The sequence below is a fragment of the Zea mays genome, chromosome 1, assembly GCF_902167145.1.
Source record: "Zea mays cultivar B73 chromosome 1, Zm-B73-REFERENCE-NAM-5.0, whole genome shotgun sequence".
In the NCBI taxonomy this organism is placed as follows: Eukaryota; Viridiplantae; Streptophyta; class Magnoliopsida; order Poales; family Poaceae; genus Zea; species Zea mays.
Genome location: NC_050096.1, coordinates 14,469,510 through 14,532,151, shown reverse-complemented (window position 1 = coordinate 14,532,151; position 62,642 = coordinate 14,469,510). Strand labels below are relative to the sequence as shown.

General features: G+C 43.3%; 3 protein-coding genes across 5 annotated transcripts; 1 reads left to right on the top strand and 2 right to left on the bottom strand.

The window, feature by feature from the left end:
• Window positions 1-21,222: 21,222 nt before the first annotated feature.
• LOC100281098 (kelch motif family protein) lies at window positions 21,223-25,093 on the bottom strand. The gene is given in 2 exon segments (NM_001154017.2): window positions 21,223-23,395; window positions 24,799-25,093. Coding segments are annotated over 2 exon segments (1,320 nt in total). The 5' UTR covers window positions 24,865-25,093; the 3' UTR covers window positions 21,223-22,141.
• A 381-nt stretch (window positions 25,094-25,474) lies between these two features.
• Window positions 25,475-31,032, top strand: LOC100282834 (PP2Ac-5 - Phosphatase 2A isoform 5 belonging to family 2). Its single transcript, NM_001155740.1, is given in 11 exon segments — window positions 25,475-25,694; window positions 26,408-26,464; window positions 26,961-27,044; window positions 27,165-27,236; window positions 27,516-27,587; window positions 27,849-27,889; window positions 28,336-28,402; window positions 29,735-29,926; window positions 30,008-30,097; window positions 30,185-30,292; window positions 30,544-31,032. Coding segments are annotated over 11 exon segments (942 nt in total). The 5' UTR covers window positions 25,475-25,601; the 3' UTR covers window positions 30,610-31,032.
• A 1,006-nt stretch (window positions 31,033-32,038) lies between these two features.
• On the bottom strand, window positions 32,039-51,737 carry LOC100284142 (uncharacterized). 3 transcript variants are annotated; one of them, XM_035967632.1, is made up of 4 exons: window positions 51,028-51,737; window positions 47,648-47,883; window positions 32,471-32,589; window positions 32,039-32,382 (listed from the first exon to the last, which is right to left on the bottom strand). In XM_035967632.1, the coding sequence occupies exons 1-2, from the start codon at window positions 51,484-51,486 to the stop codon at window positions 47,851-47,853; spliced, it is 492 nt and encodes a 163-aa protein (XP_035823525.1). In that variant the 5' UTR covers window positions 51,487-51,737; the 3' UTR covers window positions 32,039-32,382; window positions 32,471-32,589; window positions 47,648-47,850. The 3 variants fall into 3 exon arrangements, with proteins under 3 accessions (XP_035823525.1, XP_008678269.1, NP_001357544.1); XM_008680047.2 differs by lacking the exon at window positions 47,648-47,883 and adding an exon at window positions 32,892-33,007; NM_001370615.1 differs by lacking the exon at window positions 47,648-47,883 and having other exon boundaries at window positions 32,058-32,382; window positions 51,028-51,703.
• Between the last annotated feature and the right edge of the window lie 10,905 nt (window positions 51,738-62,642).

The following is a 62,642-nucleotide window of genomic DNA, read 5'->3' as shown; positions in this document are numbered from 1 at the left end:
TCCACGGACTTACCTCCCGTGTCGAGATCGAGATGCCCATTTGTTCCCATGGGTGTCTTGATGGGCTTGGCATCCTTCATTCCAAACTTGGTTAGTATGTCTTGAGTGTATTTGGTTTGACAAATGAAGGTGCCCTCTTGGAGTTGCTTGACTTGGAATCCTAGAAAATACTTCAACTCCCCCATCATCGACATCTCGAATTTCTGTGTCATGATCCTACTAAACTCTTCACATGTAGACTCGTTAGTAGACCCAAATATAATATCATCAACATAAATTTGGCATACAAACAAGTCATTTTCAAGAGTTTTAGTAAAGAGTGTAGGATCGGCTTTGCCGACTTTGAAGCCATTAGCAATAAGGAAATCTCTAAGGCATTCATACCATGCTCTTGGGGCTTGCTTGAGCCCATAAAGCGCCTTAGAGAGCCTATAGACATGGTTAGGGTACTCACTATCTTCAAAGCCGGGAGGTTGCTCAACATAGACCTCTTCCTTGATTGGTCCGTTGAGGAAGGCACTTTTCACGTCCATTTGATAAAGCTTAAAGCCATGGTAAGTAGCATAGGCCAATAATATACGAATTGACTCAAGCCTAGCTACGGGTGCATAGGTTTCACCGAAATCCAAACCTTCGACTTGGGAGTATCCCTTGGCCACAAGTCGAGCTTTGTTCCTTGTCACCACACCATGCTCGTCTTGCTTGTTGCGGAAGACCCATTTGGTTCCTACAACATTTTGGTTAGGACGTGGAACCAAATGCCATACCTTATTTCTAGTGAAGTTGTTGAGCTCCTCTTGCATCGCCACCACCCAATCCGAATCTTGGAGAGCTTCCTCTACCCTGTGTGGCTCAATAGAGGAAACAAAAGAGTAATGTTCACAAAAATGAGCAACCCGAGATCTAGTAGTTACCCCCTTACGAATGTCGCCGAGGATGGTGTCGACGGGGTGATCTCGTTGGATTGCTTGGTGGACTCTTGGGTGTGGCGGCCTTTGCTCTTCATCCTCCTTGTCTTGATCATTTGCATCTCCCCCTTGATTATTGTCGTCATCTTGAGGTGGCTCATTTGCTTGATCTTCTACTTCATCAACTTGAGCTTCATCCTCATTTTGAGTTGGTGGAGATACTAGCGTGGAGGAGGATGGTTGATCTTGTGCATGTGGAGGCTCTTCGGATTCCTTAGGACACATATCCCCAATGGACATGTTCCTTAGCGCTATGCATGGAGCCTGTTCATCACCTATCTCATCAAGATCAACTTGCTCTACTTGAGAGCCGTTAGTTTCATCAAACACAACGTCACATGAGACTTCAACTAGTCCAGTGGACTTGTTAAAGACCCTATATGCCCTTGTGTTTGAGTCATAACCAAGTAAAAAGCCTTCTACAGTTTTAGGAGCAAATTTAGATTTTCTACCTCTTTTAACAAGAATAAAGCATTTGCTACCAAAGACTCTAAAATATGAAATGTTGGGCTTTTTACCGGTTAGGAGTTCATATGATGTCTTCTTGAGGATTCGGTGTAGATATAACCGGTTGATGGCGTAGCAAGCGGTGTTGACTGCCTCCGCCCAAAACCGATCCGAAGTCTTGTACTCATCAAGCATGGTTCTTGCCATATCCAATAGAGTTCGATTCTTCCTCTCCACTACACCATTTTGTTGTGGAGTGTAGGGAGAAGAGAACTCATGCTTGATGCCCTCTTCCTCAAGAAAGCTTTCAATTTGAGAGTTCTTGAACTCCGTCCCGTTGTCGCTTCTTATTTTCTTGATCCTTAAGCCGAACTCATTTTGAGCCCGTCTCAAGAATCCCTTTAAGGTCTCTTGGGTTTGAGATTTTTCCAGTAAAAAGAATACCCAAGTGAAGCGAGAATAATCATCCACAATAACTAGACAGTACTTACTCCCGCCGATGCTTATGTAAGCGATCGGGCCGAATAGATCTATGTGTAGAAGCTCCAGTGGCCTGTCACTAGTCATGATGTTCTTGTGTGGATGATGGGTGCCAACTTGCTTCCCTGCTTGGCATGCGCTACAAATCCTGTCTTTCTCAAAATGAACATTTGTTAATCCTAAAATGTGTTCTCCCTTTAGAAGCTTGTGAAGATTCTTCATCCCAACATGGGCTAGTCGGCGGTGCCAGAGCCAACCCATGTTAGTCTTAGCAATTAAGCAAGTGTCGAGTTCAGCTCTATCAAAATCTACCAAGTATAGCTAACCCTCTAACACTCCCTTAAATGCTACTGAATCATCACTTCTTCTAAAGACAGTGACACCTATATCGGTAAAAAGACAGTTGTAGCCCATTTGACATAATTGAGATACAGAAAGCAAGTTGTAATCTAAAGAATCAACAAGAAAAACATTGGAAATAGAGTGGTCAGGAGATATAGCAATTTTACCCAAACCTTTGACCAAACCTTGATTTCCATCCCCGAATGTAATCGCTCTTTGGGAATCTTGGTTTTTCTCGTATGAGGAGAACATTTGTTTCTCCCCTGTCATGTGGTTTGTGCACCCGCTGTCGAGTATCCAACTTGAGCCCCCGGATGCATAAACCTACAAAACAAGTTTAGTTCTTGACTTTAGGTACCCAAATGGTTTTGGGTCCTTTGGCATTAGACACAAGAACTTTGGGTACCCAAACACAAGTCTTTGACCCCTTGTGCTTGCCCCCAACATACTTGGCAACTATCTTGCCGGATTTGTTAGTCAAAACATAGGATGCATCAAAAGTTTTAAATGAAATAGCATGATCATTTGATGCATTAGGAGTTTTCTTTCTAGGCAACTTAGCACGGGTTGGTTGCCTAGAACTAGATGTCTCACCCTTATACATAAAAGCATGATTAGGGCCAGAGTGAGACTTCCTAGAATGAATTTTCCTAATTTTGTCCTCGGGATAACCGGCAGGGTATAAAATGTAACCCTCGTTATCCTGAGGCATGGGAGCTTTGCCCTTAACAAAGTTGGACAATCTCTTAGGAGGGGCACTAATTTTGACATTGTCTCCCCTTTGGAAGCCAATGCCATCCTTAATGCCCGGGCGCCTCCCATTATAAAGCATGCTACGAGCAAATTTAAATTTCTCATTTTCTAAGTTGTGCTCGGCAATTGTAGCATCTAATTTTGCTATATGATCATTTTGTTGTTTAATTAAAGCCATATGATCATGAATAGCATTAACATCAACATCTCTACATCTAGTACAAATAGATACATGCTCAACAATGGATGTAGAGGGTTTGCAAGAATTAAGTTCAACAATCTTAGCATGAAGAATATCATTTTTATCTCTAAGGTTGGAAATGGTAGCATTGCAACCATCTAGTTCTTTAGCCTTAGCAATTAATTTTTCATTTTCTATTCTAATGCTAGCAAGAGAAATGTTCAATTCTTCAATCCTAGCAAGCAAATCATCATTATTATCTCTAGGATTGGGAATTGAAATATTACAAACATGTGAATCAACCTTAGCATTTAAACTTACATTTTCATTTCTAAGGTTGTCAATCATCTCACGGCAAGTGCTTAGCTCACTAGATAGTTTTTGACATTTTTCTACTTCTAGAGCATAAGCATTTTTAACCTTAACATGTTTCTTGTTTTCTTTAATTAGACAATCCTCTTGGGAGTCCAAAAGGTCATCCTTTTCATGAATAGCACTAATCAATTCATTTAATTTTTCTTTTTGCTCCATGTTAAGATTGGCAAAAAGGACACGCAAGTTATCTTCCTCATCACTAACATTATCATCACTAGAAGATTCATATTTAGTGGAGGAGTTAGATTTAACCTTCTTCCGTTTGCCGTCCTTTGCCATGAGGCACTTGTGGCCGACGTTGGGGAAGAGGAGTCCCTTGGTGACGACGATGTTGGCGGCGTCCTCGTCATCGGAGGAGTCGCTTGAGCTTTCGTCGGAATCCCATTCCCGACAAACATGGGCATCGCCGCCCTTCTTCTTGTAGTACCTCTTCTTTTCCTTTCTTCTCCCCTTCTTGTCGTCGCCTCGGTCACTGTCACTAGATATAGGACATTTAGCAATAAAATGACCGGGCTTACCACATTTGTAGCAAACCTTCTTGGAGCGGGACTTGTAGTCTTTCCCCCTCCTTTGCTTGAGGATTTGGCGGAAGCTCTTGATGACGAGCGCCATTTCCTCATTGTCGAGCTTGGAGGCGTCTATTGGTTGTCGACTTGGTGTAGCCTCCTCCTTCTTTTCTTCCGTCGCCTTGAATGCGACGGGTTGAGCTTCGGATGTGGTGGGTTCGTCAAGCTCGTTGATCTTTCTCGAGCCTTCGATCATGCACTCAAAACTTACAAAATTCCCGATAACTTCCTCGGGGGTCATTTTAGTATATCTAGGATTACCACAGATTAATTGAACTTGAGTAGGGTTAAGGAAAATAAGAGATCTTAGAATAACCTTAACCATCTCGTGGTCATCCCATTTTACACTCCCGAGGTTGCGCACTTGATTCACCAAGGTCTTGAGCCGGTTGTACATGTGTTGTGGCTCCTCCCCTTTGCGAAGCCGGAACCGACCGAGCTCCCCCTCGATCGTTTCCCGCTTGGTGATCTTGGTGAGCTCGTCTCCCTCGTGTGCGGTTTTGAGCACATCCCAAATCTCCTTGGCGCTCTTCAACCCTTGTACTTTGTTATACTCCTCTCTACTTAGAGAGGCGAGGAGTATTGTTGTTGCTTGAGAGTTGAAGTGCTCGATTTGGGCCACCTCATCCTCATCATAGTTCTCATCCCCTACCGACGGTACCTGTGCACCAAACTCAACAACATCCAATATACTTTTGTGGAGCGAGGTTAGATGAAATCGCATTAAATCGCTCCACCTAGCGTAATCTTCACCATCAAAAGTTGGTGGTTTGCCTAATGGGACGGAAAGTAAAGGTGTATGTTCGGAAATGCGAGGGTAGTGTAGGGGGATCTTACTATACTTCTTGCGCTCTTGGCGCTTAGAAGTGACGGAGGGCGCATCGGAGTCGGAGGTCGATGTTGATGAAGTGTCGGTCTCGTAGTAGACCACTTTCCTCATCCTCTTGTGCTTGTCGCTTTTCCGATGCGGCTTGTGGGAAGAAGATTTTTCCTTCTTCTCTTTGTGGTGAGAAGAGGAAGACTTTTTCTCCTTCCGTTTGGAGGAGTCCTTCTTCTTCTCCTTCCTCTTGGTGCGGGACTCTTCCGATGAAGTGCTCCCTTGGCTTGTAGTGGGCTTTTCGCCGGTCTCCATCTCCTTCTTGGCGTGATCTCCCGACATCACTTCGAGCGGTTAGGCTCTAATGAAGCACCGGGCTCCGATACCAATTGATAGTCGCCTAGAGGGGGGGGTGAATAGGGCGAAACTGAAATTTACAAATATAAACACAACTACAAGCCAGGTTAGCGTTAGAAATATAAACGAATCCGCGAGAGAGGGCGCAAAACAAATCCCAAGCGAATAAGCAAGTAAGACACGGAGATTTGTTTTACCGAGGTTCGGTTCTTGCAAACCTACTCCCCGTTGAGGAGGCCACAAAGGCCGGGTCTCTTTCAACCCTTCCCTCTCTCAAACGATCCACGGATCGAGTGAGCTTTCTCTTCTCAATCACTTGGACCACAAAGTTCCCGCAAGGACCACCACAAGATTGGTGTCTCTTGCCTCAATTACAAGTGAGTTTGATTGCAAAGAAAGGATCAAGAAAGAAGAAAGCAATCCAAGCGCAAGAGCTCGAAAGAACACAAGCAAATCACTCTCTCTAATCACTATGGCGTTGTGTGGAGTTTGCAGAGGATTTGATCTCTTTGGTGTGTCTTGAATTGAATGCTAGAGCTCTTGTAGTAGTTGGGAAGTGGAAAACTTGGATGCAATGAATGGTGGGGTGGTTGGGGTATTTATAGCCCCAACCACCAAAAGTGGCCGTTGGAAGGCTGTCTGTTCGATGGCGCACCGGACAGTCCGGTGCACACCGGACAGTCCGGTGCCCCCTGCCACGTCATCACTGCCGTTGGATTCTGACCGTTGGAGCTTCTGACTTGTGGGCCCTCCAGGGTGTCCGGTGCACACCGGACATGTACTGTTTGCTGTCCGGTGTGCCAGCATGGGCGATTCTGACTCCTGTGCGCGCATTTATTGCTCTGCAGAGAGCCGTTGGCGCGGAGATAGCCGTTGCCCCGGAGTCGCACCGGACAGTCCGGTGCACACCGGACAGTCCGGTGAATTATAGTGGACTAGCCGTTGGAGTTTCCCGAAGCTGGCGAGTTCCTGAGGCCGACCTCCCTTGGCGCACCGGACACTGTCCGGTGTACACCGGACAGTCCGGTGAATTATAGCCGAGTCGCCTCTGGGAATTCCCGAAGGTGGAGAGTTTGAGTCTGAGTTCCCCTGGTGCACCGGACATGTCCGGTGGCGCACCGGACAGTCCGGTGCGCCAGTTCAGGGGTGCCTTCGGTTGCCCCTATGCTCCTTTGTTGAATCCAAAACTTGGTCTTTTTATTGGCTGAGTGTGAACCTTTTACACCTGTATAATCTATACACTTGAGCAAACTAGTTAGTCCAATTATTTGTGTTGGGCAATTCAACCACCAAAATTATATAGGAACTAGGTGTAAGCCTAATTCCCTTTCAGTAACCAGATTTTGCAGTCAACTTTTGGATGCCATAACCTCTAATCTAGGAGGTTTGGGTCCATGAAATGTATAGAGACTTGGTAGACCTTGGACTAATGACAAGCTCTGTCACTGGTGATTGCCCTGTTCTTAATCAAATTATGGAGAAAGGGCTGACCGAAGAAAGGGGGAGCAGCTATCTGTTGAAGATTCAGAAAAGGCTGAAATATCTATCCTTGATATTTACTCTCCTTGCCATGGCCAACCTGGGATCGGATGAAGATTGGGATGAAGTGCTGGCAGGGGTATTCAGATTGGTGCATCCCTGAAATACCGCCTGTGCAAACATCTTGTACAGTGCACCTAATCTGAAAAATTAAAGACAGTCTATCCATGTATGCCTGTATCTATGTCTGTATCCAGTGAAATGGGCGACATAATGATATCTAAGGAAGTCCTGTATTCATGAGCGAGTTTATTAAGAAACTCTGGGCTGGTGTTATGAAGATTTAGGAGATATGGGCGCCTAAACTACCTCGGTCAGAAAGAAGCCAACGGGGTGAATAACCGAAAATTGGTTCATGCAAACAGAAATAGTAACCAGATTTTGCAGTCAACTTTTGGATGCCATAACCTCTAATCTAGGAGGTTTGGGTCTATGAAATCTACAGAGACTTGGTAGACCTTGGACTGATGTTTTGAGCCTCTGAGGATTGTTTAAATGATTTTACAACTAAAGGGCCCGACTGGTTCCTAGGAATTGAGAAGAATTGGAAACTAATTCCACAGTCAGGTTGTTTGGGTGCCATGAAGGATAGAAATGATTCCACTTTGTATACTAATCCAATAGAATGTGATTCTTCTCTTCACCTGTTAAATGTCTATATCTGTAATTGAGTTTTGACTCATTCAGTTATGTGCTCCTCCCCATCTCTCCCTTGGAGAGAAACAGTAAATGAATCCATGAGGAAAATGATTAGACCATCTAGATCCTTGCTGATTATTAATGTGAAGCCTTCAATTGCTTACGACTCTCTTGCCTGGCCATGCAGCGTGAGGACAGTTTCCACAAACACAAGAATCTACTCCATGAGCACAATGGCACAACTGGTGCCATGGTTGCTACCCTGCTTCCTGCTGCTTCTACTCTTCTGCTTGTTTAGATATTATCATTTAGGGCAAACTTCCAAATGGCACCCTGAAAGGGAATTAGGCTTACACCTAGTTCCTAAATAATTTTGGTGGTTGAATTGCCCAACACAAAATCTTTGGACTAACTAGTTTGCCCAAGTGTGTAGATTATACAGGTGTAAAAGGTTCACACTCAGCCAATAAAAAGACCAAGTTTTGGATTCAACAAAGGAGCAAAGGGGCAACCGAAGGCACCCCTGGTCTGGCGCACCGGACTGTCCGGTGCGCCACCGGACATGTCCGGTGCACCAGGGGGACTCAGACTCAAACTCGCCACCTTCGGGAATTTCCGGGGCGACTCGGCTATAATTCACCGGACTGTCCGGTGTACACCGGACAGTGTCCGGTGCGCCAAGTGAGGTCGGCCTCAGGAACTCGCCAGCTTCGGGAATCGCCAACGGCTAGTCCGCTAAAAATCACCGGACTGTCCGGTGTGCACCGGACTGTCCGGTGCGCCTCCGGAGCAACGGTCTTCTCCGCGCCAACGGCTCTCTGTCGCGCATTTAATGCGCGCTCTGCGCGCGCAGATGGCAGGCTCACCCATGCTGGCACACCGGACAGCAAATAGTACCTGTCCGGTGTGCACCGGACACCCAGGCGGGCCCACAAGTCAGAAGCTCCAACGGTCAGAATCCAACGGCAGTGATGACGTGGCAGGGGGCACCGGACTGTCCGGTGTGCACCGGACTGTCCGGTGCGACATCGAACAGGCAGCCTTCCAACGGCCACTTTTGGTGGTTGGGGCTATAAATACCCCAACCACCCCACCATTCATTGCATCCAAGTTTTCCACTTCTCAACTACTACAAGAGCTCTAGCATTCAATTCTAGACACACTAAAGAGATCAAATCCTCTCCAATTCCACACAAAGCCCTAGTGACTAGTGAGAGTGATTTGCCGTGTTCATTTGAGCTCTTGCGCTTGGATTGCTTCTTTTCTTTCTCACTTGTTCTTGAGATCACAACTCCATTGTAATCAAGGCAAGAGGCACCAATTGTGTGGTGGCCCTTGCGGGGAAGTTTTGTTCCCGGCTTTGATTTGAGAAGAGAAGCTCACTCGGTCCGAGGGACCGTTTGAGAGAGGGAAGGGTTGAAAGAGACCCGGCCTTTGTGGCCTCCTCAACGGGGAGTAGGTTTGCAAGAACCGAACCTCGGTAAAACAAATCTCCGTGTCTCACTTGCTTATTCGCTTGGGATTTGTTTTGCGCCCTCTCTCTCGGTCTCGTTTATATTTCTAACGCTAACCCGGCTTGTAGTTGTGTCTATATTTGTAAATTTCAGTTTCGCCCTATTCACCCCCCCTCTAGGCGACTATCAATTGGTATCAAAGCCCGGTGCTTCATTAGAGCCTAACCGCTCGAAGTGATGTCGGGAGATCACGCCAAGAAGGAGATGGAGACCGGCGAAAAGCCCACTACAAGCCATGGGAGCACTTCATCGGAAGAGTCCCGCACCAAGAGGAAGGAGAAGAAGAAGGACTCCTCCAAACGGAAGGAGAAAAAGGCTTCCTCTTCTCACCACCAAGAGAAGAAGGAAAAATCTTCTTCCCACAAGCCGCATCGGAAAGGCGACAAGCATAAGAGGATGAGGAAGGTGGTCTACTACGAGACCGACACTTCATCAACTTCTACCTCCGACTCCGATGCGCCCTCCGTCACTTCTAAGCGCCAAGAGCGCAAGAAGTATAGTAAGATCCCCCTACGCTACCCTCGCATTTCCAAACATACACCTTTACTTTCCGTCCCATTAGGCAAACCACCAACTTTTGATGGTGAAGATTACGCTAGGTGGAGCGATTTAATGCGATTTCATCTAACCTCGCTCCACAAAAGCATATGGGATGTTGTTGAGTTTGGTGCGCAGGTACCATCCGTAGGGGATGAAAACTATGATGAGGATGAGGTGGCCCAAATCGAGCACTTCAACTCTCAAGCAACAACAATACTCCTAGCCTCCTTGAGTAGAGAGGAGTATAACAAAGTTCAAGGGTTGAAGAACGCAAAGGAGATTTGGGATTTACTCAAAACCGCGCATGAAGGTGATGAGCTCACCAAGATCACCAAGCGGGAAACGATTGAGGGGGAGCTCGGTCGGTTCCGGCTTCGCAAAGGGGAGGAGCCACAACACATGTACAATCGGCTCAAGACCTTGGTGAACCAAGCGCGCAACCTCGGGAGCGTAAAGTGGGATGACCACGAGGTGGTTAAGGTTATTCTAAGATCACTCATTTTCCTTAACCCTACTCAAGTTCAATTAATTCGTGGTAATCCTAGATATACTAAAATGACCCCCGAGGAAGTTATCGGGAATTTTGTAAGTTTTGAGTGCATGATCGAAGGATCGAGGAAGATCAACGAGCTTGACGAACCATCCACATCCGAGGCGCAACCGGTAGCCTTCAAGGCAACGGAGGACAAGAAGGAAGAGTCTACACCAAGTAGACAACCAATTGACGCCTCCAAGCTCGACAATGAGGAGATGACTTTAATCATCAAAAGCTTTCGCCAAATCCTCAAGCAACGGAAGGGGAAGGATTACAAATCCCGTTCCAAGAAGGTTTGCTACAAGTGTGGTAAGCCCGGTCACTTTATCGCTAAATGTCCATTATCAAGTGACAGTGACAGGGATAACGACAAGAAGGGCAAGAGGAGAGAAAAGAAAAGGTACTACAAGAAGAAGGGCGGTGATGCTCATGTTTGTCGGGAGTGGGACTCCGACGAAAGCTCAAGCGATTCCTCTGACGACGAGGACGCCGCCAACATCGCCGTCACCAAGGGACTCCTCTTCCCCAACGTCGGCCACAAGTGCCTCATGGCAAAGGACGGCAAAAAGAAGGTTAAATCTAAATCCTCCACTAAATATGAATCCTCTAGTGATGACAATGCTAGTGATGAGGAAGATAATTTGCGTTCCCTTTTTGCCAACCTTAACATAGCTCAAAAGGAAAAATTGAATGAATTGGTTAGTGCTATTCATGAAAAGGATGACCTTTTGGATTCCCAAGAGGATTGTCTAATTAAAGAAAACAAAAAACATGTTAAGGTTAAAAAGGCTTATGCTCTAGAAATTGAGAAATGTGAAAAATTATCTAGTGAGCTAAGCACTTGCCGTGAGATGATTGACAACCTTAGACATGAAAATGCTAGTTTAAACGCTAAGGTTGATTCACATGTTTGTAATGTTTCAATTCCCAATCCTAGAGATAATAATGATTTGCTTGCTAGGATTGAAGAATTAAACATTTCACTTACTAGCCTTAGAGTAGAAAATGAGAATTTAATTGCTAAGGCTAAAGAACTAGATGTTTGCAATGCTACCATTTCCAATCTTAGAGATAAAAATGATATTCTTCATGCTAAGATTGTTGAACTTAATTCTTGCAAACCTTCTACATCTATTGTTGAGCATGTATCCATTTGTACTAGATGTAGAGATGTTGATGTTAATGCTATTTATGATCATATGGCTTTAATTAAACAACAAAATGATCGTATAGCAAAATTAGATGCTAAAATTGCCGAGCACAACTTAGAAAATGAGAAATTTAAATTTGCTCGTAGCATGCTTTATAATGGGAGACGCCCGGGCATTAAGGATGGCATTGGCTTCCAAAGGGGAGACAATGTCAAAATTAGTGCCCCTCCTAAGAGATTGTCCAACTTTGTTAAGGGCAAGGCTCCCATGCCTCAGGATAACGAGGGTTACATTTTATACCCTGCCGGTTATCCCGAGAGCAAAATTAGGAGAATTCATTCTAGGAAGTCTCACTCTGGCCCAAATCATGCTTTTATGTATAAGGGTGAGACATCTAGTTCTAGGCAACCAATCCATGCTAAGTTGCCTAAGAAAACTCCTAGTGCATCAAATGAACATAGTCTTTCATTTAAAACTTTTGATGCTTCTTATGTGCTTACAAGCAAATCCGGCAAGGTAGTTGCCAAATTTGTTGGGGGCAAACACAAGGGCTCCAAGACTTGTGTTTGGGTACCCAAAGTTCTTGTTTCTAATGCCAAAGGACCCAAAACAGTTTGGGTACCTAAAGTCAAGAACTAAATTTGTTTTGTAGGTTTATGCATCCGGGGGCTCAAGTTGGATACTCGACAGCGGGTGCACAAACCACATGACCGGGGAGAAAAGGATGTTCTCCTCATATGAGAAAAACCAAGATTCCCAACGAGCTATCACATTCGGGAATGGAAATCAAGGTTTGGTCAAAGGTTTGGGTAAAATTGCTATATCACCTGACCATACTATTTCCAATGTTTTTCTTGTTGATTCTTTAGATTACAACTTGCTTTCTGTTTCTCAATTATGTCAAATGGGCTACAACTGTCTTTTTACTGATATTGGTGTCACTGTCTTTAGAAGAAGTGATGATTCAATAGCATTTAAAGGTGTGTTAGAGGGTCAGCTATACTTAGTAGATTTTGATAGAGCTGAGCTCGACACATGCTTGATTGCTAAGACTAACATGGGTTGGCTCTGGCACCGTCGACTAGCCCATGTTGGGATGAAGAATCTTCATAAGCTTCTAAAGGGAGAGCACATTTTAGGATTAACAAATGTTCATTTTGAGAAAGACAGGATTTGTAGCGCATGCCAGGCAGGGAAGCAAGTTGGAGTCCATCATCCACACAAGAACATCATGACGACCGACAGGCCACTTGAGCTACTCCACATGGATCTATTCGGCCCGATTGCTTACATAAGCATCGACGGGAGTAAGTATTGTCTTGTAATAGTGGATGATTATTCTCGCTTCACTTGGGTATTCTTTTTACAGGAAAAATCTCAAACCCAAGAGACTTTAAAGGGATTCTTGAGACGGGCTCAAAATGAGTTCGGCTTAAGGATCAAGAAAATAAGAAGCGACAATGGGACGGAGTTCAAGAACTCTCAAATTGAAGGCTTCCTTGAGGAGGAGGGCATCAAGCATGAGTTCTCTTCTCCCTACACACCTCAACAAAATGGTGTAGTGGAGAGGAAGAATCGAACTCTTTTGGACATGGCAAGAACCATGCTTGATGAGTACAAGACACCGGACCGGTTTTGGGCCGAAGCGGTCAACACCGCCTGCTACGCCATCAATCGGTTATATCTTCACCGAATCCTCAAGAAGACATCCTATGAACTCCTAACCGGTAAAAAGCCCAACATTTCATACTTTAGAGTTTTTGGTAGCAAATGCTTTATTCTTGTTAAAAGAGGTAGAAAATCTAAATTTGCTCCTAAAACTGTAGAAGGCTTTTTACTTGGTTATGACTCAAACACAAGGGCATATAGGGTCTTTAACAAGTCCACTGGACTAGTTGAAGTCTCATGTGACGTTGTGTTTGATGAAACTAACGGCTCTCAAGTAGAGCAAGTTGATCTTGATGAAATAGGTAATGAAGAGGCTCTGTGCATCGCGCTAAGGAACATGTCCATTGGGGATGTGTGTCCTAGGGAATCCGAAAAGCCTCCAAGTGCACAAGATCAACCGTCCTCCTCCATGCAAGCATCTCCACCAACTCAAAATGAGGATGAAGCTCAAGTTGATGAAGGGCAAAATCAAGAAGATGAGCCACCTCAAGATGATGGCAATGATCAAGGGGGAGATGCAATTGATCAAGAAAAGGAGGATGAGGAAGAACCAAAGCCGCCACACCCAAGAGTCCACCAAGCAATCCAACGAGATCACCCCGTCGACACCATCCTCGGCGATATTCATAAGGGGGTAACCACTAGATCTCGTGTTGCTCATTTTTGTGAACATTACTCTTTTGTTTCCTCTATTGAGCCACACAGGGTAGAGGAAGCACTTCAAGATTCGGATTGGGTGGTGGCGATGCAAGAGGAGCTCAACAACTTCACTAGAAATGAGGTATGGCATTTAGTTCCACGTCCTAACCAAAATGTTGTAGGAACCAAATGGGTCTTCCGCAACAAGCAAGATGAGCATGGTGTGGTGACAAGGAACAAAGCTCGACTTGTGGCCAAAGGATACTCCCAAGTTGAAGGCTTGGATTTCGGTGAAACCTATGCACCCGTAGCTAGGCTTGAGTCAATTCGCATATTATTAGCCTATGCTACTTACCATGGCTTTAAGCTTTATCAAATGGACGTGAAAAGTGCCTTCCTCAATGGACCAATCAAGGAAGAGGTCTATGTTGAGCAACCTCCCGGCTTTGAAGACAGTGAGTATCCTAACCATGTTTATAGGCTCTCTAAGGCGCTTTATGGGCTCAAGCAAGCCCCAAGAGCATGGTATGAATGCCTAAGAGATTTCCTTATTGCTAATGGCTTCAAAGTCGGCAAGGCCGATCCTACACTCTTTACTAAAACTCTTGAAAATGACTTGTTTGTATGCCAAATTTATGTTGATGATATTATATTTGGGTCTACTAACGAGTCTACATGTGAAGAGTTTAGTAGGATCATGACACAGAAATTCGAGATGTCGATGATGGGGGAGTTGAAGTATTTTCTAGGATTCCAAGTCAAGCAACTCCAAGAGGGCACCTTCATTAGCCAAACGAAGTACACTCAAGACATTCTAACCAAGTTTGGAATGAAGGATGCCAAGCCCATCAAGACTCCCATGGGAACCAATGGGCATCTCGACCTCAACACGGGAGGTAAGTCCGTGGATCAAAAGGTATACCAGTCAATGATTGGTTCATTGCTTTATTTATGTGCATCTCGACCGGACATTATGCTTTCCGTTTGCATGTGTGCAAGATTCCAATCCGACCCTAAGGAATCCCACCTTACGGCCGTAAAACGAATCTTGAGATATTTGGCTTATACACCTAAGTTTGGGCTTTGGTACCCTCGGGGATCCACGTTTGATTTGATTGGTTATTCGGATGCCGATTGGGCGGGGTGCAAAATTAATAGGAAGAGCACATCGGGGACTTGCCAGTTCTTGGGAAGATCCTTGGTGTCTTGGGCTTCAAAGAAGCAAAATTCGGTCGCTCTTTCCACCGCCGAAGCCGAGTACATTGCCGCAGGTCATTGTTGCGCTCAATTGCTTTGGATGAGGCAAACCCTGCGGGACTACGGTTACAAATTAACCAAAGTCCCTTTGCTATGTGATAATGAGAGTGCAATCAAAATGGCCGACAATCCCGTCGAGCATAGCCGCACTAAGCACATAGCCATTCGGTATCATTTTCTTAGGGATCACCAACAAAAGGGGGATATCAAGATTTCTTACATTAACACTAAAGATCAGTTAGCCGATATCTTTACCAAGCCTCTTGATGAACAGACCTTTACCAAACTTAGGCATGAGCTCAATATTCTTGATTCTCGCAACTTCTTTTGCTAGATTGCACACATAGCTCATTTACACTTTTGATCATATATGCTATGACTAATGTGTTTTCAAGTCTATTTCAAACCAAGTCATAGGAATATTGAAAGGGAATTGGAGTCTTCGGCGAAAGACAAAGGCTTCCACTCCGTAACTCATCCTTCGCCCTCGCTCCAATAAACGGACCTTGTCTTTGGGGGAGAGATTAAAAGCCCAAAGCAAAAGGACCGAACTTCGTCTTTGGTATAATCTTAACTCATTTACTTATGACCAAAGGGGAAGATTGTACTTCTAGGGCTCTAATGATTCCGTTTTTGGCGATTCATGCCAAAGGGGGAGAAAGTATGAGCCCAAAGCAAAAGGACCGCACCACCACAAATTTCAAAAATTTAGTGCTTTCCAAGAGTATTTTTCAATTAGTATACTATTGTGTTCAAAAGGAGGAGAAAGTTAGTTTTTCAAAAATAAATATCGAAACCCTCTTGAACACTAAGAGGAGGATCTCTTTTAGGGGGAGTTTTGTTAAGTCAAAGGAAGAGCATTTGAAACAGGGGGAGAAAATTTCAAATCTTAAAAATGCTCTGCAAACTCTTATTCATGTACCTTTGACTATTTGCAAAAGATCTTTGAAATGGATTTACAAAAGGAGTTTGCAAAACAAAACATGTGGTGCAAACGTGGTCCAAAATGTTATATAAGAAAGAAACATTCCATGCATATCTTGTAAGTAGTTATATTGGCTCAATTCCAAGCAACCTTTACACTTACATTATGCAAACTAGTTCGATTATGCACTTCTATATTTGCTTTGGTTTGTGTTGGCATCAATCACCAAAAAGGGGGAGATTGAAAGGGAATTAGGCTTACACCTAGTTCCTAAATAATTTTGGTGGTTGAATTGCCCAACACAAAATCTTTGGACTAACTAGTTTGCCCAAGTGTGTAGATTATACAGGTGTAAAAGGTTCACACTCAGCCAATAAAAAGACCAAGTTTTGGATTCAACAAAGGAGCAAAGGGGCAACCGAAGGCACCCCTGGTCTGGCGCACCGGACTGTCCGGTGCGCCACCGGACATGTCCGGTGCACCAGGGGGACTCAGACTCAAACTCGCCACCTTCGGGAATTTCCGGGGCGACTCGGCTATAATTCACCGGACTGTCCGGTGTACACCGGACAGTGTCCGGTGCGCCAAGTGAGGTCGGCCTCAGGAACTCGCCAGCTTCGGGAATCGCCAACGGCTAGTCCGCTAAAAATCACCGGACTGTCCGGTGTGCACCGGACTGTCCGGTGCGCCTCCGGAGCAACGGTCTTCTCCGCGCCAACGGCTCTCTGCCGCGCATTTAATGCGCGCTCTGCGCGCGCAGATGGCAGGCTCACCCATGCTGGCACACCGGACAGCAAACAGTACCTGTCCGGTGTGCACCGGACACCCAGGCGGGCCCACAAGTCAGAAGCTCCAACGGTCAGAATCCAACGGCAGTGATGACGTGGCAGGGGGCACCGGACTGTCCGGTGTGCACCGGACTGTCCGGTGCGACATCGAACAGGCAGCCTTCCAACGGCCACTTTTGGTGGTTGGGGCTATAAATACCCCAACCACCCCACCATTCATTGCATCCAAGTTTTCCACTTCTCAACTACTACAAGAGCTCTAGCATTCAATTCTAGACACACTAAAGAGATCAAATCCTCTCCAATTCCACACAAAGCCCTAGTGACTAGTGAGAGTGATTTGTCGTGTTCATTTGAGCTCTTGCGCTTGGATTGCTTCTTTTCTTTCTCACTTGTTCTTGAGATCACAACTCCATTGTAATCAAGGCAAGAGGCACCAATTGTGTGGTGGCCCTTGCGGGGAAGTTTTGTTCCCGGCTTTGATTTGAGAAGAGAAGCTCACTCGGTCCGAGGGACCGTTTGAGAGAGGGAAGGGTTGAAAGAGACCCGGCCTTTGTGGCCTCCTCAACGGGGAGTAGGTTTGCAAGAACCGAACCTCGGTAAAACAAATCTCCGTGTCTCACTTGCTTATTCGCTTGGGATTTGTTTTGCGCCCTCTCTCTCGGTCTCGTTTATATTTCTAACGCTAACCCGGCTTGTAGTTGTGTCTATATTTGTAAATTTCAGTTTCGCCCTATTCACCCCCCTCTAGGCGACTATCACACCCTGAACACAAAATCGAAATTTTGTTTGGCTGGACTCAGATTCAATTTAGAATCAGATTTTGAAACATTTCTTAGAAATTGGTTACAATGGTGCTGTACGACCTGGGCTGTTTCTATTTTTGGGGCCAGAGGTGTGTAAAAGCGCTCATTTTCTAATGACAAGCTCTGTTACTGGTGATCGCCCTGTTCTTAATCAAATTATGGAGAAAGGGCTGACTGAAGAAAGGGGGAGCAGTTATCTGTTGAAGATTCAGAAAAGGCTGTTCTTCATGGACATCAATAATTTCTGGTTTCGCAATGCATGGGCTGTCAGTTGAGGCACTTGAGCTGTTTGCAGAGATGAGAAGAGCAGGGATTAAGCCCAACAGAATCACCTTCTTGATTGTCATATTAACTTCATTAAATCTCCCAGCCAAATGGTGAATTATTGCACTCTTTTACTTTTTATCTTCCATGTAAAGACAGAAAATTGGAATTTATTGTTTCTTGGCAGCTAAATAGATTGTCATAAATCATATGCCTGCAGTTCCATATTTGTTACTCAATGGTACCATTATGCCATGTCAGTTTGTTTTCTTTTTATGTCCTGATAATAAGCCTGGAAGGCATGTTGTATTTCTTCACTGGTTTCTACTTTCTAGCTTCAAAATTACAGTTTCGCTCAGTACAACTGTTTGTTAGCCCTTTTACATATCTTATGATCCTTTGCAGTTGCAGGAAGCAGGTGAAGTGAACCTCATGTCCAATTCTTGCTCAGTGAAATGTGAAAAAACTATCTACGCATGCAAGCAGAAGAGAAAGTAGCGGTAAAATGTGTAGGAAAAAAATGAATCACGACACCACCCTGTTTCTCCCCAAAAAAGCAGAGTTGTAAGAAACTGATGTGCACCTAATCTGGAAAAATGCAGACAATCTATCCATGGACACCAAAGCAACATTTAAAAGAGAGCAATGGTGGAAGGAGTGGCTCACCTCAAATAGCTGCAGAAGAGACCGAGAGGACAACCTGAGGACGTGCGTGTGTCTGCCCTTTTGGTACGTAGCAGATCTACAAGAGCAACATACACTATGAGCTAACACACATGATGCAATGAAGGAACCGAAACAACAGAAAGTAGCATCCGAAGAAAGGAACGGACGACGGCGACGAAGTCGAGGATGAGAAAAGCGCTTCCGCCGGGTACCAGGACGACGGAAAGAGGAAGACAGCAGCGAAGGGGCTCTATATATTACCTAGCAGCGTGATGGGCGCTATGGTCAAGTACAGAAGAACAGCGAGCCGACGCTGTTGGAAAAGCACAGGCGATGGAGGCAAGGCAATGCGCGGATGTGTGGGATTTGTAAATCCGGTGAACAGCCCTCACCTAACGTCATGGGCATAGGCAGCGGAGGACAGTGACGCGCGTCGAGCTCCACAGGGGATCTACAGTACCGACTAACCTGGCTAACGGCGACGGCGAATTTGGACACCCTAGATCTACAGCGGCGCACCGGCCCGTACCCCAGTGGCGCTGCTGGAGAAGCGGAGGCGGCGCACTCACCTGGCTAACGGCGAAGCGCCGGCCGCAGCCCCGCGCCGTCCTTGGGCCGCGTCGCTCCGTCGTGGCAGATCCGGTCGCCCGCGCCGCTCGTCGAAGACCCGGTCCGAGCCGTCCAGATCGCGGCACGACCCTCGGGGCAGCCATGGACGAAGCCATGCCCTCTGCCCACCGCCACGACGGTCGTCCTCGCGCGCGGACGCCGATGCGTCGCCGCTAGAGGCCGTGTCGCAGAGAGAACATGCACGCTTCGCGTACGACTGCTCACTGGTGGAGAGAGTCGCGGTTGGAAGTCGTCGCACAGAGTCACTGGTGGAGAGAAGACGGCTCAATCGCGGTGTCGTCCCAGCCGCGCCCACTGCGGGCCCACATGTACCGTGACGCACGCGTCGGTGCGTAGGCGGCAGAGGTCGCGTGAAACGCTCTCCGAGCAGCAATACCGTGTATCTTTTAACTAGAGGTGATAAGTGCATTATGATTGTTTGACCACTTGTTTTGACAAACACTAAAATAGGAATTGTTTTGCTCATTCTTCATTCACTGTTGACAAGTTTGTTGCGAGAACATGATAAAGTTGTACATATTCTGTTGTCTCCTTTTACCCTTTTCCCAGGATTATATCAACTGTAATAAGCAAGTTGTTTTTTAAATATTTTATTTCAGATCACTATTGTACAATAGAGAATAAATGGCAGAATTGATCTTTTTGGTTTTCTGTATATACATCTTATGCCAAACTCCCCGAAACTTAATAGATGAGATGGTTGGTATTGGTAATCATGTAATTTTTTCTTCGTGTTTCTATTTCTCCTGTATGTTTTAAGTATATTGTGCACTAACATTTTATCAAATGATAATTTATATGTCGTTGCAACGCACAGACAACTAACTAGTAGTACTTATAAGTGAAGAACTTCTCTAAAACGATATTTTACCATTATTTCACCAATTTATATTTTCTTCTCTTGTTTTCTATCACCCGCAAAAACAAAGTCACAGAGACCAGCATTGTCAGCTAAGAAATAAACATATGTGGAAATTCTAAAATGTTTAGTAGTAATAGTAGTATTTTCATAATTCTGTGCAGGTAGAATAACTGCACGTCTGCAGCTTTAACAGAAATAAAATATTTTAACTTACTGTGTTTGACACGACACAGTTATAGACACGAGATTTTTTGGGGAGGCTGGCCAGATAAATAAAAAATATAAAAAACATTTCCCTTTTCTATTTTGCTTTTTTTATGAATGAAAAAACATTGTATTTTCATTTCCAACAAGTTAAAACTAAAGTGAACTCGTCCGTTTGCATGTGATAGGTTACAAGAAAAGAAAAACAGAATGGATAAAATAATAGCAAAATACTGTTATACATAAATTGTTCACTTGTAATTTGTAAACATCATTATAGAGAAGCTCAATTTAATAGTATTATTGTAGAGAAGCCACTACTTATAAGTAACAAAATAGAAAAAACTCGGCGTTTTAGCAACACTCTTCAGGCTCGTATGGCCGGTTGCCTTCCTTTCCCTTGCTACCGATATCTGCTCTGCTGGTTGCTGCCCCGTCGCGCGAGTTGCAACTTGCAAGACTCTTCATGGCGTTCAAGTGCACGGTGAAGGTGTGAAGCATCCGACGACACCACATACAGATTCGTCATAATATCTCAAGTCACGGCAGATTTGTTCCACGAAAGCCGCCGCCTCTGAATCCGGAACCGCTGAAAAGCGCAGTTCTCTCGCCATAAGGCAATCACACTAACCACTTTGGTTCTACGCCGTTCTTCTCATCTTATTCCATGTTAGTACGTAAATACTTATCATCTACGCCGTTCACACTAACCACTTGGTTCTACGCCATAAGCCAACATGTAGGACGAATGTGTGGTTCTCTCTCTATGGCAGTAGGATTCAATTTGATAGACTGAGCACAGGAACGGTGACCTACGTCCATCTGGACTGGGAAACGGGCAACAACGTGTATACATAGACTAATTCAACACATAGATATATTTTATCAATCATTAGTTTAACTCATAAACCTTATACACCATATATACATATAACATATTCATTATTTATTACGTAAATGATATGTATATAGTTTCGTTTTAATGAAATGTGATAGTTTGTTTAGCTCACAAGCTGACTCGTTAACAAACTGAGCTAGCTCGTTAATGAACCGAGCTAGGATATCAACTCAACTCGTGAAAAAATTCAAACGAACCGATCCAAGCTAACCACAAACTGAGCAAGCCGATGAGCTACAAGCATTTCGTCTATCCTTAGTTGGAAGCCTACATACAGTGCCATTAGACAGTTATTTGCTTCGAATTAAAACCAGCTGTTCAAACTGCTGCAGATCTAATCCTTAGAAATAAAATACTCTAGAAATAGTAGAAGCTGGTACTGAATTGCTTTGACCGCGCGGAAGCTGAGCATGAGCTGACATGTTCTTTTATATTTATATATCAAACCACTGCCAAATATTATCCAATGGCCATGACATTCATAAGATAAGAGTCGATATGTTCATGGTTCAAAGTTCTCACAAGACCGCATTATTAGCAACACATAATTCGATGGTGTCTAGAATTTCCTTTCAGAAATAGCACCGATCAGTTTCTACAGATTTCTCAGCAAACAATAATTAAGGAGGGAAGATTTCAAGGTATAAAGCATACGAGTACTTCCCATGACTGATAAACCAAGAGGAGGATATGTACAGTCAGGGCTAGTTTGGAAACTCATAGAGGAGGATATGCACAGTCAGGGCTAGTTTGGAAACTCATATACCCTCGAGGATTGTGGGGATTTGAGTTTTCAAACTAGCGGCTGTACTTCCTATCCTGAAAATGTATGACAGCATGGCAGTAACCTGTGCGGCGGCCTACATCAACTGTATCAGTTGTGCAAATTCCTGATGAGTCAGCTTGCCATTCTGAAACAAAGCATCAATTCTATGGAAGTTATTGGAGACCTGCATTTTACCAAACTGAAGTAACACCTCTGGGGCTTTAGTAGTCAATAGCCCTGCCTCTGCTCTGTTCCAGCTCTGGGCTTATACCATCTTTCGTCAGTGCTTCCTACGCTTCTGACCTATGGGGTTCATGCTGCCATTCAAACCCTTAATGCCTCATGAGCCATGGCATATTCTTTCTCCAGTCCCCAGGACCAATCTCTTGGAAGCTCACTGACAGATAGGTGCCAAAATTAGAAAGTTCAAAAGGACGAAATCAGGGATATTTACAGAGTTCAAAGCGAAAGCTGGTCTCTTTGGTATGGCTCATGTACCCATTTCAGCTTCCAAGTCAGGCTCTGAGGTTGTGTAAGTATACTCCACTTCATACATGGACAAACTCAAACTTGGAGCACCTGACAATGCATAATGTCTGTCTTCAGATTACGACCTGTGATGATTAACCATAGGTTTGCCATGAATGATGATCTGTGCTGCCCCTTTCGAGCAAAAGCCTCCCACATGCGCGCACTGTCGACCTCAGTAGCTGTTGTTGGGTCCAATATATCAACAATAGTGATACTCATATTGTTACGGATGATGCAGAGCTTCCCATTAAGGGAGACAAAGGCTGCGGCTTCGAGAGACCGTGAGCTTCCCATATGGTGTCTGGTGTCAATGAACCTTGTCCATGATCCCATCTCTCTATTATAAACTCGAAGCTTACAGCCATCACGACAATCAGCAGAATAAAGATGCCCATTGAGGGAAATGCTTGGATTCCGCCAGCCCGTTACCATTTCATTACCGGTGGCTGACCACATTTTGGATGCTGGAAGATAGACCTCACTCACGACCTGGCGATGAGAATTTAGACCTTTTAGATACCACTTGCCATCATGTACTACTCCAATAGAGGGCACCATTCCTGTGCTCATTTCAGCAATGCTAGACCATCTATTCCTGTTCGGATCATATACCTCAGCGGATCTTAGAATTCTCTGTATCCCTACACACTCTCCACCAGCAACATAAAGGCAGTTGTTTATGACACAAGAACCAAAGAAGTGCCGTTTTTGCAGCATATCTGGAGCTCGTAGCCATTTGTTTATCCGAGCATTGTAAAATACAACGCGCCTCATAGATCCATGTACTGGGTCTTTGCCGCCAAATAAGTACAGATAGCATCCGTTGAGAACAGCACTACCAAAACCAACAGCTTCAGAATACTCTGGTGGAACTGGAGGCAATGACTTCCAGAGCTGGTTTACAGGATCAAACGCATACCAAGATAGCTTCTGATCACGGTCCCTTTTGAAGACATAGATCCATTCTTCTGCCATGCCGAATTTCTTACGCAAGGAGTAATAATAATTTCCAGACAAAAGTCGGTTCCATCGTTTACAGACTAACCGCATATTTGGGTGTTCGATCCGAGCAGCCCGCATGAGACAGGAAATAGCCAGTTCATCAGGAAGCCCAGGCAGCAGTGGTGATTGAGTTTTGGATCTCTCCTTGCGTGAGCTCCTTGACTTGCGCTTGTTTGGTATGATATCAGGTTGCATGCACAGCTTTGCACCGGGGACAAACTTCCTAGCACTTACAACGGTTTTAAGACCTCCATCTACCCTGCAGTGGCAGGAGACAGACTCTACCTGCAGTTATTGATTTACCAAGTTAGAACGCTAATATTCACCTGAACATGGAAAAAGGAGATAAAAATAAAAAAACCATACTTTTAGCTGGGCATGAAATTACCAATGAAACAAATTCTTGTCCACCTACTAGTAAGATGTTATGCAGATGAGATTCAGACAGTTAGTGCTAGAAAACTAACCATGCTTGAAACTATCTATCTTGGGAGTTTCAACATACAAAATCGAGGGAACAGATCATTCAGCAGTGAGTATTTCAAAATCTGGGATTTGATTCAGGGGGTTCAGCTTCAGTTCCGGACCATAGTTATTAAAGCGTTAAGGCGAGCACCTAAGGCCTAGTAGGCCCATTTCAGCCTAGTAGAAGAGAAAACATATGAAAAGGAAAAAAGAAAAATAAAGAAGCCCACAACTAATTGGCCCACCACAGCCCAACAATTTTAGGGTTAGGTCATACCTCCCTCAGCCTCCATCTAGATAGCCACTGCAACTTCCCTCTCAGCCGTACGATCCCCTCAGCCACCTGGTTCTCCTTCTCCTTCCCCCCCCAGCTCTCCTTCTCCCTCCCCACATCTCTCTTCTCCCTGCGTGCCGCCACCGCCGCGACTTGCGAGTCCATATAATTGTTACCATTTATAATTTCAATCGTATATGAAATGTCTTCTGTCCTTAAAAACTCCATGTGAAGACATGATTCCTATTTCCTAAAGAAGGGCAGACCTAGTGTAGTGGTGAGAGCTGTCTCATTGCATCAGATCACAGATTCAAAGCAATATCTTCGCAATTTATGAGAGAAGGTTTGCCTCGGTTTATCCCTTCTGCAGACCTCCGGCATTGGGTCTGCCACTTTTTTATAGACATCATTTTTAACTAAAGATTTAAGACCTGTGGCTCATGAGCAGTCTAGAGTATAGATAGGGCAATGAGACTATCTTAGCTAGTAGCTAGAAATTTTCTAAGTTCAGTCCGTTGTTACTAAACTGAGGACGACTTCGTGGCAAGTGGGGCCAATATAAAATGCAGTAGATGTTATAGTGATACTCATTTGGTTCCTTAACAATAAAGTGGCATATCCACGCCGCAGCTAACAATACTCAAGGCAAAAACAGTAAGGAAACTAACCGCTAGAAGATGCGTTCCATGGACAACTGGATCTAGACTCCCAAACCAAGCCCTAAAGGACCCAAACCGAGACATCCAAGTTCCAACAATCCCCAAAGCTCGTAATCCTCCAAGCCTTACGCACAAGAACGCCAGATTCAAGAAGAAAGGTCTAGGCCTCAAGTGAAAGGTGGCGCGTTTGGCACAGGAACCACCATCTGTGAGCTAACCTACATCTCTCGCAGCTAGGAGGCGCGCGTGCTAATCGAGGCCAAGAAAGGTGGGAGTGGAGCCGAGCTCACCAGTGGGACACGGACGCGGATACCCCCCGCACGCCGCGGCGGGGCGTCTCCGGCGGCCGCACGCATTGCGGATCGAGAAGAGTGGACGAGGAACACCCTCGAACTTGGCCTTCCTCTTCAGTCTCCACGAAGGTTTCCCCCTCTTGAACCAAAACCCAACGAGCAAAGAGGAGCGCAACCGCACAGGTGGCTCCCCTTCAAACGAGCAGTAGCTTTGACTCGAAAATCAGTCTCAGATGCGTTCTCCCCAGATCAGGCGACTAGGCACTAGGGATTGGTTTGCAGTCGCAAGCTCAATTTGGTCGGCAGACCGCAGATGAACTTCACCTCCGACTCGTGGGCCCGTTACCGGAGTCCTCTCGGCACAAGATGTGACTGAAAGATGGCCCCATGAAAGACGGGACCACCAAGTCAGTGACCCATTCTAACTCACGACACAACGCCCTGACAGGTGGGGTCCTGTGGGCCCCGGGTGACCTTCATCTTTCGGTCCTCGCTCCACGTTGCCCACAATGATCTGGCCCACTGACAGCGTGGACCCATACACCGACCAACTCCGAACCACTTGCCACGGCGCACGCGGCATGGAGCGAGCGGGCCCATATGTGGAGCAGGGAGGCCCACCTGGCGAGCGGGCTTCCCGATCAATCTCTCCAGCCTCTTTCTCGGATCCCCCCTCCCCGATTTCCTTCCCCACTCTGTCAGTCTAGTGCCCCGCGCGCGCTCTCTCGCCGCCTCGCCGCCGGCGACGAGCTTGAGCTCGAGCTCGAGCTGGTTTCTCGTATCGAAGACGCGGCCGCGGTATGGATCCCATGAACGTAGACAACGGCGGCTGCGGCGGCCTTGACGCGCAGATCGAGCAGCTGATGCAGTGCCGCCCGCTCGCCGAGCAGGAGGTGAGATCCAGTCCAGCTATACCCCCGTTCCATTCGGGTTTCCAGTTCGCTGGTTTGTATTTCGCGGTGTGATCTGCCGAATGATAAGACTGCCTTTGATCTGTTGCAAGGGCACGCTTAGGGTTTCTCGCCTTCTCTTCGGTGCACTGTTTGGTTGGAAGTGTGATCCGGTGTTCCGGTGGTTTGGGGGATATTTGAACCTCTTTTGGTATCTGGTGATTCGTTGGCATAGAGTGATGGTCTAGTGTGTAGTTTGTGCCTAGAGAGTGCAGCTTCGAATCATTCCGAATGTTGTGATTCAGATTTGATTCGTGTTAATAGATCTCCTTTTGTTCTCGCAGAAAAGTAGCACAAAAATGGAAAGCTGCATCTATTGTGATCTTCCAATTTAATCAAACTCAGACAAATATTTAGGGTGTGATAGTACAAACACTTATTTGCTCTGTTTTCAAGTCGTCCAACTAATCACGATTAATCGTTCAAGTCGGTTTGGACCCAAACCAATCGCGATTAATCGCCCAAGTTGTGCGACTAATAGTGATTAATCACGATTAAATGATTAATCATCCAAATCGGCCAGCCAGACTTGAAAACAATGCTTATTTGGTGGTTGCGTGCTATGTTTCCGCTTGGCCAAAAGAAGGGATACTTGGTGCATAGATGTGCAGGACTAACATTATTGGAATCGGCATAATGACTCCCACATATTTCAGGTTAAGGCCCTGTGCGAGAAGGCCAAGGAGATATTGATGGAGGAAAGCAACGTTCAGGTAAGCTGTGCTGGCAGTTTACCTCTCACTGATGGCTGGGTATTTTTCACAGTTTCACTCTAGGTGTAGGAGGTACCTATATTGATTGTTCCAAATGCTGTTGAACTAGTAGTATAATGTTTGCCATTGCATCGAATGAAGAACATTGTTTAATGTTTATTGTGATGCTCCATTTTGGTTGGCCCTTATTGTCGTACTATGTATCAATGATGTTATGATTAAGGAGTTGAACTTTGAATCTTTCAGTCTTGTCGCTTTCATTTTGATCGATAGATTCAGTGCTTTCATTTTAATCTGGTTCCTTGTAGAATGTAACACTAACAATAGGAATATAGGATAAATAATGTAATTTAAGGCTTTCCTCCCGTTTCAATCCATTTCATCCTGCTCAACCATTGGCTTATAAACTGAGTGCATGCATATAATGGCATGATGTTCACGTAGTTGTGGTAGCAATTTAGGTATTTCTTCTAAGCTTCTGTAACTTTGCTTGCAGCCTGTCAAGAGTCCAGTTACAATATGTGGTGATATACATGGACAATTCCATGATCTTGTAGAGCTTTTCCGAATTGGTGGGAAGGTACCAACTATTTTGACTCGACTTTACTTATTTCCCCCCCTTAAAGTATGGTCTACCCAAGATTGAAGCCACCATTTCCATCCTCTAATCCCTGTCATTTTTATTCTCTCCTGTTTCCAGTGTCCAGACACCAATTACTTATTTATGGGGGATTATGTAGATCGTGGCTACTATTCTGTTGAGACTGTCACTGTAAGAAATTAACCGCTGCTTACTTTCTTTATCAAGTTAGTTTTCTTTGTTGCTTTGCGGAATTGTCTTGTTTCACATGTAATTGTGCTGGAAAAAGGAAATCTGATTTATGAAGTTATGCTTTAACATATTTCTTATGGTCTTAATTTCAGTTCATATTATCAATAAGAATTATATATTTACATTATGTTCCTTCTCCAGCATTTCTGTTAGGTTTCAACTCTAGCTTACCCAAACTTGCTTGGGACTAAAAGGCTTTATTGTTGTTTTCTTCTCCAGCTGCTAGTAGCACTAAAAGTGAGGTACCCACATCGAATTACAATCCTTCGTGGAAACCATGAGAGTCGGCAGGTACAATCAAATATTATTTTCTTGATGCATATGACATCTTACTTTTTAGCTACTGTTATCAGGATTTAATTGAGACCAGAGAAAATTACTCTAGTTGCTGATACATGAATACTATTTTCCTGTTCAGAATTTGCTTTGTTACAATTTAGATGCCACCCCCATATCGGTTTTCTGTCCAGAATTTACTTTGCTTATAGTTTAGATGCCCATCCCTGTTAATGATCATTTGTTCCAATTGAAACTCTTATTTTATGGTTGCAGATCACACAGGTGTATGGATTCTATGACGAATGTCTACGCAAGTGAGTTTGTTTAGGTGCTTAAAGTTCAAGTTAGATTTCCAGGTGTAGGATGTTCCTATGGACCTATATAGCACATACTGTATCATTACCTGTGTGAGAAGGTCTATGTTTAATCTTTTTTCTTAATTACAGTTGTATGTTAGCTTCAGATTTCCCAGTTTTCTCACACATGCACAATCTCTTTGGCATCTTGTGCCTTTTCTATTACTGCATTAGACTCTTTGGACTTGTAGATACTTCTTTTCATTGTGTATAGCTTTTGTCTGATGGACACCATCACTATGCTTAGGATTTGGTACGAATGAAAGTTGAATGGTCAATTGGTCATATTGTTTGTTATCTTATATAAACTCATTGGTTCATGTAAACTTTTTTTTTCCTACAAGTCCACAATATAATGATAGCTTCTTGTCATTTCTGTTGCTAACTGCTTTATTTTAAACCAGGTATGGCAATGCAAATGTATGGAAGACATTTACGGATCTTTTTGATTATTTTCCTCTGACAGCTCTGGTGTGTACTCTTAAGACTGGAACCACCTTTTTTCAGTTGTATCTGGAGCATCTATTCTATGCATCATCTTCCCAATATGCAGAATCTTAAAACACTAAAATGATGTAGTAGATAGAACCACAAATGGCTTAGTAGCTAGAATCTCATCGTTCTTTTTTAGCACCAGTTTCAGATTCTTCAGTCGGCAGTATATTTATGAATTATGAGTTATGACCAACTTCTTTTAACCCGTTAGAGCATGTTGGATTGGAAATTGAGAACCATAGCATAGAGTATGTATTCAGATGTTCCAATTATTTGGAACACCCTGTTGAACATCAATTGTCTTCATTTGTTTGTCAACTCCAACAGCTGTAGAATCAAATTGTTGTGATATGGTGGCAACTATGCTGTGCTATGTTGCTTCTCACTTTCTCAGTTTGGTTTTATACTTGCTGTGTTGAAGAGTCAGTAATCTGTGTTGTGTTGTGGCGGACTGTTCTATGAAACAGAGGCTGGTGCATGGTGATGTTGTGGTTTGTCTCCTTTGTGAATATGTTGCCCTCTCTGTAAATCTTTTACTTATCAAATTTGTTGGAATATAATATAAGGGAATTGCCCACCTCTTCCTATCAGCTTAAGCTTTTGGGTAACTGGTTGGTACATAAGAGAGGCTCAACATGAGGGGGAGTGTTGGCAAGGTTATTAAAACGATAAAACGTTGAAATGCTCATGGGTGAAGTTTTGACTTTTAAAATTGAAACGAAGTTTAAATGTAATTTTAGGCAACATAGGAAAATACCAATATATCATAATTTCAGACAATAACATGAAGTTAAATACCAAAACAGAGAGGCTAGTGGCTTACCAAAACTTCACCCATGAACCAGATTGAACCCCAAAAGTAACTAACAGACTGGGCCCAAAAGTAACTAATGGTCTAAAACGCATGAAACACCGCGTTTTACAGTTTAGAATGCCAAAACGCTAAAACGCGGTTTCAACTTCTAATTAGAGTTTTGACGTATAAACGTAGTTTTAAACTTTTAATAACACTGAGTGTTGGATTATAATATAAGTGAATTGACCACCTCTTCCTATCAGTTTAAGCTTTTGGGTTGAACTGGTTGGTGCGTGCAACTTAATAAAATTGTATGAATTAATTGTTCAAACACTTGAAATGATTTTAAATCTTTACCATGCATTCAAAGAATTATGTTATTTGTTCTATGATTCTATCTCTCCCACCCTGTACTATACCATGAAGTAGTTATATCCCTTGTGTTTTATCAGCATCATGGCATTGTCTGTCCATCCATGGACTTTACTGATACAGTATTTATGTTCTTGAAGGTGGAATCTGAGATTTTCTGCCTTCATGGTGGCTTATCCCCATCAATTGAAAATCTTGATAGTGTGCGCAGCTTAGATCGAGTCCAAGAGGTTCCTCATGAGGGACCTATGTGCGATCTTTTATGGTCAGATCCGGACGATCGATGTGGTTGGGGCATATCCCCACGTGGTGCTGGCTACACTTTTGGCCAGGTACTACAGATCTGTTTTCATGTTGCTTCGTTTATACCTTTTTAGTTCGTAGTTATTCATTTATTTCTTTCATTTCTCCAGGACATATCGGAGCAGTTTAATCACACAAACAATCTCAAACTTGTAGCTCGGGCTCATCAATTAGTTATGGAGGGATATAACTGGGCTCATGTAAGCTGATTTGACCTTTAGATGCTTAATGAGCTGAGTTTTGAGTGAAGTAATCTTTCTGATCATGCATGATGCTTGTATTTACAGGAACAGAAGGTTGTCACCATATTCAGTGCTCCAAACTATTGCTACCGATGCGGCAATATGGCATCCATTTTGGAAGTTGACGACTGCAATAGTCACACATTCATACAGGTAATTTAACCACATAATTTTGCTACTTTTTTCGTTTATTTGGCTCATTTTTGTGGCACCACCCTGATGTTAATGTACTATCTACTGTGTATGGTTGTTTTATTGTAAAATGAGTCAAACTTGAAAAGTTGGTATGTAGTGCGTTTCTGTGAAGGCATCCAGATGTGTTTCTTCCCAGATTACCTTACGACGTTGTGTGTTGCAAAAATTTCTGTCTAGCATTTACCAGTTTTGTTTTCCTATTATCACAGTTTGACCCAGCCCCTAGGAGAGGCGAGCCAGATGTGACACGAAGAACACCGGACTATTTCCTTTGAGTTGTGGTGTTACCAATTCCCAGCTTGTGCTGTGATAATCGATGTCAACGTCTGCTGGATCAAGGGCCAGACAGAAATAACAGGGGAATACCAAAGCACTATGCGAAACTTGAGGTCCTCATTGCCATTGGTCAGTGCAAGAGATGTCTGCAATCCTGAGAGAAAGCAATTGTGCCAAGCCATGCCCGAGTTTCAGCCTTTTCAGGTGATATAGAGGAGCGGCCATCCATTTGTTACAGCTCTCGCCGCCCTCCCTTTTATGCACTTTTTACAGAGGCTTGGAATTGGCAAAAAAGACCGAACTTTCAATTGTACTTCTGTAGCGTAAGCTTGTACCAATAGGCGTGTACTAATTTGTATCATCATTCATCCATGGCAAGACATTGTTAAACTCCTTTTCATCAGTAAATTAATTTTTTGTTAGAGAATGGCTCACAGTGTTAGGAAGGGCACTAGGCACTAGCTGACAGACATCACCATGTTCAGATTTTGCTGAAGCGTATGGGCTTGAGGCCGGTTTCTAATGCAGAGGCCGAAGAGGGTCCGTATCGTCCGTAGATCGGAAATCCAATGGCTAGAGCGGTTTAATGCGGGGGAGAGGTTTCAGACCGTAGATCTTGGATCGGTCGGTCGCCTGCGCATATCGGTTGGGGCAACTGTGGATCTAATCAGAACCATCGGTTTTGAATCTGACGGCTCATATCCACCAATACCCCTTCGCGCGGCTCAATTGCAAACGAACCCTGGTTTATCTTCAAATCAACCCACCACCTACCCTCTCATAAAGATAACAGCAAATAGGTCCTGACGTTTATAAAACAAACCCTAAAGACTTAAGAAATAATGCCCACAGTCCATACAGTGCAGAAACAATAAAATAACCTTGGAAATTGATTTTCAAGTATAAGAATAATTCTTGAATCTTAGAAAATTCATAACTCGTTTATTTTAACTCCATTTTAGTCCGTTCCAGTTGCGCTAGCTTCTTATAAATATTTACCCCACAGTACAACATTAATTATACGATATCATATATTTACTCCGCCTATCTGTCAGCACCCTTAGGTCACCGGCGGCTAGCCGAAACAGATCGCCAGAACGGCGGTCAGCGGCTGGAGTTTGTATTGCTAATCATCCAAACTGTTCTATAGAATACACGCACTAGTATTTATACTATTAGAGGCACCAATATGGGCTGCGCGAATCAACGGATACATTCCACTCCTGGTATCTTCGAGCTGGGCAGCATTCAAATCTCGCGTCCTTCGCTGCACTGCTGCTGTACTACATGCATCTTTGCGTTGCCTGAGGTTGACGGGGATGGAACGTCCGAAACGAAAAGGGAGCCGGCCGATCGAAATGGCGTGCGCAGGCCGTTGTGGTGATCGAGTTTGCGATGGCCTTAACAGCCACTCAAAATATGCCACCATGACAAACAATAGACATATAATATAATGCTGCGCGCAACATGTACACAAGGAAGCAACCAACGTTTTACAATGTTTCCCTTCCGAATCCAACATTGTGCCAACTAGAGTAGTTGTGTCTAAAACATCCTTAGCCTGTTCATTAGGCATAAGATTACATAGATTGCTGCTCAATGGACAAAACAGATCGGAGGTGTATATATCCTTTTGTCCATCAAGAAAATTATACATCATGCCATTCATCAACCGTAATATCGCCGCAATCCTTTCGTCGTAGCCTTCACCACCATTGCCGTACGTAGCCATCTTCGTATTCATGCTTATAGTCTCTTGTACCAGTGTTGTCCTATAGAAAAAGGATAATTTATTTTTGTTAGGAACAGAAAAAGGACCTGTTATCAGAAAATAATACAAATCTGACTTCTCAATAGTACTTGTGCTATGCTCCTCACTGAAACCATTCGTAGCTATAGTCGTATTAACTTGTTCAGCTTCATTTGGACCAGAAATTGTCATGCTCCGCTGCGAACCCAGCCTCCGATTCAGAAGTAGCCTGCATTAGCTAGATAGGTTTAGTAATCATCAAGAGAAAGGATATGTCTAGCTATAAGAAACATCAAATAAAATTGACTAGTGATGCTTTGCCGAAATAAGATCCATGCAGTGAAAGCAAGAGTTAATGCAAGGAGTACAGCTAGCAAGAGTACTTGAACTGATGAGGGTGCTATCGGTATTAGCTATTGATTCCAGCATGACTCATTTTGCATATATATATATATATATATATATATATATATATATATATATATATGAGATAATATAATCCATGACATGAAAATATTGCATAGCTTTTACCTTGGTCTTTTATACCAAAGCAGCCTAAGCGATGGCACAGACTCGTCACACTGTTACAAATTCTTAGCTTGACGTGAAAATACTGCACAGGGCATCTGGATGTCGGCTCGCAAACACTGTTATAAAATGCATAGTGTTGAAAGGACTGATGCTAGTACTGATCTTGACAAAAGACTAGCAAAAAAGAACTTTTTTGTTGCTTTTCTTGTGTGTCCTGTAGAAAATCTGGACGACTAGTCGAGTATCATTGGTGTGGTGTGCACTGTGCCGGAACCTTTGTTTAACATTTGTTACAGGGTCTGGGTGATATCTGAGAGAGTATCATTTGAGTGGGTCCGATAGGCCAGTTCATTTCTGATTAAAGCTAACTGTTTTAACTGCTGCAGTATCCCCATTCAGCAGCATGTCAAAGACCTTTTTGCAGCCTCTCTAATTTCTCATGTGGGAAATGGCTCTAATACCTTTTTCTGGACAGATAAATGGCTAAATGGATGCTCCATCAGAGATCTTGCTCCAAAAGAGCTCTTACCTCTACGACAGTGGAATAGGCCCTTGAGAACAGGCAATGGATAGCTAATATCAAATCCCCCTTTCTTTGGTTGGAATTCAACAATTTCTTCTCTTATGGGATGCTTTAGGTGAGGTGCAGCTTTCTCATGAGGAAGACCACCATGTTTGGAGAAATGAGGCATCGGGGCTGTTTTCTTCTAAATCATGTTACAATGTCTTATTATTTGGCTCTACTGTTTTTGAGCCATGGGAGAGATTATGGAAGACCTGGGCCCCTCCTAAATGTAAGTTTTTCCTTTGGTTGGCGATAAGGAACAAGTGTTGGATAGCTGACAGGTTGTAGAAGAGGGGGATGCCACACCCAGATGTATGCCTCATGTGTGATCAAGCCCAAGAGACAATTCAGCACCTCCTTACTGCATGCATTTTTGCCCGGCAATTTTGGCACAAAGTTCTTGCTGTTTTTGGCTTGGGGCACCTCACTCCGGCAGCTGATGAGGAGTCTTTTGCAGACTGGTGGGGAAAGGTGAGCTTAAGGGTTATCAAGACCAGGAAAAAGGGGCTTAACTCTTTGATCATCCTGAGAGTTTGGTGCCTATGACTTCAGAGAAACAGAGCAGTGTTTCATGGGGAGTCTCCATCCTTACCTAGAATTTTTAGATGTTTCTCAGATGAGTGTGTTAGCTGGGCAATAACAGGAGCTAAGGAGCTTGAGAGCCTTGGCTTAGTTGCAGCTCTGGGCGAGGTCGGGTCAAGTTACGGTACCAGTTTGTAATTCCCTTTGGGTTTATGTAGGGTCCTTGGGAGACTTGCTCAGCAACATCTCCTTTTTGTAAGGTTTTTATTCCTCTCTAATATATAAGATGTGCAGTTCTCCTGCGCGTTCGATAAAAAAATTATTGTAAAATTGATTTCAACGATCTATCTAAGAATATTAATCATATATTATAAATATTTAATAGGCCAGCGTTGTTTGTCACCTAGGTGAAGCTTCACCCAGTCGCACCTAGGTGACAAATAGCATATGTAACATTTATTATATATTTAATTAAATTTTAGACTTGTTTTAGGAATATGAAGGGTTTGTTTGTTTGGGGTTATAATCTAAACATATTTATAATCTCAAACAAACAGGTCCCAAGTATGTCTTATCAGATAGTTTCCGGAGTTGTCAATAACTATGCTGACCAGAACAATTTATGGTCAATCGTACATGCTGACCAGGCCCCAGGAATTCTAAAAAAGTGTTACTTAATAATTGGCCAGATAACTTCAGTTATTGTGCCCACCTATTCAGGTCCTTTGATCATACTGTTTCTTTCCATTTGGGTGTCCCAATTGTACCAAGTTGAAAAGGCTCTCTCAAATATTGAAATAATCATGTACCTCGATAATACACACCTGTACTTCGATGTGTGGTCTGATTATAAAACATATTTTTTAAAATTGAGTGTAACACATAGTTGCAATCGGAAAATAAATTATTTTGTAAATCACTACCCAAAAAATAATTGTCTGCTTAAGCCCTAACTAGGTAACTTGTGTTGCTTTCTAAAGCAACCCACTTTGTCATTTAACTCACATGTTGAAACTCATCATGTTGATTTGGTGTTGAATCTGAAGTTCAGATGTTTAGAAGGTTCTACATGTACTCTTAACATTGTCTTATTTATTTTCGAAAACAAATAAAATATATTTTGATGGTAGAGGATTACTATCAGTGGTGGACCTAGAGTTTTTCTATGTCCATATCTGAAATTGCTGTATTACAAACTGAGGGACAAGGAGGGGCTGATGATGCTTACCTGTTAGAGCAACTCCTACAGGTTTCGAGAAGGCCAGTATAGGAAAGAAAACGCTTCCACCAGCATCTACAAATTGATCTCCAAAAATACCCTTCCACTATCCAAGCTTCCTCCATCGTCAGATTCTCAAGCCGTGCTCGCTCGCCATTCGCGGCCCGCAGGCGATTCTCAGTTTCTCACGCGTGAGAGCCTTCCCTCTCCTGTGCGCGCCTGCATGGGGGAGATTGGCCTACCAGTTGTGGAGGAAGCTGCAACTTATAGCCATAGGTACTGCGTTGTAGACACATCCTGGCGGTCATAGGCCACCACCGCGTATTACAGTAAGATGCGCATATGGAGAAGCAAATAATTCAATTTGAGAAAGCCCCAATTTTAGCACTAAAAATAGATTGGGGGAAAGTATACCACTGCAGTCTGGGGGTGGAAGAGGTGGCAAACATCACGGAAGAGCGGCAACTAGTCAAGCAGGAGCTCTGGAGTGAAAGACCTGATTTGGCTTTGATAATTGAATGCCAGACTAATTTATTTCATGTGAGATGAATAGGCGATTTAGTGTACAAGATAGTTGAGCCACATATATAGAACCGTGAAGTGGAGATGGCAAGGACCATGAAGTGCAAGTGCTCAACATGTGAAGATGATGGATGGAAGTGCAGAAGTGGAAAAGAAAGTGCAAGGTAAAGTTACATGCATAGGGCATTTGCTTTTACTAGACTAAGGCGATTGGAGAAGTGAATTGGCTAGGTTTATGGATATTCTTGGGCAGTTGGCTATGAAAGCTGAAGATTAGGGGCTGCTCCTACCTCTATCCTCTATGTAGAAGTATCAAGTGGTGGTTGTATTGATAAGAGATGGGGTATAATATATAGACTCACAACCCTAACCCTAATGGGCCGGCAGCCCAACAGTGGTGCCGGCCTACACACACAGTCTAACATCCCCGCAGTCGCAACGGGGGCACCACACACGATGAAACTGGAGTAGAGGCCGAAGGTAGGAGTCGACGGGTTGAACCCCCCTGCGGTCGCAGCGTCGTGAGGGTGCCAATGTTGTGGCTGGAGAAGAGACCGGTGTGGATTCTGATAAGGCGATAGCCCCTGGATGCCGAGTTAGCCGAAGTCGAGGTGGCCGTGGTTAGGAGACACGCAACAGGAGCCTATTCTTCAGGAGGGTCGACGTTCGAGCGTCAACGATCGGCAGGGCGACACAACAAAATAGCATCGGCAGGGCGACCTTCCTGCGTCTTTGATCGTCCGGACGTCAAGGAGCCCCGCCAGAGAGACCGACAGCAACACACGTGTCTGTGCCGATCATGGTGTCCGCGCCCGCGACAGAATAGAAGGGGAACGACGGATCCAGCCGGGAAGACGCGATCCAGCCAAAGGGACGACATATCGAGCCGAGAAGGCCGCAGCAACGGTGAATCCGGCCGGGAAGGCCACGACAGCGACAGATCCAACGAAGGCGATGAAGGGGAGGGCGGCGAGGCGGGTCCAGCCGGGCAGGGGCCTGCGCCGGACCTGGTAGGAAGGGTTGACGCCAGCGACAGGAGAAGCTCAAAGTTAGGGGGGCTGCTGGTGCGTCAGCGCGAGCAGGGAGGAAGAAGCACGACAGCTAGCGGCGCGCCGAGGAGAGCACAACGGCCAGGGCATCGCCGGTCAGAGCAGGCACGGGCAGGCATAACCCAGTGACGGGGGCGCTGGCGAGTGAGCACCGGCGCCGCCTCTGCTGGGGAGGCGTCCATCCAAGTTCCAAGGCACAACCGACGACACAACAGGAGGCGTCTTGGCTACGCGTGCGCGAGCAGCAGCAAGGGAGGCCACCGGGGAAGCTGCTGGCGGCAGCTGCAGAGGCTGGGTAAAGTCTAGTAGTAGTTAGCTTCAATCAACATTAATTTAGCAAGTGTAGTTATATGGACAAGAATCACAATTAATGATATATTACCATTTCTAATACTTGCACTACTAATCTGAATATTACTAAATAACCAACCTCATTAGATGAGTATAATAAGCAGTGTGAATAGGCTATCACTTCATGTGTGTTTTCTTGGGTGTGTGCTTGCATTAGGATATTGTGGATATTGTAGAACTCGATTAAGTGATTATTCCCTGTTAAACTAAGTGAAAGTCGCCTAGAGGGGGGGTGAATAGGTGAAACCTGAAATTTATAACTTTAAGCAAGCACTAAGGTCGGGGGTTAGCGTTAGAATTAAGTTCAAGTCGGAAAGCGAGGGAAAACAAATCAACCAAGAAACAAGGCGAGTGAACATGGTGATTTGTTTTACCGAGGTTCGGTTCCAAAGAACTTAGTCCCCGTTAAGGAGGTCACAAAGACTGGGTCTATTTCAACCCTTTCCCTCTCTCAAACGGTCACTTAGACCGAGTGAGCCTTTTCCTTAATCTCACGGGTCACTAAGACCCCACAAGACCACCACACACTTGGTGTATCTTGCCTCGCTTACAAAGCACTTGAGAATAAGAGAAAGAAAAGAAGAAAGGCAATCCAAGAAGCAAGAGCTCAAAAGAACACAAAATCTCTCTCTTACAAGTCACTAAGTGTTTAAGATGAAATTGGGACTTGGAGAGGCTTTGATCTTTTGAATTGTGTCTAGGAGTGAATGCTAGAGCTCTTGTATTGAATGTAATATTCAGAAATCTTGGATGCTTGAAGTTGTGGTGGTTAGGGGGTATTTATAGCCCTCAACCACCAAGGTAGCAGTTGGGGAGGCTGCTGTCAATGGACGCCACCGGATAGTCCGGTGCGCCACCGGACACTCACTGTTCAGTGTCCGGTGCGCCGCCACGTCACCCAACCATTAGGGTTCTGGAGCAGTTGACCGTTGCGCCTTTGTTTGCTTGTGGCACCGCACAGTCTGGTGGTGCACCGGACAGTCCGGTGCCCCCCTGACTTGCTGCTCTGACTTCTGCTCCAGAAATTTGGGGCTAACCACCAAATCACACATACCTTAGTGTTTAGAAATAAACAATAATTATATTTGAATAAATATCTCAATACCTATTTATATGATATATAACAATCATAGCAAAGCACGAGCAACTGGCTAGTGACCTTTGAAAGTGCATTCAGCCCCTAAGTGGGTTTTGGTGTTGATGACCATGCGATCAAGGATATAAAAACATTTATGAGTTAGTGACATCTTATAAGGGATCATGGGTGCATGACAAGGAAAGGAGACATCCCAATTCAAAAGGATATGGCTTGAAGGCATTTGAAGTGTTTAATTCATTTTATATTTCAAAAATAAGTATAGAAAAATCATATTATCAAGGGGAGACCACCAGTATGCTAAAGTGAATAAAGTGCTCAATTTCTATATGCAAAGATCGATAAAAACTTATCAAACCCAAATACACAGTACAATATTACTTCCCATTTGTTTTTGGTGGCATAGAACCTTCACGTATTTGAGTGGAACTCCACAGCTCAAGTGTGGAACCTCCATACTTGGCCAGTTGACTATATCTCTCCTCCCCTAATGGTCATCTTCCTTATTCACCTTCAACCTACAAGCAGACAAGCCTTCCCACCTCTATTCATGCTCCCAAACTCTCTAACTTGGTTCTTGGTGAAATCCTCATGAGACTTGATGAGATTGAAGCTCTTGAGCTTGTGAAGAAGCTCTTGAGCTGAGAACACTTTTCTAGCCCTAGCTATAGGTTTGTCATGTACGGCCAACCATATATTCGTAGGGGGAGGCGCGCGCGGGACATTCGCCGTGCTGAGGAACGCGTCGACTGCACAGCAGGGGATCGCGCAGATTAGGAAAAGGCACCAGTGATTGGCGGCTAGAAGGAAAGGGCTAGGAAGGAAACTAAGATTTGGTCAGGTCCTATAATCAAGGAGAGCTTCTCCATTTGCTCTGGCCGCTGGCCTTATAAATTGATTGTAACCGGACCTTTGAAGGCAAGCAATAATCAGTTGTCTCTCACCTTTCTACCTCTGTTAAGCCTGCGGTTGGGAGGCATAATCCCCACTGGAGAAGATGACCGACGGCTACGAACTGCGTAGCCGCGGTTCGGCGAGTCAAGGGTACACCGTCCTTGACAAGGTTGGTGTTTGTTACTCTTAGAGCAAGTGCTCCTAAATGGCTAGAGGTCATCCATAACGCATCCAAGTTTTGTGGAGTGCTCTGGGAACTTTGTATTGCATGGAACATCTGTGGAACCCTTAGCTCAACCTTGGTGTTTGACTTGAGATGATAATAGGGTTCGATGAGACCCAAAGCTTTTGTGATTTTCTTAACAACATGGGTATAGGTAAGCTTTGGTGGTGAGCTGAGCCACAAGGTAACTCTCGTGTCTTATCTCTTGTATTGTCCTTGGGTTGGTCTCACTTGTGCTTGAGGTGATATTCTAGGATTTGCAATCGATCACTCATCCTTCAAACTCTAGGTGCAACCCTTTGTTAGTACATGTTTCTACACCTCCCAAGAAAGTTGATATTGGGTTCAATCAAAATTACTAGCTCTCAACTTTGTTCCGCTTTTTATTCAATCTATATTACTAGCTCTCAATTTCATTGTGCTTTGGTTTCTTGAATGTGTGGAGCCTTAATGGATTTGTACAAAACCTCCACAAATTCTACTAACCACTTGCTTTTAATTTAATTTCGTTAAGCATGCCTATTCATCTCCCACCCCCTCTATAGGTCCTGGTCAAATTCTTTCAAGGTATAGTTTGAACATAGTCGCTAAAAAATGGTTGTGGTATAGTGCTAGTGTATCTAATTTAGATCATTTGGGTCCAAATTTTTTGTGTTAAAATATGGAAACTTATATAAACTTGAAGCTATATCAATTGATGGTAATTTTCTTGGATACCTTGCTCCATAGTTGTTAAGACGTCGCCTAGGCGGTAAGGAGCGCTGGGGACGTAAGGCATCCTCCTCACCTTAGTCTAGAGCCTAAGGAAGCTAGAAGAGGCAGTGTGGTGGCTGTTGCAGCACGGCAAAGGGCGGCACGATGGTTGTTGCGGTGTGGCAGAGGGCGGCGCGACGACGAGGCGGAGGGCGACATGACAGCGATTGTTGGGAGAGAGATAAGGAGAAGCGGGAAGAGAGAGAGAAGCGGCTAGGAGAGGGGAGAGAGGGAGTTGTGCGGCTGGTGCTGGATAGAGAGGGAACTGTGCGACTGGGAGAAGAGATGGGCAGAGGGGGTGAACAAGTGGGCTTAACCTAACTTTAATGGGCCAGATGGGCTGGTTTGGGCTGGCTGGGTTATTCTTTTTCTTTTCTTTATCCTTTTTCTCTTCTTTATTAATAGTTTTGTCCTAATCACTTTCTAGGGGAGACATCCGAAGTTTTTAGGTAAAGAGTTTTTGTGGAGGGCGCTTGGTCCGAGGAAGAAGATGCAAATAACATGTGGATGAAGATGGCAACTTGTATTAGGAAGGTGGCGTTAGAGGTGTTTGGAGTGACCAAAGGGAGTAGCAGTGAACCTAAGGATACTTGGTGGTGGACCGAAGATGTTCAAAAGGCAATAAAGGAGAAGAAAGAATGTTATAGGAGCTTGTTCCATGACAGGAGCACGATCAACATAGAGAGGTATAAGGTGGCAAAAAAGACTGCAAAACGAGCTGTGAGTGAGGCAAAGGCTCAAGTCTATGATGATCTTTACCGAAGACTAAGTACAAAGGAAGGGGAGAAGGATGTCTATAAGATAGCTAGGATTCGGGAAAGGAAGACGAGGAACCTCAACCAAGTTAAATGCATTAAGGATGAGATGGATCAACTCTTGGTGAAAGGACAAGACATTAAACAGAGGTGGCAGAGGTATTTTGACAATCTTTTCAATGGTGAGAATGAGACTATGGACACCCAATTGGATGACTCCTTTGATGATTTAAATAGATGCTTTGTACGCAGGATCCAAGAATCAGAGGTCAAAGAAGCTTTAAAGAGGATGAAAGGGGCAAGGCGATAGGCCCGGATGGTATCCCAATAGAGGTGTGGAAATGCCTTGGGGATATTGCTATCGTTTGGCTAACCAAGTTGTTCAACCATATTTTTCGATCAAATAAGGTGTCCGATGAGTGGAGGAGTATATTAGTACCAATCTTAAAGAACAAGGGAGATATTCAAAGTTGTACCAACTATCGAGGGATTAAGCTCATGAGCCACACTATGAAGCTATGGGAGAGAGTTATTGAGCATCGCCTGAGAGAAATGACACATATCACCATGAACCAATTTGGATTCATGCCTAGCAGGTCAACCATGGAAGCAGTTTTCTTAATAAGGCAGGTCATGGAGCGATATAAGGAGTAGAAGGATTTGCACATGGTTTTTATCGATTTGGAAAAGGCATATGATAAAATACCTAGGAATCTCATGTGGTAGGCATTGGATAAGCATAAAGTCCCAACAAAGTATGTTACTCTCATCAAGGACATGTATGACAAGATTGTGACTAGCGTTATTTTTCTATTTTAAAATATATTTAAGGCATCGTCTTGCCTTACGCTTTACCGCTTAAAAGGTAAAAAGGGGATCAGTCGCCTTACCTCACCTTATCGCCTTAACAACTATGCCTTGCTCATTCTCAAGGCCATCATGTGCTAGTTTTTGCAACTAACAAAATAATATAAACATATGAAATTACTTTGATGAGGCTAGTCCATGCAATAGTCTAAGTGATGCAGGTACGAGGCTAGTCGATGCAAGTCTAAGCTATGCAGGTACATATGCACATATCTAGGGGGAGAACATATTTTGTTGATGAGTATGATGCTATGATTCCTACTATTTTTCACCTACAATTTCTACAAAATCTACTACTCTGGCTATAGTTGGGCATCCTCCAACTAGTACTTCATCTACCAATGTTTTAAGTCATCCAGTCGAACCTAGTCGTATAGCTACCGACCAGTTAACTAGTCATGATTAGTCATCAACTAGATTGACTAATCGATCTTAGTAACAATAAGAAGAGAAACATGCCACGAGCTATAGCAAGTAGAAACAGGGCAACAAGCAAGAAAAGTAGAGCATCAAGAAACATACTCACCATCTAAGGATGAGCTCATCTTTAGGGTTTTGGGATTCTATCTATCATTACTTGATGCAGGTGAACACACAACAGCTAGGCCTAGACGATGATGCTTGAACCTAGAAGATGGCAGATACCAATGAATCTTGTGGGCGCCAGCAGTGGAGCTCGAGCGGTTGCCCGAAAGGTTGGAGCTGGATCTTGTGGGCAGGGGGCGACACTGAGAGGGTGGGCATCCACCTTGATCTTGTGTCCTTGCGAGCGGGGCAATATTGTGAACTTGTGTGGCGGTGGCGACGACGTGGGGGGCACTGCGGTAGCATGGAGCCATGGATGGATTTTGCGGTTGTGCCTGGCTGGTGGCTACTACCCAACCCTACAAGGCAATAAGTGCAACCCATAGATGCATCGCTAAATGGCAGCCCACAAGTCCAAAATAGCAGCTCCAAAAGCTCATCTAAAAATACATGTCTAATTTGGTAATTCAACACCAAGTCGGACGAGTAATCGTGATTCATCGTCGACTAATCGGACGACTAGGATTCTGGTCGAGCTAATCGCTTTTGTGGGTCTAGTCAGGTTCAAGTCATCTACACATATTGAAAATGAACAAGAAGGTGCTTCATAGAAGACATCTAGCTAAACAAATGTTTGGAGATTTAGATGAAATAGTAAAAAGGTCTAGGTTCATTGATTATGACTCACATGCTCATTCTACTTTTGTTCCTTCTTTTGAGCCTAAAGATGTAGTTCATGCATTAACCAACGAATCTTGAATCAACGTCATGCATGAAAATATAGGCGATTTTGAATGTAATAAAAGTTTGGGAGCCTATTTTAACTTCCTTTTGATGACTCTATAATCAAAAATAAATGAGTTTAAAGCAAACAAAGTAAGTATTGGTGTTGTGGTTAGAAACAAAGCTAGGTTGGTTGCTCAAGGTCTTACACAAATCGAAAGTTGTTTTAATGAAACCTTTGATCCTATTGATAGATTGGAATATAGGGGGTGGATTCTCGTGTAGGGGTTGGGAGGGCTCAAAGCACGAGTAAAGATCTGGCCTATAGGGGGCGGACCCTCATGCTGCACAGGAGGTCAACTTTCGTGACCTTTCTCGGTTGGAGCTTCGATTGAGCTTCTTAATATAATACCGTAGGGGTGGTCTTTCCCCCTTACTGGCTGAGTTTTTAGATTGGATGCCAATAGAATTTTTAGCCTTTATTGCACCTAAAGGTTTTAGATTGTGTCAAATAGATGTAAAAAGTGTTTTTTCTAAATGGCTACATAAATAAGGAGGTTTATATATTAATTATTTGTCTATCTTTAAAAATCCATAGTTTTCTAGTCATGTTTTTAAAGTGACAAAAACTTTGTATGGTTTGAAATAAGCTCCTAAAGTATGAAATAGTGGATTGAAAAAAAATTAAACACAAAAAGAGTTTTCTACATGAAAGGTTGATAAAACTCTTTTTATACTTAAATAAGGCAATGCTCAATTATTTATTTAGATTTATGTTAATGATATCATTTTTGCGGGGAGGGGGCATCTCATGCTTCGATAAGTATGATGCCATCACCAATGAGTATTGGGGCAAACTAGTCTTTTTGAGACTGCAATTAAAACAAACAAATGAGGGTATTCTTCTGCATCAAAGTTAGTATACAAAAAATTTTCTACATCATTTTGGGATGGAAAATGCAAGCCTATTATGACACCTATGGGATCTACTTCGACACTTGATCTTGATGAATATGTTGAACCATTGATAAAAAAGAGCATTAGAAGCATGATTAGATCACTTCATATTACTACTTCGAAGCTAGAAATTCATTTTTTCTGTCTATGTGCTCATTTCAAGCTTTCTCATTCACATCTATAAGCTGTCAAAAAGATGTTTAAGTATCTACATGGTATTCAAAATTTTGGTATATGGATTACTACTTCCACGTGTATTAGTTTAATGTCTTCTTCTAATGCTTATATTGGATGTTGTAGAATTGATAGAAAAAGTACTTTTGGGTATTTCACTTATTATGCAGTCATTTAGAAAACAATCTTATGTTGCACTGTTGCCGGATATTTAGTATGTTGCTTGTTGTTGGTCCCAAATTCTTTGGACGATAGCTACACTTAAAAGAGTATGGTATGGGACAATTTCAATATTGTTGCACTTTTTTATAATAACACTAGTGGTATATGTATTGCTAAGAACCTAGTGCAACATTTAAAATAAGCATATTGATATAAAATTTCACTTCCTCAAGTTCATGGGATAAAGGGAATGACATGCTTCATCATATAGATATTGAACATTAATTGCTAGATATTTTCACAAAACCTTTGGGTTTTCTCATTTTTCTCTACTTTGGGTAGAGCTTAGGGTTACTCATCCAACTTGTTCTAGTACTCACTTGCATGTTGATTCATGTGCAGATGTTGCTTGAGGAAGAATGTGGTCGATGATGGACTGAAACTAGATGAGACTGAATGAAGGTGGTCACTTCATGATATGTACATGTGTGATATGCGGATTTTAGCATGAAATTTGTCTTAGTTGGTGTTGTTAAAATAGTGTTGTGGTGTGCATACTACTCAGATGTGTGCATTGTGCCAAGCAAGATGTAGTACCTTAGTTGGACATGATTTGATGACTGATGTGGTGCATGAATTGTTTTAGCATGCTTATGCATTATAACAAATTGTGTATGCACATATCCTAGTTTTGTATATATCTATAACGCATACCCTTGGACTATATATATAAGTTACCTAAAACTAACAGTATGTGGTGTTCCCCTAGAACCTTTCTACATGCATGCGTGCTGAGGGGCACCATGGACGAATGATGGGTAGGTATTAGAAGTTGGTGTTTGTAGTTGGTTGATTTTCAAGATGAACCACAACATTCTTATAAGTGAGCATTGTACTTGGCAAGTAATGAAAAGGAGGCCATGTGCTCATGGTCCGTGCATCACGAGAACATCGAAGAGTAAAAGAACAAAGGGTGACCTATAGAACTAGAGGCAAAGTTAGAGGTTGCTTTTCCTAGATAGAGGCAAAAGAGAGAACTGCTCTAAGGTTTTATGAATTCATGGTGAATTATTGCAGGATGCCCATGTGAAGCATCTTATGAATATATCATGAGAGTAATAAAGATCAATTCTCTCATGTCAATGTGTTGGTAATCTTGTTCCTTAACTTTGCTCTTTGTTTTACCACCTTGCTTTTAGTTTTAGGTTGATTTCTTATTTTTCAAGTTTTGATTTCCTAATTAACAATTTTTAGATAATTAACCTTTCACTCGCTTAATTGTTTGATTAGAGTTTAATCAATTGTCATAATTGTCTGACACAATAAGAATGATTATTTTATATCTTGGGTTCTATACCTTTGATTAAGGTGGATCCAATTGGGTTAGTTCAAGGATTTTATCTAGTTTATTCTAAAAAGTTTGAGGTTCATTAGATTAAGATTCTTTACAGAATTAGTAGCATTTTGTCCATAACTTAAAACAAGGTGCAATTAGGTATTAGATTTAAGGGAAGTCTTATAGTATTTTTTAGCTTCCATGATCATTCATCTTCTCCGATTGTCTACCTTATTGTTAATCAATCCTAAAGAAATATGCCGAAAAGTTTAGACAACAAATAAATATACACATTACTTCTTGATCCTACGCTATCCAATGGACGTGGAAGTGTTTATTATGTCATATTCTTCCATTTAACAAAAAATCCTTAATTCTCTCTACCTACTTTTTCTACATTAACTAAACTAATTTTAGGGTAAATTGATCTATTGAATATTTGAATAACAAATAGGTTATGGTTTGTGCCTTAGGGAGTTCAAAAGAGTTGGGTTGAGTTCTTGTGTGGAGATTACATGCTCAGTTGTTGTCATGCCCTCTATGGTCCACAACTATTGAGCAAGGGGCAAGTCAATGTTGCAATGATAAGAAAACAAATAGGGGCGTTGGTGCCCTCTACAACGGCCTAAACATCTAATTAGAGATATAGAGGTTACGAATTTGGAATCTGGGGAGAAAGAGGACTAGGGGGCGAGATGGGGAATACACATTGTTCACTTCAAGAATCTTTTTGACTCGTCGGTGACTATCCTCATCAATCCATGGCACCTTCGCACTTGGACAGGTCGAATGTGTCGTGAGCATCATTATTCACAAATGGAGCTAGACGAATACAAACATTGTATGTGAAAGGAGTTTTCTTTTCTTCTTACAACTATTGCTTGATTTGTTGGGTTGGGCCTTAGGTATGTTTCAACCATATCGATGTAGCTCCCTAGGTCATCCCATGATTAGTATAGGGAGGAGGAATGACATAGATCGTAATTGTGCGAAATACATGGTTGTAGGTGTATGTAGCCCTAGGTAGGAGAACAAATATTGTGGTAAATGTTTCAATCTATTGGTCAATTTAAAGTAGCCTTCATATAATTAATAATAATAACAATAATATGTTGGTTTACATGTATCCCTTACTAAACTACAGGCATGGATCCAAGATCATGCAAGAGGGGGTGCTCACCATCATCTTCATTTTTCTCATCATTCACTTTTTCCTTGTCATCTTTTCTCCTTTTCATCCATAGTTAGAAATCTAAGAGATGCTTCATGGGGATTCTATGGACAACATGTAGGTAGAGGGTGCAAGACCCTCCCTAGCCACCACGCTAGATCCACACCTACTAAACTAGGCCCATGAAACAATAATATCAAACAAATGAAACCACGAATCAGAGAAGGGAGAGGAATGATAAACCAACCCTAATATGAAGCAATAAAAATAGAATTAAGTTCTCTCACCTATTTTAATTTATAAGTCATTTTTCTTTTTAAGTACATGATTTTTATTATGTATACATATGTAGATATGTAGCAAGCATAAATTAGCAATAGAAAGCATCAAATAAACAAAAGGCAATTGCTTGAACATCGAAAATGAGATTATAGCCATCAGGGAACAACATAAAAAATTAGCTTATGTGAGTGATGAAAGGACAAAATAAATAGAATTAAAAATTAAAAGGTGTGCATATACAAACTAACATGACTATGTGAGTATACAGTAGTTCATCAAGAACCGGATATAGTAGTGCCATGATCTACAACTAGTGTATATATTTTTTCTAATAATAATAAACTAACTTCTAATGCTTATAACATACGCATGATGGCTTAAACTAGGATTTTTATTCTATAAAATAAACACCTATATAGTTGTGCCATAAGCTAAGAAACAAAACCGATCTTCTTTTTCGTTGATGCGACGGGCCTGACCAGTCTTAAACCTAATGTTGTATACATATTTGCTTGCAACTTGGCATATATGGAGTGGTTAATAATGGAAGACCAAGATGGAATCGTGTATAGAGGAGATCGATCGAATCGATGATGGGTATATATCACACCTTGTTGTGCGAATGATAGTTGTAGAGTAGCGTCGGTGGCGAGAACATTGTATGGTTGTTTTCCAACAGCAGTTGGGACCTGAAGCCGCTATCGTCATCTTCCTCCTCGTAGTAGTCCCTACCGTGTGGCACGACCTTATTGCTAGGCCTGGGGCTTGCGATGATGGTTTTCGATGACACGTCCGCACCCTTAGCCCTAGGGCTCAGTCCCTAGGCGGTGGCGGCGGAGCCAAGGTCTATATAAAACATTAGCACTAGAAAAGGTCAGGCCCACCACATCAAAGGAAAAGAAGACTATTTTGTTTTTAGTTAGCTCGTGATACCAATATATAAGTGACTTGTTTTACAAAATAATAATTTTAGTCTAAACCAACATCAATATGTTATGAAGCACAACTAGTTAGTTTACCATTATTAGGAAAAATATGTACACTATTTAGAGATCCCGACGCTACCATATCTAGTTGTTGATGAGCTATTGTATACTCACATAGTCACGTTAGTTTGTACATGCACACCTTTTAAGTTTACTTCTATTTATTTTGTCATTTTATTATTTACATGAACTAATGGTTGCTGCTCTTGTTCCCCATTGGCTATAATCTGATGTCTTTGACGTTTCTTCATGCAATTGTCTTTTGTTAATTTGATGCTTTCCATTGAAAATAACTTATAAATTAGAATAGGGAGAGTATTTTTTTTGTTGATTCGTTTGTTGATTCATATTAGGTTTAGTTTATCATTCCTCTCCTTTTTTCGATTTATGCTTTCATTTGTTTGACATTATGGTTCATAGACCTAGTTTAGTAAGGACGGATCTAGCGTGGAGGCTAGGGATGCTCCAACACCCTTACCTCCTTGCACTGTTATCGATTATTTAGTTGGTTGTTTGTTGTTGGTCCCAAATTATTTGGACGATAGCTACACTTAAAAAGGGTATGATATGTGACAATTTCAATAATGTTGCACTTTTCTATAATAAGACTAGTGCTATATGTATTGCTAAATCCACACCTACTAAACTAGGCTCATGAACCAATAATGTCAAACAAATGAAACCACGAATCAGAGAAGGGAGATGAATGATAAACCAACCATAATATGAATCAATAAAAATAGAATCAAGTACTCTCACCTATTTTAATTTATAAGTCATTTTGCTTTTTAAGTACATGATTTTTATTATGTATATATATGTGTAGATATGTAGCAAGCATAAATTAGCAATAGAAAGCATCAAATAAACAAAAGGCAATTGCTTGAACATCGAAAACATGAGATTATAGCCATCAGGGAACAACAACATAAAAAATTAGCTTATGTGAGTGATGAAAGGACAAAATAGATAGAATTAAAAATTAAAAGGTGTGCATATACAAACAAACATGACTGCATGAGTATACAGTAGTTCATTAAGAATCAGATATGGTAGTGACATGATCTACAACTAGTGTACATGTTTTTTCTAATAATAATAAACTAACTTCTAATGCTTATAACATACGCATGATGACTTAAACTAGGATTGTTATTCTATAAAATAAATCACCTATATAGTTGTGCCATAAGCTAACTAAGAAACAAAACGATCTTCTTTTTCGTTGATGCGACAGGCCTGACCAGTCCTAAATCTAATGTTCTATACATATTTGCTTTCAACTTGGCATATATTGAGTGATTAATAATGGAAGACAAAGATAAAATCATGTATAAAGGAGATCGATCGAATCAATGGTGGGTATATATCACACCCTGTTGTGCGAGTGATAGTCGTAGAGTAGCGTCGGTGACGAGAACATTGTATAGTTGTTTTCCAATAGCAGTTGGGACCTGAAGTCGCTATCGTCATCTTCCTCCTCGTAGTAGTCCCCACCGTGTGGCACGACCTTATTGCTAGGCCTGGGGCTTGCGATGATGGTTTTCGATGACACGTCGGCACCCTTAGCCCTAGGGCTCAGTCCTTAGGCGGTGACGCCGACGCTACTCTACGACTATCACTCGCACAACAAGGTGTGATATATACCCACCATCGATTCGATCGATCTCCTCTGTACATGATTCCATCTTCGTTTTCCATTATTAACCACTCCATATATGTCAAGTTGCAAGCAAATATGTATAAAACATTAGCACTAGAACAGGTCAGGCCCACCGCATCAATGGAAAAGAAGACTATTTTGTTTTTAGTTAGCTCATGATACCAATATATAAGTGACTTGTTTTACAAAATAATAATCTTAGTCTAAACCAACATCCATATGTTATGAAGCACAACTAGTTAGTTTATCATTATTAGGAAAAATATGTACACTATTTAGAGATCCCGACACTACCATATCTAGTTGTTGATGATTTATTGTATACTCACATAGTCACGTTAGTTTGTACATGCACACCTTTTAAGTTTACTTTTATTTATTGTCATTTTATTACTTACATGAACTAATGGTTGCTGCTCTTGTTCCCCATTGGCTATAATCTGATGTCTTTGACGTTTCTTCATGCAATTGTCTTTTGTTAATTTGATGCTTTCCATTGAAAATAACTTATAAATTAAAATAGGGAGAGTATTTTTTTGTTGATTCATATTAGGTTTAGTTCATCATTCCTCTTCCTTCTTCAATTTATGCTTTTATTTGTTTGACATTATGGTTCATAGACCTAGTTTAGTAAGGACGAATCCAGCGTGGAGGCTAGGGATGCTACAACACCCTTACCTCCTTGCACTGTTATCGATTATTTAGTTCGTTGTTTGTTGTTGGTCCCAAATTCTTTTGGACGATAGCTACACTTAAAAAGGGTATGATATGTGACAATTTCAATAATGTTGCACTTTTCTGTAATAATACAAGTGCTATATGTATTGCTAAAACTAGGTGAGAGAGACATGAGATTATAGTCATCAGAGAACAAGAATAGCAATCATTAACTCATGTGAGTAATGAAATGATAAAATGTATAGAATTAAACTTATGTGTACATGTACAAACTAACGTAACTCCATAAGTGTACTATAGCTCATGAATATGACAGTGCGAGAATCAAAAAATAGTGTACATAATTTTTTTTCTAATAATGGTGCTTTATAGTGTAGATATATTAACTTAAACTTAGATTATTATTTTGTAAAATAAATCATCTATATATTGGTGCCCTAAGCTAACTAAGAAAGAAAATGTTTCTTGTCTTCTTTTTCCGTTGATACGGTTTCCGTTGATGCGGGTTGATACGGTGGTGGGCTGGTTTCCGTTAATGCGGGTTGATGCGGTGGGTCTGACCTAACGTACTATACAGATTTGCTTGCAACTTGTGAAACGGTTAATAATGAGAGATAAAAATGGAATCATATATAGAGCGGCACGGAAGATCGATGGGGGTACCTTGCTGTGCGGGTGATGGTCATATAGTAGCGTCGGCGGCGAGAACACCGTATAATTGTTCTCCAGCAGCATGTGAGGCGACCTGAAGACGTCATCTTCGTCTTCCTCGACGTCGTAGTAGTCCCCTCCGTGCGGCGCGGCCTTACTGCCAGGGCTGTGGCTTGCGACGATGGTTTCCGACGAAACGTCCGCGACCCTGGCCCTGGGGCTCAGACCCTGTGCGGCAGCGCCGGAGTCAAGGTCGCCGGGGCTGTACTTGGAGGGATCGGCGTGTTGGCCGGTGAGCTCCTGCACGAGGGCGCGGAAACCCTCGGCGCTGGTCTGGACGCGCATGGGGTTGGCGATGTAAAGCACCTTGATCGGCTTCTTGCCGCCGCCGCCGTTCTTGTGCTTCGATGACGACGCGCCGCCGCTCCCTCTCCCTGGAGCATTGCCCCTGGGGCTGAGCTCGCGATCCATCGCTCAGCTCAGCTCAGCTCAGCTCAGCTCGAGAATCTACGATCCCGGGGGAATGGGACGAGAAGCGCACGGCGAGCGGGGGCGAGAGCTACGGCAAATTCTGGCCGACTCCGGTCATGTGATGATAAACGGGTGCTCAGGAACGCCTGGGGGATTTTTAGCTGGGCGGCGGAGGCTTGGCGCTGGCATCGTAGTCGGCAAGTCGTGGCCGAGTAATGGCCGGGATGGAGAATGGGGCGGCAGGCATCAATGTGCGAAGGGTGGGGTCTACAGCCTACGTCATCTGTTTGTCTTCATGTGACGTCACATAAATAAAATACCTTAATGCATTAGCCACCGCCCGCCATGGCTTACCCGCTCTCGCTTACCCGAACGCGACCGGCCGACTGGTGGAGCCCGCGGCTGGCGGGAACCAGCCAACCAGACTTGGGGTAACGTCCGCTTCACGTGGAGGTTAGATGAAAGCCGCGGTTGCTAATATATGTATATATATATTTTTTATTTATTGTTATAAATATCATATTGCTTCTATATCTCTCGAACACAATTTTATACTCTTTCGTATCGTAAGTCGTACAGGTTAGGACATACAATTTTTTTATATTTATCGACATATAAGGATAAGAAATTGTATATGACATGAAAGTAAGCATCGGAAACGACGCGTACGGCGTATCTGTATCTATGTGGCTTCGTGGCGCCTTGTGAGTGGTGCTTTTTGTGGAGCGGAGCGGCGATAGAGGGCATTGGATACTCTCGCGGCTGGCCCCGATGATGTCCTCCCTCCTCTTGCCGCTGCTCGCCCGCCGCATCCTCCCCATTGCTCGCAGTCGCAGGCTCCTAAGCACCGGATATTCTCGACGCCGGCCGGCGCCCTGTATGTTGAAGAAGCTCGCGACGTTGGCGAAGTACGTTGACACCGAAGGTGCTCTCGAGGAAGCGGAGGGGGCCGGGGCCGGAGCCGGAGCCGAAGCCGGACCCACGGATGAGGAGGGAGCATCGCCACCGGAGGATTAAGACACACCGACAGCATCGTTGACTTTGGGCGCGCGTCTTCCCGCGGTGGCGGGACACCGTCGGCATGGTTGACTCTGGCCGGGCGTCGGCGAAGTCCCAAATCCCAAGCTATACCGGCGTCGTCTTCCATGGCCGAACATATAGATGGCCAAAAAGCACGAGGCCCGTAAGCCCGACACGAAGCCCGGTTTTTGGGCCCGGTTTTTGGGCCCGTAACTCCGGTTTTTGGGCTCTTCCATGGCACGATGGCACAGCAGACCCGGCCCGGTTTTTGGCCGGGCTTCACCGGGCCCGGGCCGGGCCGGGCCGGGCGGCCCGTTTGGCCATCTCTAGCCGAACATAGGACACTAGACACGACCAACTTTTTTTACACTCTTTTTAAAGAAATATTGATATTTAGATTTATGAGAGTACCCTAGACACGACAAACTTTTTTTAAACTCTTTTTAAAGAAATATTGATATTTAGATTTATGAGATTTTAATTTTGTTTCTAGATCTGGAGTGGACACTGAATAATACGTCTTTATGTTGTGGACCATGTCGTCGAGGTCTTGTCGTGTCAATGTGACATCCTACATGACGGCTTGCGTGTGGCGCCTATATGGGCTAATCAAATGCGCATAATGCTTCAAATGATTAAAAGACAAGACAAGTTATGGTGCAAACAAGTAGTGTTTGACCATCTAACTAACCTAGAACTCCTATTCGATAAAAAATAAACTAGGTTGTATGTTGGTGATATTACTAAAAAATGCTTCTGAGTGTTCATGTCAAGTGTAAGCATTTTTTCATGTTACTACTTTGACCGAAGTACAACTTTGATTTCATGTTACTACAATGTTCAGCAAAAAAATAATGTTGTACTTAGAGGTATATTTGTTGTTTCTGGGCCAATACGGATTTTTTTTTGTAGTTTTTAAGTATTTCGCATATCTCATCGGGTTACACAAGAGAGTTTATTTTGGAATCTTTTAGCTCTCTTTAACAAAAAAATGGATACAAAATTGCCCTCAAATGTTCACATCTATATACTACCAAAATTCCATTGAAGTAGTATGAGTGCATGGCTTCATCTGCGCATACCCGACTTCTCGAATTTACTCCATAACTTTATAGGGCTATCAGTCAGTATTGATATTTATTGTTGTTATTGTTATTGTTGTTGTTGTTGTTGTTGTTGTTGTTGTTATTATTATTATTATTATTATTGACTGCATCTACTATCAGAATTCGTCTCTTTTCGGGCACTCGACAAAGAAGCTCTTTGCCGAGTGTCAAGCAAAAAACCCTCGGTAAAAAAACACTCGACAAAGCAACTCTTTGCTGAGCGTTTTTTAACACTCGACAAAGAGTTTTTTGCCGAGTATTTTTTTCAACACTTTAAAAATCACATTTAAAACAGTAAGTTAATTCAAATGGAAAAGGTTTCAACTACAAATTTGTCCATAAAACATATATCTCTCTCGTAGTTTATGAAACTACAAAAGATATGTATAAGATTTGTGAATAATATTAGAACCATCATGTGGGATGAACAAATGACCAAACAACCAAAATAAACTTTGTAGATCTTGAGAAATTATAGAATTTTGTAGTTGACAACTTTTTCATTTTGAAGTTATCTTGTCAACGAAAACTACGTATGAATTTAAAAAATTTAAAATTTGAAATTTGAAAACAACTAATTGAAAAACCACCAACATGAAAGTTGTAAGGTATTGAAGAGTTATGAAGCTTTGTAGTTGATAATGTTTTGGTTTGAAATCATCTTGTCATGTAAAACTATATTTGAATTTTTCAAACTACCTTGGATGGAAAAACCACCAAAATAAAAGTTGTAGGTTTTGAAATGTAATAAAACTTTGTAATTGACAATTTTTTGAGTTAAAATCACCTTATCATAGAAAAATTCGTGTGAAGTTTTTAAATTTGAGATTCAAATTTTGTAAACGGGCTCGGATGTAGAAACTATCAAAATAGAAGTTGTAGACCTTGAAAAGTTATGCAACTTTATAGTTGACTATATTTTCAACTGAATTCATTTAGTACCTCAAATAATCAAATTACTCTTGGTTTTTATAATACATGAGGAATGAAAGCGTAACATAAACACAATTGATGTAGTAGTGTAGTGGTAGAGAAGGTTATACGTGATAGAGGTTGCGAGTTTGAATCTCGCTTTTCACAAAACACGTAAATTTGATTCGAAAAATGGTTAAAATGATATGGCAATGGGTAGGGCAATGGCGGTTGTTAGGAGTTGTTCCCCTAATTTTAAAAATGTTTTGTTGTTTTTGGGATTTTTGTGGTTCTTAATTTGCCGAGTGATTTTATTTGTCGAGTCTTTTTAGACACTCGGCAAAGTCTTTATCGAGTGCCCGAAAAAATACTCGACAAAGAACCCTTTGTTGATAAAATGTTTGTCGAGTGTTCTTTGCCGAGTGTAACATTCGGCAAAGGCTTTGCCGAGTGCAATATGGCCTTCCGGTAGTGATCTCTACTTTGAAAGTATTGGAATACTCACAAGTTAGTTCCACAAATTGGGATTGGAGTGGTTTTTTATCATAGGTTTCTAGTTTTTTGACTCAGAGTGGCCATATAAAATGGAGAAAGATAAATGATGTTAGACCGATAAAAAGGTTAATCAAATACTTATTATTGGTCATTCACCGATTTCTAGTAAAAAATCACTATAGTCTTTCCTGCTAGAGCCTTGCTAGTTTGCCAATCTTACAATATGTTGTGCCTCTTGTAATTCAATATAGCAGATGCAAGGACTTGCTTGACGAGTCTTAATTCCATTAGCTAGGATATGTATATTCACTTTTGAACATTTGCTTGTATGTGTTAAGATTATGGAGGGGTATATTTATAGCCCCTAGAGTCAAAATAGTCATTGTGCAATTTCTGTAGATTCTGGGTGCACCGGACTTCTCACTGTAGCAGGTCCAGTGCACACCAAACCTCTAAAAAAGATACCCTCTGGCAGATCTCACCGGACTAGTCTGGTGCACCACCAGACTCTGCTATGTCATCTGATTGTTGGACAATTCTGTCGACTGTTACGGGTTCAGTGCACACCGGATTGACGCACCAACTGCCTGAGTCCTAAAAACAACTTCTGTGAGAACTTGGCCCGGTGCACCACCAGACTCGGTCCGGTGCACCATCTGTCTCAGTTTATCCAACATCTTCTCTGCATACTTAGTCTGGTGCACCACCGAACCTTGTCCGCGTCCCAAGCCTCTGCATCTGATAACAAGCTCTCTGGGACTTTGGTCTGATGCACCACTGGACCTCGTCCGATGCACTCGTAATAGCCAAACCAAACTCCATTTTTGCACAACTTCCTCGACTTCACTTGGCTCTTCTCTTGGGAACGTCTATAACTTAGACAAATGTTCCTTGAGTGTATCCAAACATTCAAAGCCATCTCTTTTTCCTTTTACAGACCTACAACTTATTTTGCATCTTTTCTTCAACCTTTTGCTCCAACTAGCACTTGGAACCTCAAACTCTAAATCTGAGCAATTCTGCTACTCTGTTGAGTTCCAATATATTACTATGGTCATCAAGAACCCATTCAAACACCAGAATGTCATAAAATCCAATTTTTCTTGATTTCTCACGTTTGGCCCTTTCTCTCAAAGTCTGCACAAGTGAGCCCTTCTATGTTCTTTTCTTTGATACATTCAATGTCACACCCAGTTTCAGAAGGCAAACCAAATGCAAACCATGTACGTGCCGGGATCAAAACTCACGTACATGGTTCCCAAGAATTTCGCTTAACCTTCTTATTTTCCTAGTCCCTCGAACCCTTTTTCTCGCTATCTTCACCTTATCAAGCTTTCCTTAAGTCACATCATATAAGTGTACATTGAATATCCTTCTTCCTTAGAATATATCTTTTGCTCTTCAGACTTAACCAACCTTCTTTGCATGAGACTTCTCCAATTCATCCTCATCTTAAGTCTCATTCTAAATCTACCAACTTGTTTGCTTTCTTATCTTACTTGTGATATTCCACATCCACATATCCATCTGATCTTTCTTTGGAATATCCCAAATATTGCCTTGTGTTGAACCTTTGATTGCTTTCTACTATCATACTCAAGTATATTCTTTGTACTTAATTTTCCTGTTCAACACTTAGCAAACTGGTTAGTCTTTTAATATTGTTGTCATTCAACTCACCAAAACCCACAAAGCGCTAGATGCACTTTCAAGACCATGTCAACACAGCATCCTATACAGTGGCTTATGTGATGCTGATGTGGGCTAATCAAACATGAATATTGCTTCAAATGATTAAAAGACCAGATAAGCTAGGGTGCAAACAAGTAATATTTGAACACCTAACCAACCTAGAACTTCTAGTGAATAAAAGTGAACTAGGTTGAATGTTGGTCATATGACTCAAAAACCCTAAGTGTTTGTATCAAGTGTAAGCATTTTTCATGTTACTGCTTTGATCAAATAGAACTTTGATTTCTATATAAGTTTAACGTTTGGCATTTAATCAAAGTTGTATAATAGATTTTGACATTTGATCAAAGTTGTATATTAGGTTGTGTGATATAAACTATTATTTTTTGGCCAAAATCCTAAGCCAGTCTCCAACCTTTTAAAACAGTGGAGAAAAATAGAGCCTCTTATCAAGGACCTCAACTCTACGATGCATGGCACTGACCTTGATGCCAAGATCCACAACGTCAAGCTGACCTCCACTGCACACACATCCATATCAATTCCAAGCCAAATAGCTTGGTGCTATAAGTAATAGTGCCATGACATGTTAGCTCTGTGTCATTATCTACTACGCTAATCCAAAGATCAAAAATAAAAATTAAGACAAACAATCTAAATGTGATTTTTTCCAAAAATAGGGCTAAAATCAACTATGGCATGAACATCGATTGACATACATCTAATCTAAAGTCTTAAAAGGCGTTGAGGTTTGGGGCTCCCTCCGTGTTCCTGGGTACGACATCCTCATGGCTGCCGACACGTCTACGCACCACGGACGCGAGCAATATTTCCTCTATCACGGACGTGAAGTTTCCAGACACGAATTGTTTATCCAATCCAGCTTTGATCGTTCTCCCTTCCGCTATCCCCTCACACGTCGCCACCTACCTAAGTTCCGGATCCATTGCTTTCCTTCCAACCTCTTCCAGCCCGCTGCGGGGGAGCACGCGCCAGTCGAGGGCGGCCGAACACGCGACAAAGATGGAGGCTTCGGCGCCTATGCTGGCTACCGTGGATCCGGGGGCAAGGGGCGGAGGATTGGGAGGCGGCGACTCGGCTTCGCTTGCATGGCTTCTTGCTGCCTACTTCTACTCGCGCTCGCACCAAACAGAGGAGCAAGGCCGCAACTGATGCCCCCGTAAAGGGACCGGAGTGCAGGCGACGCCGGGACACGGGAGGAGACACGGTGATCATGTCTCCGATCTGGGTGTTCAAGTACGGCTCACTGATCTTGAACCCAGGCATCGCCGACAACGCCCTCGTCATCGACTTCATCGGGGACTACCACCACGTATTCTACTGAAGTAACCTCCACACTGCTTATCTGCTTGCGGGTGCAATCCGTCTGTCTTCACGGTCGCGCCCTCAAAGTATTTTTCCTTCCTTCAGCGACGGGCGAATAGGGAGTATGGAACACGGGGGAGGAGACACATGGCTACATGAATTATGTCATATAATACATTACCAAACACATAGGTAAATCATTATGTATTTTTGAACATATAAACAAAATAGAGAATCATATTAGAGGAATAAATTGGAATGGGATTATTGTTTTAACCCATGTACCCTCACCATGTGATTTCACTTTTTCGAAGTTAGCGAGGATGCTAGAGGAGATGGTGCAGGTGGCGCTGCTATGTACCCAGTTCCTCCTTGGTTACAAGACCAAGATGTTAGAGGTAATCAGGATGTTGAAGGGTGATGGTCACACAGATTCAAGGTGCCCGAGTTTTTCTTCAGCTACTGCCACTCTGACCCGACGGACGATTCATCATTGCCGAGTGGAGCTTTCTGGACCGAGATGCAGCCTGAACGTGTACGTACATTGCCCAAATGTGGCACACACATTTTCTTTTTACTACTATTATCAGGATGAGCATGTAGCAATATTTGACCATCCTAGAAGCTTTTAGAGTTGGATCAAAATGATGTGTGTATTCTTTCTTTCTTTTAATTGGCATCTGCTCTCTCATTTTGTTACCATATCCATACATACTTGCTTGTTTGTGTCATGTTTTTTATAATCACAGGGACATGTTGGTATAATAGATAGTACAGACTGTAATTTTGTTTCAGTGCTATTTTGTGTACAAGTACTACTTAATATATGTTTGAAAAGGATTTCTTTTTTAAGTGACTTCCAAACTTGAACGGGAATCATTCTTATTCTTTTAAATGTCTTATAGGAGTTATTGTTTGTGTGACATTGTACCATTTTCTTTCTTAAATAACCACCATTCTACAAATTTTGCATCGTCCCTTTAGGGCGCCCGTAAGGACGCCGCCTGTTCTAGTCGGATTTATTAAAACTTGACCCCATTTGAAGCTCTGTCCGCGTTTGGCGGACTCCGCGCCATTCGTCGCACAACGCGTGGAACTGCTCGCGGATGCGATTTTTCATTTCATTGCATTGGATACGACTTGTGTTCGCTTTCTCACCCAGTCAGTCACCCTCCGCTTGCGCACGCCTCGCATTCTCTGTCTCGCCACCGCGCTATCGCCTCTGCTGCTTCGCCGCGTCGTCGCCTCTCTACTGCTCCATCGGTCCCTAAAGTGCTGCTGCTCCGGCGCCATGGGTGGCGCCCTCTGGCAGCTGGCTGCCGGGGGCACGTGGAGGATGCAGAATGGTCCTGGTGGTGGCGACAGCGGGGGGCCAACAACTGCGAGCGGTACTGTGCTCCTGCGGTGGCTTCGAATGCAGGGACCGGGGGTCCATAATAGCGCGCATCTAGCTGGCTCAGCATCGTGGGTCTGACCGGAGGAGGCCATGACTGTTGCTCCTCCCTCGGCAATGGCGAGGGTTTGGGATAGGACGAAGCACTTCAAAGAGGTCGCAATGCTCTCACATGGATACACCGAGGTGTGTTGCGTCCTTAGCCTCTCCACCCGCACCCCCTTCGTTAGCGTAGTGATGACGCCTCACTAATGGTACTCAATTCTTCATACTCATTGGCTCATTGTGTTGGTTTGTGTATGCCATTCAATTAATGTAGGTTGTGCTTAGCCCAATTCATACTATTAACCTATGTCCTTTAGTGTTGTGGACTTGTGGTCGGCTCACTCGTTTGCTTTTATTTTGCTTGATCTGTATTTTTAACTATATATGACACATGTTTTCTAAACGTTTGCTCCCACAGAAAATGAGGACCACTCGGAAATGTCGCTCACTCTAGTTGAGGTAATGGAAAAATCACTAGGCATCCAAAACCATCACTTCCAATCTTTAGAAAATAGCTCTGGTTATTAGAGTCATTTTTTGACCGATGTACTTATCCTTTGATTCAGTCAGTATTTTTTCCTAAGAAACAAATCAACCATGTGGCACCTAAACCACTATCAGAGATTGCAGAGGAGCACGATGGTTTAGAGAGAGTTTTAGTGCCTATGCAGGGGATTATGGATAATGTGAAAAGTACTTCAGAGCTATTGACTGGCTCTGTGTCATTGAGGTCAGCTGAGGTGAGGATGGCAAGCATGTTGTGTCTTAGTTTTTTTTCCTTTTTTGCAAGTTTTTCAGAAAAATAATTTCAATTTTCCTATACATTTTAGGTGGCTAGATCACCTGTTGGCCGAATTGTGAAGTGTGAGGAGTTTCTGAAGGCTGCAGGACCTGCTATGGTATGTAATATATGCATATTGTTCGATCTACATTTTATATCTTGTGCAATGCCGATGGATATTAAAATGTCGGTTGTATTTATAGCCTGTGTTAGGTTAGTGTCAACCCCAAGAAGGATTCAATTTTTCTTTCCATCTTCTGATCTGGCTTTCCGTATCGAGCTGATAATGTGAAATGTTAACAGTAGAAGCTTGGCTAACTGTGTCGTGTGGGAATTAGATTTAAGTTCTTGAATGTTACATTATTTTGTGAATTTTTATGTTGGACAAATTATATAGTAAGGGTGTTAAGAAAATCATGCAGAGAATGGAACTTTACGACTTACCACCCTGTCGGTACCCTACAACTAGGGTACCCCTTACTACTGTATGAAGACGCAGTACCCACGCGGCTATCTTTTGTCGCGTGGTAAAGGAGCTGTACGTGGGACCAGACCATGACTCGCCCCAGCCTCGGGCGACTACTCTAGGCCAGCAACAGCGCCTGACCCCACCACGTGTGCGACTCCGGGGCCGCCACGTGGCCAGAGAAAGTGATACACTCCAAGGCATCAACAGTGAGTCCGGACCCCCATGGGAAAGTGTCGGACCCCTGGATATACAGTCCGGACCTCCAAGTTGGTCCAGGACCCCCACGTGTACGGACCTGACCCCTAGAATGGGATCCGGACCGCCCACAGAGGGGTCCCAAGACCTTACTTAAAGCCCGGGCGGGGGTCCGGAGCTGACACGTGTCCAGGTCTGCTCTGGTGTGCTCCGGACCTATCCGCATACACTCCTGCTCCCCGCTCAGGCGGAGCCCCGGTGCTGCCACGTGGCATACTGCGCGTGGCATAAGCCAACGGGTGGAACCCGGCGTGACGCCTCTGGACTACGTGCACCTTCATTACAGATAAGACATGCGCCTGTCATGCGGCATGATCAACCCGCGATACATGGCCCGTGCAGTTACTCACCATTACTCGTACGGTATCTGCTCATCAATACAGCATGGACTACGGACATCAAGACTCCCGCTGATTACTCATGCGTTACTAACAACATTAGTTATTCCCATAATGTATTCCTTCCATTATGATGCTGGACCCGCATGTTGGGGCTTAGCATTCTTGTATGTGCCTCCCTTAAACTATAAAAGGGAAGGCACACAATGTTACAAGGACAGACTCAATCACACCCTCAATACAACTTACACATAGTGGATGTAGGGTATTACGCTCCGGCGGCTTGAACCACTCTAAACCCTCGTGTCCTCGTGTGTTCTTCCACCTTCCAATAGACAGGCAAACCGCTTAGGCCCCTCCTCATCTCTAGGATTAGGGCGGGTGCGTTCCGCCACCCGGCCGGTGGATTTCTCCCACCGACATTTGGCGCGCCAGGTAGGGGGTCTTGGCTTTAGGTTTTCCGCCTGTTTTCCTGCTCGACACGATGGTTCAAATTGTTGAGCACCGTGACTTCATTCCCGAGGACTTCTCGATGGAGGAAGAGGCAGCATCCTCAATGCCACGAAGCACCAACCGCCCTGCCACCGGTGCTGCTGCTATGCACACTGTGCAGCAGCACACGCATGTGCAGACATCCAGGGCATCATGGGCTGCTCCTGGGGCCTTGTCTGTAGCTAGGGAGTTGTTGCGCAACCCCCAAGTTCCATTGGTCGCTGGGGGCCATGAGGCAGTGGCGTGAGGATGTCAACCGTCTCCTCGGCATGGCACATTCTGGCTCGGCCAGGCCCAGGCCTCGGTCATTCTGGCGTCAACATGAGGCGTCGGCATCGGTGCACTCACCCTCAGTGAGGGGTGCACGGACTAATGACCTGCAGACAGAGCTCAACCGCAGGCGTGCGGGCGAGGATGCCCGAATCTCTCTGGAGAGGGATGATGACCTACGAGCAGAGCTCAACCGCCCGCGTGCGGGCGAGGATGCTCAGATCTCTCTGGAGAGGGTGCGTGAGCGCCAGCAAAACTTCGAGGGTCGCAACCTCGACCGGGACTTTGGTCTAGTTTCGCCACAAACTCCAAGGGATGCCCGAATCCAGATGGGCGTCCCATTGGTCGGCGTTGGCTGCGCTGCACTTGCGGATCATCTCCGCGTGGCAACTTGGCCACCCAAGTTCCGGCCACATCTGCCGGAGAAGTACGACGGGACATCAAACCCGTTGGAATTTCTATAGGTCTACGTCACCGCCATTACTGCAGCTGGTGGAAACATTGCTGTGATGGCGAGCTACTTCCATGTAGTCTTGACCGGGCCGGCCCAGACCTGGCTCAT

What these genes read in the sequence shown, in the direction of transcription:
- LOC100284142 (XM_008680047.2), bottom strand. Translation starts at nt 51,486, where the DNA reads ATGGATCGCGAGCTCAGCCCCAGGGGCAATGCTCCAGGGAGAGGGAGC. An exon ending in ACCATCACCCGCACAGCAAG is followed by an intron (nt 33,008 to 51,027) that starts GTACCCCCATCG and finishes ATTTTATAACAG; the next exon opens with TGTTTGCGAGCCGACATCCA.